The 72,089-nt window shown below is 36.3% G+C and overlaps 1 protein-coding gene and 1 pseudogene across 1 annotated transcript; both read right to left on the reverse strand.

Annotated features, from left to right (window-relative positions):
* Positions 1-23,848: 23,848 nt before the first annotated feature.
* On the reverse strand, positions 23,849-25,218 carry LOC127095093 (uncharacterized). Its single transcript, XM_051033832.1, has 2 exons — positions 24,617-25,218; positions 23,849-24,536 (listed from the first exon to the last, which is right to left on the reverse strand). The coding sequence occupies exons 1-2, from the start codon at positions 25,216-25,218 to the stop codon at positions 23,849-23,851; spliced, it is 1,290 nt and encodes a 429-aa protein (XP_050889789.1).
* Positions 25,219-35,494: 10,276 nt separating this feature from the next.
* Positions 35,495-36,016, reverse strand: LOC127095094 (60S ribosomal protein L10-like; annotated as a pseudogene).
* Positions 36,017-72,089: the final 36,073 nt, after the last annotated feature.

Raw genomic sequence — 72,089 nt, forward strand, 5'->3', positions numbered from 1 at the left:
AGCTATATAATGATCATGTTGCAGATGAACTCAGAGGGTCTTGAATGATGTATTAGATGAAGTTTCAAATTACAAGAACTTGGTTTCTCAATAAGTTGGCATTGGCCAAGTCCTTTAGCATAGGAATGTTGCCTAAGTTCTAAGTCCAATTTGTCCAAGATCAAGCCAACAGTCCACACAAAAGTTTTTTAGGGTTTTTGTTGTTATTATGTACATTAATGGTCAAAGACCACACAAACAAGCAAAGTATATAAAAATAAGATATATCACACAATATGGTCCAAGTGGACAAAGTGAAAATTGCATTAACATAAACAATTATAATGATATGAACAATGACAAATGAATAAAAGCTAGAATTATATGACATTAAAGTTAATGGCTTGAAATTAAAAGTTGGTTTTTAATAGGTTAGAATTTAGTATTGTTTTTCTTTTGCTTTTCATTTTTTAGACATTCTTTGGAGAACACTCAAACCACTTATCACAAGCATGGATTCTTGAGCCAAGACATCTTCCAAAGGAAGGAAAAAAGGCCAAGTTTCCACACAATACCATGAAAGACGGGAGAATTACAATCTCACTAACTAGAATGTTATGCCTTTTGTGTAACAAATTTAGCGCTCTGTTAAGCAATCGTAATTGGACTTATATAGAAGTCACAACTATTTGAGGGAGGGCAATAGAATTTTGGTGTTAATGCATGTTAGAGACATAGTATAATGGACTATGCTCATGAAACATACCACACACAAAAAGAATATGCAAAAGGTGTGGCCTAATCTCATCCATACTCATGTTAATTTTTCAATCAACTAGATTTAGGACTTTGAGATATCATAGGCCAAATGAGATGTGTAGCGGCAAATTCATGATCATCAAGCTATTGACAAGCTAGAGATCAAATAACAAGAGTCGCCACCTCGCTTTTATTGTTTCCAAGGGAAAAGGGAGAAAGTACGAACAAAACCCAAAAAGTAAGATGTTTTCAAATGAAAACTAATAAAAGTCAGAGATCACAGGTAAGGGTGTGGGTTACACAGAGGGAAGGTGTTAGCACCCAAAGTGTCCTAGGTACTCCTAGGGAGCCCTTTTTGTGTGCATATGTATTTTTGTACAAAGTTATGTTTACAAAAAAATAGAATGGAGGGATGAGAAAAGAATTCATTAATCATATTTTTGTGTTTGAGAAGTCCTTCGGACTTGTGCCTACGTACCAACATAAAAATGAGGGCTCAAAACCTCATAGTTCGTGATACAAATTCAAAATGGAAGCATCGATTTTAACAAAATTTAAGTTTGAAAGGCACAAAGGCCTAAAATGGTTTGAATGTGTTAGTTCTTTTTGGCTTTTTCAAAGTTTAAGTCAAGTATAGTTAAGTTTATTTACGAGTTTGATTTAAGAAAAAAGTTTGAAAACGCAATGGCATAAGGCCAAAGTTTCCATCTTTTTGCAAAGTGGTCAAAGTTTAGAACAAAATAAGTTCAATCAAAGAAGATTTTGAAAAGGGAGGGAGATAATTTGAAATTAAAGAAATGGGGAGAAGATGAAGAGTCTAATTATATGCACAAAATCAAAAGTTGAGAGTTGAGAAGATCTAACCAAATGGGTAGCAGTCCAATAGACAAGAATATCAATAGAAAACCAGAATTCCCTTGGACATTTAGAATCAAGAAACACACAAATGGAAAATTGTATTATCTTGAAGAGAAAAGGCATCAAATAAAGATAGCCACATCCAAGCTTTATCCATTCCATGATCTTCCTCAAAATTAGCCCATGTAGTAGATGAATTGCACTAGTCACAGGTTCAAACTTACAGCTATACAATGATCATGTTGCAGATGAACTCAGAGGGTCTTGAATGATGTATCAGATGAAGTTTCAAATTACAAGAACTTGGTTTCTCAATAAGTTGGCATTGGCCAAGTCCTTTAGCATAGGAATGTTGCCTAAGTTCTAAGTCCAATTTGTCCAAGATCAAGCCAACAGTCCACACAAAAGTTTTTTAGGGTTTTTCTTGTTATTATGTACATTAATGGTCAAAGACCACACAAACAAGCAAAGTATATAAAAATAAGATATATCACACAATATGGTCCAAGTGGACAAAGTGAAAATTGCATTAACATAAACATTTATAATGATATGAACAATGACAAATGAATAAAAGCTAGAATTATATGACATTAAAGTTAATGGCTTGAAATTAAAAGTTGGTTTTAATAGGTTAGAAGTTAGTATTGTTTTTCTTTTGCTTTTCATTTTTTAGACATTCTTTGGAGAACACTCAACCCACTTATCACAAGCATGGATTCTTGAGCCAAGACATCTTCCAAAGGAAGGAAAAAAGGCCAAGTTTCCACACAATACCATGAAAGAGGGGAGACTTACAATCTCACTAACTAGAATGATATGCCTTTGTGTCACAAATTTAGCGCTCTGTTAAGCAATCGTAATTGGACTTATGTAGAAGTCACAACTATTTGAGGCAGGGCAATAGAATTTTGGTGTTAATGCATGTTAGAGACATAGTATAATGGACTATGCTCATGAAACATACCACACACAAAAAGAATATGCAAAATGTGTGGCCTAATCTCATCCATACTCATGTTAATTTTTCAATCAACTAGCTTTAGGACTTTGAGATATCATAGGCCAAATGAGATGTGTAGCGGAAAATTCATGATCATCAAGCTATTGACAAGCTAGAGATCAAATAACAAGAGACACCACCGCGCTTTTATTGTTTTCAAGGGAAAAGGGAAAAAGTACGAACAAAACCCAAAAAGTTAGAAGCTTTCAAATAAAAACTAATAAAATTCAGAGATCACAGGTAAGGGGGTTGGTTACACAGAGGGAAGGTGTTAGCACCCAAAGTGTCTTAGGTACTCCTAGGAAGCCCTTTTTGTGTGCATATGTATTTTTGTACAAAGTTATGTTTACAAACAAATAGAATGGAGGGATGAGAAAAGAATTCATTAATTATATTTTTGTGTTTGACAAGTCCTTCGGACTTGTGCCTACGTACCAACATAAAAATGAGGGATCAAAACCTCTTAGTTAGTGATACAAATTCAAAATGGATGCATTGATTTTAACAAAATTTAAGTTTGAAAGACACAAAGGCCTAAAATGGTTTGAATGAGTTAGTTCTTTTTGGCTTTTTCAAATTTTAAGTCAAGTATAGTTAAATTTACTTACAAGTTTGATTTAAGAAAAAAGTTTGAAAATGCAATGGCATAAGGACAAAGTTTCTATCTTTTTGCAAAGTGGTCAAAGTTTAGAACAAAATAAGTTCAATCAAAAAAGATTTTGAAAAGGGAGGAAGAGATTTTGAAATTAAAGAAATGGGGAGAAGATGAAGAGACTAATTCTATTCACAAAATTAAAAGTTGAGAGTTGAAAAGATCTGACCAAATGGGTAGCAGTCCAAAAGACAAGAATGTCAATAGAAAACCAGAATTTCCTTGGACATTTAGAATCAAGCAACACACAAATGGACAATTATATTATCTTGAAGAAAAAAGGCATCAAATAAAGATAGCCACATCCAAGCTTTATCCATTCCATGATCTTCCTCAAAATTAACCCATGTAGTAGATGAATTGCACTAGTCACAGGTTCAAACTAACAGCTATATAATGATCATGTTGCAGATGAACTCAGAGGGTCTTGAATGATGTATCAGATGAAGTTTCAAATTACAAGAACTTGGTTTCTCAATAAGTTGGAATTGGCCAAGTCCTTTGGCATAGGAATGTTGCCTAAGTTCTAAGTCCAATTTGTCCAAGATCAAGCCAACAGTCCACACAAAAGTTTTTTTAGGGTTTTTCTTGTTATTATGTACATTAATGGTCAAAGACCACACAAACAAGCAAAGTATATAAAAATAAGATATATCACACAATATGGTTCAAGTGGACACAGTGAAAATTGCATTAACATAAACATTTATAATGATATGAACAATGACAAATGAATAAAAGCTAGGATTATATGACATTAAAGTTAATGGCTTGAAATTAAAAGTTAGGTTTTAATAGGTTAGAAGTTAGTATTGTTTTTCTTTTGCTTTTCATTTATTAGATATTCTTTGGAGAACACTCAACCCACTTATCACAAGCATGGATTCTTGAGCCAATACATCTTCCAAAGGAAGGAAAAAAGGCCAAGTTTCCACACAATACCATGAAAAAGGGGATACTTACAATCTCACTAACTAGAATGATATGCCTTTTGTGTCACAAATTTAACTCTCTATTAAGCAATCGTAATTGGACTTATGTAGAAGTCACAACTTTTTGACGCAGGGCAATAGAATTTTGGTGTTAATGCATGTTAGAGACATAGTATAATGGACTATGCTCCTGAAATATACCACACACAAAAAGAATATGCAAAAGGTGTGGCCTAATCTCATCCATACTCATGTTAATTTTTCAATCAACTAGCTCTAGGATTTTGAGATATCATAGGCCAAATGAGATGTGTAGCGGAAAATTCATGATCATCAAGCTATTGACAAGCTAGAGATCAAATAACAAGAGTCACCACCGCGCTTTTATTGTTTCTAAGGGAAAAGGGAAAGAGTACGAACAAAACCTAAAAAGTAAGAAGTTTTCAAATAAAAACTAATAAAATTCAGAGATCACAGGTAAGGGGGTTTGTTACACAGAGGGAAGGTGTTAGCACCCAAAGTGTCTTAGGTACTCCTAGGAAGCCCTTTTTGTGTGCATATGTATTTTTGTACAAAGTTATGTTTACAAACAAATAGAATGGAGGGATGAGAGAAGAATTCATTAATTATATTTTTTTGTTTGAGAAGTCCTTCGGACTTGTGCCTACGTACCAACATAAAAATGAGGGATCAAAACCTCATAGTTAGTGATACAAATTCAAAATGGATGCATTGAGTTTAACAAAATTTAAGTTTGAAAGACACAAAGGCCTAAAATGGTTTGAATGAGTTAGTTCTTTTTGGCTTTTTCAAATTTTAAGTCAAGTATAGTTAAATTTATTTACAAGTTTGATTTAAGAAAAAAGTTTAAAAATACAATGGCATAAGGCCAAAGTTTCTATCTTTTCGCAAAGTGGTCAAAGTTTAGAACAAAATAAGTTCAAACAAAGAAGATTTTGAAAAGGGAGGAAGAGATTTTGAAATTAAAGAAATGGGGAGAAGATGAAGAGACTAATTCTATGCACAAAATTAAAAGTTGAGAGTTGAAAAGATCTGACCAAATGGGTAGCAGTCCAAAAGACAAGAATGTCAATAGAAAACCAGAATTTCCTTGGACATTTAGAATCAAGCAACACACAAATGGACAATTATATTATCTTGAAGAAAAAAGGCATCAAATAAAGATAGCCACATCCAAGCTTTATCCATTCCATGATCTTCCTCAAAATTAGCCCATGTAGTAGATGAATTGCACTAGTCACAGGTTCAAACTAACAATTATATAATGATCATGTTGCAGATGAACTCAGAGGGTCTTGAATGATGTATTAGATGAAGTTTCAAATTACAAGAACATGGTTTCTCAATAAGTTGGCATTGGCCAAGTCCTTTAGCATAGGAATGTTGCCTAAGTTCTAAGTCCAATTTGTCCAAGATCAAGCCAACAGTCCACACAAAAGTTTTTTTATGGTTTTTCTTGTTATTATGTACATTAATGGTCAAAGACCACACAAACAAGCAAAGTATATAAAAATAAGATATATCACACAATATGGTTCAAGTGGACAAAGTGAAAATTGCATTAACATAAACATTTATAATGATATGAACAATGACAAATGAATAAAAGCTAGGATTATATGACATTAAAGTTAATGGCTTGAAATTAAAAGTTAGGTTTTAATAGGTTAGAAGTTAGTATTGTTTTTCTTTTGCTTTTCATTTTTTAGATATTCGTTGGAGAACACTCAACCCACTTATCACAAGCATGGATTCTTGAGCCAATACATCTTCCAAAGGAAGGAAAAAATGCCAAGTTTCCACACAATACCATGAAAGAGGGGATACTGACAATCTCACTAACTAGAATGATATGCCTTTTGTGTCACAAATTTAGCGCTCTATTAAGCAATCGTAATTGGACTTGTGTAGAAGTCACAACTATTTGAGGCAGGGCAATAGAATTTTGGTGTTAATGCATGTTAGAGACATAATATAATGGACTATGCTCCTGAAACATACCACACACAAAAAGAATATGCAAAAGGTGTGGCCTAATCTCATCCATACTTATGTTAATTTTTCAATCAACTAGCTCTAGGACTTTGAGATATCATAGGCCAAAAGAGATGTGTAGCGGAAAATTCATGATCATCAAGCTATTGACAAGCTAGAGATCAAATAACAAGAGTCACCACCGCGCTTTTATTGTTTACAACGGAAAAGGGAAAAAGTACGAACAAAACCCAAAAAGTAAGGAGTTTTCAAATAAAAACTAAAAAAATTCAGAGATCACAGGTAAGGGGGTTGGTTACACAGAGGAAAGGTGTTAGCACCCAAAGTATCTTAGGTACAACTAGGAAGCCCTTTTTGTGTGCATATGTATTTTTGTACAAAGTTATGTTTACAAACAAATAGAATGGAGGGATGAGAAAAGAATTCATTAATTATATTTTTGTGTTTGACAAGTCCTTCGGACTTGTGCCTACGTACCAACATAAAAATGAGGGATCAAAATCTCATCGTTATTGATACAAATTCAAAATGGATGCATTGATTTTAACAAAATTTAAGTTTGAAAGACACAAAGGCCTAAAATGGTTTGAATGAGTTAGTTCTTTTTGGCTTTTTCAAAGTTTAAGTCAATTATAGTTAAGTTTATTTACAAGTTTAATTAAAAAAAAGTATGAAAATGCAATGGCATAAGGCCAAAGTTTCTATCTTTTTGCAAAAGTGGTCAATGTTTAGAACAAAATAAGTTCAATCAAAGAAGATTTTGAAAAGGGAGGAAGAGATTTTGAAATTAAAGAAATGGGGAGAAGATGAAGAGACTAATTCTATGCACAAAATTAAAAGTTGAGAGTTGAAAAGATCTGACCAAATGGGTAGCAGTCCAAAAGACAAGAATGTCAATAGAAAACCAGAATTTCCTTGGACATTTAGAATCAAGCAACACAGAAATGGAAAATTATATTATCTTGAAGAGAAAATGCATCAAATAAAGATAGTCACATCCAAGCTTTATCCATTCCATGATCTTCCTGAAAATTAGCCCATGTAGTAGATGAATTGCACTAGTCACAGGTTCAAAGTAACAGCTATATAATGATCATGTTGCAGATGAACTCAGAGGGTCTTGAATGATGTATCAGGTGAAGTTTCAAATTACAAGAACTTGGTTTCTCAATAAGTTGGCATTTGCCAAGTCCTTTAGCCTAGGAATGTTGCCTAAGTTCTAAGTCCAATTTGTCCAAGATCAAGCCAACAGTCCACACAAAAGTTTTTATAGGGTTTTTCTTGTTATTATGTACATTAATGGTCAAAGACCACACAATCAAGCAAAGTATATAAAAATAAGATATATCACACAATATGGTCCAAGTGGACAAAGTGAAGATTGCATTAACATAAACAATTATAATGATATGAACAATGACAAATGAATAAAAGCTAGAATTATATCACATTAAAGTTAATGGCTTGAAATTAAAAGTTAGTTTTTAATAGGTTAGAAGTTAGTATTGTTTTTCTTTTGCTTTTCATTTTTTAGACATTCTTTGGAGAACACTCAACCCACTTATCACAAGCATGGATTCTTGAGCCAAGATATCTTCCAAAGGAAGGAAAAAAGGCCAAGTTTCCACACAATACCATGAAAGAGGGGATACTTACAATCTCACTAACTAGAATGATATGCCTTTTGTGTCACAAATCTAGCGCTCTGTTAAGCAATCGTAATTGGACTTATGTAGAAGTCACAACTATTTGAGGCAGGGAAATAGAATTTTGGTGTTAATGCATGCTAGAGACATAGGATAATGGACTATGCTCATGAAACATACCACACACAAAAAGAATTTGCAAAAGATATGGCCTAATCTCATCCATTCTCATGTTATTTTTTCAATCAACTAGCTTTAGGACTTTGAGATATCATAGGCCAAATGAGATGTGTAGCGGGAAATTCGTGATCATCAAGTTATTGACAAGCTAGAGATCAAATAACAAGAGTCGCCACCGCGCTTTTATTGTTTCCAAGGGAAAAGGGAAAAAGTACGAACAAAACCCAAAAAGTAAGAAGTTTTCAAACAAAAACTAATAAAAGTCAGATATCACAGGTAAGGGGGTTGGTTACACAGAGCGAAGGTGTTAGCACCCAAAGTGTCATAGGTACTCCTTGGGAGCCCTTTTAGTGTGCATATGTATTTTTGTACAAAGTTATGTCTACAAACAAATAGAATGGAGGGATGAGATAAGAATTCATTAATTATATTTTTGTGTTTGACAAGTCCTTCGGACTTGTGCCTACGTACCAACATAAAAATGAGGGATCAAAACCTCATAGTTCGTGATTCAAATTCAAAATGGATGCATTGATTTTAACAAAATTTAAGTTTGAAAGGCACAAAGGCCTTAAATGGTTTGAATGAGTTAGTTCTTTTTGACTTTTTTAAAGTTTAAGTCAAGTGTAGTTAAATTTATTTACAAGTTTGATTTAAGAAAAAAGTTTGAAAATGCAATGGCATAAGGCCAAAGTTTCTATCTTTTTGCAGAGTGGTCAAAGTTTAGAACAAAATAAGTTCAATCAAAGAAGATTTTGAAAAGGGAGGAAGAGATTTTGAAATTAAAGAAATGGGGAGAAGATGAAGAGACTAATTCTATGCACTAAATTCAAAGTTGAGAGTTGAAAAGATCTGACCAAATGGGTAGCAGTCCAATAGACAAGAATGTCAATAGAAAACCAGAATTTCCTTGGACATTTAGAATCAAGCAACATAGAAATGGAGAATTATATTATCTTGAAGAGAAAAGGCATCAAATAAAGATAGCCACATCCAAGCTTTATCCATTCCATGATCTTCCTTAAAATTAGCCCATGTAGTAGATGAATTGCACTAGTCACAGGTTCAAAGTAACAGCTATATAACGATCATGTTGCAGATGAACTCAGAGGGTCTTGAATGATGTATCAGATGAAGTCTCAAATTACAAGAACTTGGTTTCTCAATAAGTTGGCATTGGCCAAGTCCTTTAGCATAGGAATGTTGCCTAAGTTCTAAGTCCAATTTGTCCAAGATCAAGCCAACAGTCCACACAAAAGTTTTTAGGGTTTTTGTTGTTATTATGTACATTAATGGTCAAAGTTCACACAAACAAGCAAAGTATATAAAAATAAGATATATCACACAATATGGTCCAAGTGGACAAAGTGAAGATTGCATTAACATAAACAATTATAATGATATGAACAATGACAAATGAATAAAAGCTAGAATTATATGGCATTAAATTTAATGGCTTGAAATTAAAAGTTAGTTTTTAATAGGTTAGAAGTTAGTATTGTTTTTCTTTTGCTTTTCATTTTTTAGACATTCTTTGGAGAACACTCAACCCACTTATCACAAGCATGGATTCTTGAGCCAAGACATCTTCCAAAGGAAGGAAAAAAGGCCAAGTTTCCACACAATACCATGAAAGAGGGGATACTTACAATCTCACTAACTAGAATGATATGCCTTTTGTGTCACAAATTTAGCGCTCTGTTAAGCAATCGTAATTGGACTTATGTAGAAGTCACAACTATTTGAGGCAGGGAAATAGAATTTTGGTGTTAATGCATGCTAGACACATAGGATAATGGACTATGCTCATGAAACATACCACACACAAAAAGAATTTGCAAAAGATATGGCCTAATCTCATCCATTCTCATGTTATTTTTTCAATCAACTAGCTTTAGGACTTTGAGATATCATAGGCCAAATGAGATGTGTAGCGGGAAATTCGTGATCATCAAGTTATTGACAAGCTAGAGATCAAATAACAAGAGTCGCCACCGCGCTTTTATTGTTTCCAAGGGAAAAGGGAAAAAGTACGAACAAAACCCAAAAAGTAAGAAGTTTTCAAACAAAAACTAATAAAAGTCAGATATCACAGGTAAGGGGATTGGTTACACAGAGCGAAGGTGTTAGCACCCAAAGTGTCATAGGTACTCCTTGGGAGCCCTTTTAGTGTGCATATGTATTTTTGTACAAAGTTATGTCTACAAACAAATAGAATGGAGGGATGAGATAAGAATTCATTAATTATATTTTTGTGTTTGACAAGTCCTTCGGACTTGTGCCTACGTACCAACATAAAAATGAGGGATCAAAACCTCATAGTTCGTGATACAAATTCAAAATGGATGCATTGATTTTAACAAAATTTAAGTTTGAAAGGCACAAAGGCCTTAAATGGTTTGAATGAGTTAGTTCTTTTTGACTTTTTTAAAGTTTAAGTCAAGTGTAGTTAAATTTATTTACAAGTTTGATTTAAGAAAAAAGTTTGAAAATGCAACGGCATAAGGCCAAAGTTTCTATCTTTTTGCAGAGTGGTCAAAGTTTAGAACAAAATAAGTTCAATCAAAGAAGATTTTGAAAAGGGAGGAAGAGATTTTGAAATTAAAGAAATGGGGAGAAGATGAAGAGACTAATTCTATGCACAAAATTCAAAGTTGAGAGTTGAAAAGTTCTGACCAAATGGGTAGCAGTCCAATAGACAAGAATGTCAATAGAAAACCAGAATTTCCTTGGACATTTAGAATCAAGCAACATAGAAATGGAGAATTATATTATCTTGAAGAGAAAAGGCATCAAATAAAGATAGCCACATCCAAGCTTTATCCATTCCATGATCTTCCTTAAAATTAGCCCATGTAGTAGATGAATTGCACTAGTCACAGGTTCAAAGTAACAGCTATATAACGATCATGTTGCAGATGAACTCAGAGGGTCTTGAATGATGTATCAGATGAAGTCTCAAATTACAAGAACTTGGTTTCTCAATAAGTTGGCATTGGCCAAGTCCTTTAGCATAGGAATGTTGCCTAAGTTCTAAGTCCAATTTGTCCAAGATCAAGCCAACAGTCCACACAAAAGTTTTTAGGGTTTTTGTTGTTATTATGTACATTAATGGTCAAAGTTCACACAAACAAGCAAATTATATAAAAATAAGATATATCACACAATATGGTCCAAGTGGACAAAGTGAAAATTGCATTAACATAAACAATTATAATGATATGAACAATGACAAATGAATAAAAGCTAGAATTATATGGCATTAAATTTAATGGCTTGAAATTAAAAGTTAGTTTTTAATAGGTTAGAAGTTAGTATTGTTTTTCTTTTGCTTTTCATTTTTTAGACATTCTTTGGAGAACACTCAACCCACTTATCACAAGCATGGATTCTTGAGCCAAGACATCTTCCAAAGGAAGGAAAAAAGGCCAAGTTTCCACACAATACCATGAAAGAGGGGATACTTACAATCTCACTAACTAGAATGCTATGCCATTTGTGTCACAAATTTAGCTCTCTATTAAGCAATCGTAATTGGACTTATGTAGAAGTCACAACTATTTGAGGCAGGGCAATAGAATTTTGGTGTTAATGCATGTTAGAGACATAGTATAATGGACTATGCTAATGAAGAATACCACACACAAAAAGAATATGCAAAAGGTGTGGCCTAATTTCATCCATTCTCAATTTTATTTTTCAATCAACTAGCTTTAGGACTTTGAGATATCATAGGCCAAATGAGATGTGTAGCGTGAAATTCATGATCATCAAGCTATTGACAAGCTAGAGATCAAATAACAAGAGTCGCAACCGCGCTTTTATTGTTTCCAAGGGAAAAGGGAAAAAGTACGAACAAAACCCAAAAAGTAAGAAGTTTTCAAATAAAAACTGATAAAAGTCAGAGATCACAGGTAAGGGGGTTGGTTACACAGAGGGAAGGTGTTAGCACCCAAAGTGTCCTAGGTACTGCTAGGGAGCCCTTTTTGTGTACATATGTATTTTTGTACAAAGTTATGTTTACAAACAAATAGAATGGAGGGATGAGAAAAGAATTCATTAATTATATTTTTGTGTTTGACAAGTCCTTCGGACTTGTGCCTACGTACCAACATAAAAATGAGGGATAAAAACCTCATAGTTCGTGATACAAATTCAAAATGGATGCATTGATTTTAACAAAATTTAAGTTTAAAAGGCACAAAGGCCTAAAATGGTTTGAATGAGTTATTTGTTTTTGGCTTTTTCAAAGTTTATGTCAAGTATAATTAAGTTTATTTACAAGTTTGATTTCAGAAAAAGTTTGAAAATGCAATGGCATAAGGCCAAAGTTTCTATCTTTTTGCAGAGTGGTCAAAGTTTAGAACAAAATAAGTTCAATCAAAGAAGATTTTGAAATGGGAGGAAGAGATTTTGAAATTAAAGAAATGGGGAGAAGATGAAGAGACTAATTCTATGCACTAAATTAAAAGTTGAGAGTTGAAAAGTTCTGACCAAATGGGTAGCAGTCCAATAGACAAGAATGTCAATAGAAAACCAGAATTCCCTTGGACATTTAGAATCAAGAAACACACAAATGGAGAATTGTATTATCTTGAAGAGAAAAGGCATCAAATAAAAATAGCCACATCCAAGCTTTATCCATTCCATGATCTTCCTCAAAATTAGCCCATGTAGTAGATGAATTGCACTAGTCACAGGTTCAAAGTAACAGCTATATAACGGTCATGTTGCAGATGAACTCAGAGGGTCTTGAATGATGTATCAGATGAAGTTTCAAATTACAAGAACTTGGTTTCTCAATAAGTTGGCATTGGCCAAGTCCTTTAGCATAGGAATGTTGCCTAAGTTCTAAGTCCAATTTGTCCAAGATCAAGCCAACAATCCACACAAACGTTTTTTAGGGTTTTTGTTGTTATTATGTACATTAATGGTCAAATTTCACACAAACAAGCAAAGTATATATAAATAAGATGTATCACACAATAAGGTCTAAGTGGACAAAGTGGAAATTGCATTAACATAAACAATTATAATGATATGAAGAATAAAAAATGAATAAAAGCTAGAATTATATGACATTAAAGTTAATGGCTTGAAATTAAATGTTAGTTTTTAATAGGTTGGAAGTTAGTATTGTTTTTCTTTTACTTTTCATTTTTTAGACATTCTTTGGAGAACACTCAACCCACTTATCACAAGCATGGATTCTTGAGCCAAGACATCTTCTAAGGGAAGGAAAAAAGATCAAGTTTCCACACAATACCATGAAAGAGGGGAGACTTACAATCTCACTAACTAGAATGCTATGCCTTTTGTGTCATAAATTTAGCGCTCTGTTAAGCAATCGTAATTGGACTTATGTAGAAGTCACAACTATTTGAGGCAGGGCAATAGAATATTGGTGTTAATGCATGTTAGAGACATAGTATAATGGACTATGCTAATGAAGAATACCACACACAAAAAGAATTTGCAAAAGGTGTGGCCTAATTTCATCCATTCTCATTTTAATTTTTCAATCAACTAGCTTTAGGACTTTGAGATATCATAGGCCAAATGAGATGTGTAGCGGGAAATTCATGATCATCAAGCTATTGACAAGCTAGAGATCAAATAACAAGAGTCGCCACCGCGCTTTTATTGTTTCCAAGGGAAAAGGGAAAAAGTACGAACAAAACCCAAAAAGTAAGAAGTTTTCAAATAAAAACTAATAAAAGTCAGATATCACAGGTAAGAGGGTTGGTTACACAGAGGGTAGGAGTTAGCACCCAAAGTGTCCTAGGTACTCCTAGGGAGCCCTTTTTGTGTGCATATGTATTTTTGTGCAAAGTTATGTTTACAAACAAATAGAATGGAGGGATGAGAGAAGAATTCATTAATTATATTTTTGTGTTTGACAAATACTTTGGACTTGTGCCTACGTTCCAACATAAAAATGATGGATCAAAACCTCATAGTTCGTGATATAAATTCAAAATGGATGCATTGATTTTAACAAAATTTAAGTTTAAAAGGCACAAAGGCCTAAAATGGTTTGAATGAGTTAGTTCTTTTTGGCATTTTCAAAGTTTAAGTCAAGTATAGTTAAGTTTATTTACAAGTTTGATTTAAGAAAAAAGTTTGAAAATGCAATGGCATAAGGCCAAAGTTTCTATCTTTTTGCAAAGTGGTCAATGTTTAGAACAAATTAAGTTCAATCAAAGAAGGTTTTGAAAAGGGAGGGAGATATTTTGATATTAAAGAAATGGGGAGAAGATGAAGAGGCTAATTCTATGCACAAAATCAAAAGTTGAGAGTTGAAAAGATCTGACCAAATGGGTAGCAGTCCAATAGACAAGAATGTCAATAGAAAACCAGAATTCCCTTGGACATTTAGAATCAAGAAACACACAAATGGAGAATTGTATTATCTTGAAGATAAAAGGCATCAAATAAAGATAGCCACATCCAAGCTTTATCCATTCCATGATCTTCCTGAAAATTAGCCCATGTAGTAGATGAATTGCACTAGTCACAGGTTCAAAGTAACAACTATATAACGATCATGTTGCAGATGAACTCAGAGGGTCTTGAATGATGTATCAGATGAAGTTTCAAATTACAAGAACTTGGTTTCTCAATAAGTTGGCATTGGCCAAGTCCTTTAGCATAGGAATGTTGCCTAAGTTCTAAGTCCAATTTGTCCAAGATCAAGCCAACAATCCACACAAAAGTTTTTTAGGGTTTTTGTTGTTATTATGTACATTAATGGTCAAATTTCACACAAACAAGCAAAGTATATATAAATAAGATGTATCACACAATAAGGTCTAAGTGGACAAAGTGGAAATTGCATTAACATAAACAATTATAATGATATGAACAATAACAAATGAATAAAAGCTAGAATTATATGACATTAAAGTTAATGGCTTGAAATTAAATGTTAGTTTTTAATAGGTTGGAAGTTAGTATTGTTTTTCTTTTACTTTTCATTTTTTAGACATTCTTTGGAGAACACTCAACCCACTTATCACAAGCATGGATTCTTGAGCGAAGACATCTTCTAAGGGAAGGAAAAAAGATCAAGTTTCCACACAATACCATGAAAGAGGGGAGACTTACAATCTCACTAACTAGAATGCTATGCCTTTTGTGTCATAAATTTAGCGCTCTATTAAGAAATCGTAATTGGACTTATGTAGAAGTCACAACTATTTGAGGCAGGGCAATAGAATATTCGTGTTAATGCATGTTAGAGACATAGTATAATGGACTATGCTAATGAAGAATACAACACACAAAAAGAATTTGCAAAAGGTGTGGCCTAATCTCATCCATACTCATTTTAATTTTTCAATCAACTAGCTTTAGGACTTTGAGATATCATAGGCCAAATGAGATGTGTAGCGTGAAATTCATGATCATCAAGCTATTGACAAGCTAGAGATCAAATAACAAGAGTCGCAACCGCGCTTTTATTGTTTCCAAGGGAAAAGGGAAAAAGTACGAACAAAACCCAAAAAGTAAGAAGTTTTCAAATAAAAACTGATAAAAGTCAGAGATCACAGGTAAGGGGGTTGGTTACACAGAGGGAAGGTGTTAGCACCCAAAGTGTCCTAGGTACTCCTAGGGAGCCCTTTTTGTGTGCATATGTATTTTTGTACAAAGTTATGTTTACAAACAAATAGAATGGAGGGATGAGAAAAGAATTCATTAATTATATTTTTGTGTTTGACAAGTCCTTCGGACTTGTGCCTACGTACCAACATAAAAATGAGGGATCAAAACCTCATAGTTCGTGATACAAATTCAAAATGGATGCATTGATTTTAACAAAATTTAAGTTTGAAAGGCACAAAGGCCTAAAATGGTTTGAATGAGTTATTTATTTTTGGCTTTTTCAAAGTTTATGTCAAGTATAATTAAGTTTATTTACAAGTTTGATTTCAGAAAAAGTTTGAAAATGCAATGGCATAAGGCCAAAGTTTCTATCTTTTTGCAGAGTGGTCAAAGTTTAGAAGAAAAAAAGTTCAATCAAAGAAGATTTTGAAAAGGGAGGAAGAGATTTTGAAATTAAAGAAATGGGGAGAAGATGAAGAGACTAATTCTATGCACTAAATTAAAAGTTGAGAGTTGAAAAGATCTGACCAAATGGGTAGCAGTCCAATAGACAAGAATGTCAATAGAAAACCAGAATTCCCTTGGACATTTAGAATCAAGAAACACACAAATGGAGAATTGTATTATGTTGAAGAGAAAAGGCATCAAATAAAAATAGCCACATCCAAGCTTTATCCATTCCATGATCTTCCTCAAAATTAGCCCATGTAGTAGATGAATTGCACTAGTCACAGGTTCAAAGTAACAGCTATATAACGGTCATGTTGCAGATGAACTCAGAGGGTCTTGAATGATGTATCAGATGAAGTTTCAAATTACAAGAACTTGGTTTCTAAATAAGTTGGCATTCGCCAAGTCCTTTAGCATAGGAATGTTGCCTAAGTTCTAAGTCCAATTTGTCCAAGATCAAGCCAACAGTCCACACAAAAGTTTTTAGGGTTTTTGTTGTTATTATGTACATTAATGGTCAAAGATCACACAAACAAGCAAAGTATATAAAAATAAGATATATCACACAATATGGTCCAAGTGGACAAAGTGAAAATTGCATTAACATAAACAATTATAATGATATGAACAATGACAAATGAATAAAAGCTAGAATTCTATGGCATTAAAGTTAATGGCTTGAAATTAAAAGTTAGTTTTTAATAGGTTAGAAGTTAGTATTGTTTTTCTTTTGCTTTTCATTTTTTAGACATTCTTTGGAGAACACTCAACCCACTTATCACAAGCATGGATTCTTGAGCCAAGACATCTTCCAAAGGAAGGAAAAAAGGCCAAGTTTCCACACAATACCATGAAAGAGGGGATACTTACAATCTCACTAACTAGAATGCTATGCCTTTTGTGTCATAAATTTAGCGCTCTATTAAGCAATCGTAATTGGACTTATGTAGAAGTCACAACTATTTGAGGCAGGGCAATAGAATTTTGGTGTTAATGCATGTTAGAGACATAGTATAATGGACTATGCTAATGAAGAATACCACACCCAAAAAGAATTTGCAAAAGGTGTGGCCTAATCTCATCCATTCTCATTTTAATTTTTCAATCAACTAGATTTAGGACTTTGAGATATCATATGCCAAATGTGATGTGTAGCGGGAAATTCATGATCATCAAGCTATTGACAAGCTAGAGATCAAATAACAAGAGTCGCCACCGCGCTTTTATTGTTTCCAAGGGAAAAGGGAAAAAGTACGAACAAAACCCAAAAAGTAAGAAGTTTTCAAATAAAAACTAATAAAAGTCAGATATCACAGGTAAGGGGGTTGGTGACACAGAGGGAAGGATTTAGCACCCAAAGTGTCCTAGGTACTCCTAGGGAGCCCTTTTTGTGTGCATATGTATTTTTGTGCAAAGTTATGTTTACAAACAAATAGAATGGAGGGATGAGAGAAGAATTCATTAATTATATTTTTGTGTTTGACAAGTACTTCGGACTTGTGCCTACGTTCCAACATAAAAATGATGGATCAAAACCTCATAGTTCGTGATACAAATTCAAAATGGATGCATTGATTTTAACAAAATTTAAGTTTAAAAGGCACAAAGGCCTAAAATGGTTTGAATGAGTTAGTTCTTTTTGGCTTTTTCAAAGTTTAAGTCAAGTATAGTTAAGTTTATTTACAAGTTTGATTTAAGAAAAAAGTTTGAAATTGCAATGGCATAAGGCCAAAGTTTCTATCTTTTTGCAAAATCGTCAAAGTTTAGAACAAAATAAGTTCAATCAAAGAAGATTTTGAAAAGGGAGGGAGATATTTTGATATTAAAGAAATGGGGAGAAGATGAAGAGGCTAATTCTATGCACAAAATAAAAAGTTGAGAGTTGAAAAGATCTGACCAAATGGGTAGCAGTCCAATAGACAAGAATGTCAATAGAAAACCAGAACTCCCTTGGACATTTAGAATCAAGAAACACACAAATGGAGAATTGTATTATCTTGAAGATAAAAGGCATCAAATAAAGATAGCCACATCCAAGCTTTATCCATTCCATGATCTTCCTCAAAATTAGCCCATGTAGTAGATGAATTGCACTAGTCACAGGTTCAAAGTAACAACTATATAACGATCATGTTGCAGATGAACTCAGAGGGTCTTGAATGATGTATCAGATGAAGTTTCAAATTACAAGAACTTGGTTTCTCAATAAGTTGGCATTGGCCAAGTCCTTTAGCATAGGAATATTTCCTAAGTTCTAAGTCCAATTTGTCCAAGATCAAGCCAACAATCCACACAAAAGTTTTTTAGGGTTTTTGTTGTTATTATGTACATTAATGGTCAAATTTCACACAAACAAGCAAATTATATATAAATAAGATGTATCACACAATAAGGTCTAAGTGGACAAAGTGGAAATTGCGTTAACATAAACAATTATAATGATATGAACAATAACAAATGAATAAAAGCTAGAATTATATGACATTGAAGTTAATGGCTTGAAATTAAATGTTAGTTTTTAATAGGTTGGAAGTTAGTATTGTTTTTCTTTTACTTTTCATTTTTTAGACATTCTTTGGAGAACACTCAACCCACTTATCACAAGCATGGATTCTTGAGCCAAGACATCTTCTAAGGGAAGGAAAAAAGATCAAGTTTCCACACAATACCATGAAAGAGGGGAGACTTACAATCTCACTAACTAGAATGCTATGCCTTTTGTGTCATAAATTTAGCGCTCTGTTAAGCAATCGTAATTGGACTTATGTAGAAGTCACAACTATTTGAGGCAGGGCAATAGAATATTGGTGTTAATGCATGTTAGAGACATAGTATAATGGACTATGCTAATGAAGAATACCACACACAAAAAGAATTTGCAAAAGGTGTGGCCTAATTTCATCCATTCTCATTTTAATTTTTCAATCAACTAGCTTTAGGACTTTGAGATATCATAGGCCAAATGAGATGTGTAGCGGGAAATTCATGATCATCAAGCTATTGACAAGCTAGAGATCAAATAACAAGAGTCGCCACCGTGCTTTTACTGTTTCTAAGGGAAAAGGGAAAAAGTACGAACAAAACCCTAAAAGTAAGAAGTTTTCAAATAAAAACTAATAAAAGTCAGAGATCACAGGTAAGGGGGTTGGTTACATAGAGGGAAGGTGTTAGCACCCAAAGTGTCCTAGGTACTCCTAGGGAGCCCTTTTTGTGTGTATATGTATTTTTGTACAAAGTTATATTTACAAACAAATAGAATGGAGGGAGGAGAAAAGAATTCATTAATTATATTTGTGTTTGACAAGTCCTTCGGACTTGTGCCTACGTACCAACATAAAAATGAGGGATCAAAACCTCATAGTTCGTGATACAAATTCAAAATGGATGCATTAATTTTAACAAAATTTAAGTTTGAAAGGCACAAAGGCCTAAAATGGTTTGAATGAGTTAGTTCTTTTTGGCTTTTTCAAAGTTTAAGTCAATTATAGTTAAGTTTATTTACAAGTTTAATTAAAAAAAAGTATGAAAATGCAATGGCATAAGGCCAAAGTTTCTATCTTTTTGCAAAAGCGATCAATGTTTAAAACAAAAGTAATTCACACAAAGAAAGTTTTGAAAAAAATGGAGGGAGATATTTTGAAAATAAAGAAATGGGAAGAAGATGAAGAGACTACCCTATGTACAAAAATTAAAAGTTTAGAGTTGAAAAGATATGACCAAACGGGTAGCAATCCAATAGACAAGAATGTCAATAGGAACCTAGAATTCCATTGGACTTTTTAGAATCGAGCAACACACAAATGCCTAATTATATTATCTTGAAGAGAAAGGTATCAAATAAAGATGTCCTCATCCAAGCTTATCCATTCCATGATCTTCTCCAAAATAGCTCATGTAATAGATGAATTCCACAAGTTACGGGTTCAAAATGACAGTTTCACAATAATCATGTTGCAGATGAACTTAGGGAGGTCTTCAAAGATGTATCAGATGAAGTTCAAAATGCAAGCACTTGGTTCTTCAATAAGTTGGCATTGTCCAAGTCCTTTAGCATGGGGAGGTTGCATAGATTCTAAGTCCATTTGTCCAAGATCAAGCCAACAGTCCACTCAATTATTTTTAGGGTTTTTGTGATTAATATGTACATTAATGGTTAAAGACGACACAAACAAGCAAAGTATACACAAACAAAATATATTACATAATATAGTCCAAATGGACAAAGTGAAAATTGCACTAACATAAACAATTAGAATAATATGAACAATGGAAAATGAAATAGAGTGCTAAAAGTAAATTGCATTAAAGTAAAAGCTTGAAATTAAAAATTAGTAGTTAATAGGTTAAGAGTTAGTGTTGTTTTGCTTTTGCTTTTCATTTCAAGACATTCTTTGGAGAACATTCAACCCTCTTATCACAAGCATGGATCTTTGAACCAAAACATCTTCCAAAGGAAGGAAAGAAGGCCAAATTTCCATACAATACCATGAAAGAGGGGAGACTTACAATCTCACTAACTAGAATGCTTATGCCTTTTATGTCACAAATTTAGCGCTATGTTAAGCAATTGTAATTGGACTTATGTAGAAGTCATAACTATTTGAGGCCGGGCATTAGAATTATGGTGTTAATGCATGTTAGAGACATAGTATAATGGACTATGCTCATGAAACATACCACACACAAAAATATGCAAAAGATGTGGCCTAATCTCATCCATACTTATGTCAATTTTTTAATCAACTAGCATTAAGACTTTGAGATGTCATAGGCCAAATGGAGTGAATGAATGAAGAAGAGGAATGAGATGATGTGGGAGGGGAAGGAATGAAATGACAAATTGGTCAAAGGAGGACTTTTACCAAATTAATATCATTCATTCATTTTGGGAGATGAAATGTACATTCCATCAATCCCCTAAATCCAATGATATTAATTTGACAAAGTCAAATCAACCTTTACCAAGGCCCAACAACAAGAGTCAAACATAAACAAAGTCATCACAATTGGTCAACAAATTTATTTGGCATTTATTCAAATTAAAATACTAAAATAGTGCATTTAAATTAAATATGGTTTGCCAATTCCTAAAATCTCATCAAAACAACAAAGAAATGACCATGAGATTTATCATTGGTCAAACAAGGTCAAAGGACCTTGGAGAAAAAATCTCATAATTTTTGGACATTTAAAAATATTTTTATACAATTAAAAACAAATGCAAAATCAACTAATTCATGAAAAATATTTGAATTTTTTTGGTGAAAGTCCCATATTTTTTGGATCAATATTGAATTTAATATGTATTATTGAAAATAAAAGGAATAAAAGAAAATCAGAAATAACCAAAAAATGTGAGCCACTTGATCTCCCTCATTAATTGAGGTGGCAGATCAAGTGGCCACCAGCGCACGCTCCATTGTGGTTTTGAGTCAATGCGCCACAGGAAAGGTAATTACAATGCACACTCGTGATTAAAACAATTCAAATCAATCCAAAGGCTCAGGACCATGCCACATCATTGCCGGAGCAAGGCGTCGGTCGTCTTCTCAGGCGACCTTGGCCGGACTGGTCCATTCATCACCTCATCAAAAATGAAAAAGGAGGACATGATCTGAAAGGAAAAATGGTGTAGAGCACGAATCTTACCTCAATTCATCCTAACTCCAAGTATATTAAGAGATACATGGAGTTGAAATTTGAGGTACATGAATCGAGTTGTTTCGATTTGGCCTCAAAGCAATTCAATCTTCTTGCCTATATTGGTAGGACTTCAGACAACCAAAGAATCAAGAGAATTGAGCAATATTGAGAGAGAATCGAAGAGATGGAAAATTGTGAAAAATACCTTCAATGTAGGTCTGAATTCAATTGTTCTTGCCTTGGCTCATGCTTGATCTCACTCCAAATGCTTGCAGAAGTAGAATGGATGCTCAAAAGGTCTTAGATCCCTGGAGTTTTGAATCTCAAAACAGTGAGAATTCAAACTCAATTTCAAGTGAAATTCTCAGGATTATCCTTTGGAATGAGAGGGTTAGAGGTTTGGGATCAAAGTTGGCGTGAATGTGTGTGAAATTCTGATGCAAAGGGGCTATATTTATAGCCAATTCAACTGATATTTGCACACATGAAGTGAACTTCCAAAATTAGCAATGTGTGATGCATGAGTGCATGAGCGTGTGCAGGCCCATGAAATCACTCCATATGATCTATAATTGAGTGTAAGCAAGGCTGAAGTCATGTTGGAATGCTAGGCAATTGTGCATGAATGTTTGAAGTTCAATCTTGCCAAATGATGATACCATGTTCAAGCCATGCGCAACCTATTCATTTCTTGTCCAAAATGGATGAACTTGGACTTTCTGGAAAGGTTAGATCAAGAGGAACAAATTTTATGTTCAACACTTTTCCATTTGGAGATTGTATCATGAAGAATTTTGAGGTGGAAGTATGGAAATTTTAACATATCACAAATTTTTCTAAGTGTCAAGCCATATGTCTTAATATTCCATGTTGCTTAACTTTTTATGTGAGTTTCAAATGAGGAACGTGTCTTCATCAAAGTTGTAGCTCTATCAAAGACCCTAAAATTAGTCACAAATTTAATGTAATTTGGATTTGAAATGATAGAGTTATGCATTTTTGAAGTTTGGAAAAATTAGTTGATCATGGTATTGGTCAAAAGTGACCTATAATGTAGCCTCATATCACATGCTCATAAAAGTTGAATTAGTTATCACTCCAAATATCAAAGTTGAAGTAGACATATTGAAAATTGAGCAAGTTGGAAATATTTCTTCTCATAAAAATTGAGCAAGTTATGGCCTTGGGAAGTTGACTTTCAAATTAGGGTTTAGACAAAATGACCTATAACGTTTCAACATAGAAAATGATTTTCCAAGCAAAACTAGCTCTAGGTCTCAATATGAAAGTTGTTTGGAATGTCATTTAGAGTAAGTTTTATCTTGGAATAATTTTCATATGGTGAATATTGTAGGAGATAGGGTCTAGGGAGACCCAGTTTTGATCAGATGAATTCATCTGGCCAACCACCATCGACCAACTTGCTAACCTTCAATTAGCTTGACTTTATAGGCTCATGGTAGATCATATATGCATAATATGAGGAAATTTGTAGTACCCCTTGAGAAATTTGATCAATTTGTGAGATAGCTTGTTGGAGAAGTTACTCAAGATACCTAGTCAAACTAGGGTTTCCAAGGCAAATCACCTCTAAACTCTTGAAGAAAACTTGATCAATATAACATGTAGAGATCATTGTGACTCATATATGATACTTGTAACCATTCTTGGATCAATTCTTGGTTATGCTCTTTGTCACGAGGGTCTCAAACCCTATATATGAACTTGATAGATCAATGGAGATCATGCCCCGCCTACATAAGAGTTAGGCAAATGCAAAGACATATTTTTGGTATTTTGGTTAGTAAAATTTATAAAATACAAGTATGATACTATCACAAAGTGCTTGGTGATCTCTCCCAAAACAAACCTAATGAAAGGAGGGGTAAGGAGGATGCAAAGGTATGATCCCAATGCTAATGCTTATGATGAAATTGCATGACGGATCTTAGGGTCAAAATTGGGGTCTTACAGCTGGTCCTTGATAAGATAACTTCGCGAGTGTTCTCTTTGGCATAACATTCAAAGAAGATCCGGTATCAACCAAAACTCTTGCCAAAGCATCATCTTTGCATTTTACCGAGATATGGAGAGCATGATTATGATTTTGTCTATCTTCCAGTAATTATTCTCCACTAAAGCTTAAAGTATTGCAAGTTGTGATGTTCGCAACCACCCCATCAAACTGGTCTACTGTTATGCTTTGTGTTACATGAGCTTGGGCAAACTCCTTCAATAAAGCCTCCTTATGGGCTTGAGAGTTAAATAGCAGAGACAAAATAGAAATTTTAGATGGCGTCTGATGCAACTGGTCCATAACCTTGTAATCACTTCTCTTTATCAACTTCAAAAACTCAACAACATCTTTAGATTGAACCACTTTGGGTTCTTTAACGGGAGCTGCAACTGTAGATTCCATGGCCGACCCTTGAGGAGTCACATTGAATTCAGGCGTATAGATTCGACCACTACGGGTCATTCTGCTCATTCCTGCAATATTGGTGACGTCCTCACTCATAGATTCTGTCACTTTAACGTTTGCACTTCCTTCTACAACCTTGTCTACAACGGTAATCTCATATTTCCAAGGCACAACATTGGTGCTCTGATATGGAAAAGGCGTAGGCATACAGATCTCAACATGCGACGGATGACTATTCTCAGGCACCACTCTTTTGTTATAGTAAGGGATTTCAACTGGTTCAGGTAAATTGAAGCAAGGTTCAATTACCGACACATCTTCGTTCATCAAGTCTTGAATATTATCTCGTACCATCTGACACCCTTTTGGGTGTGCGAAACAGTCTTCACATCTGTCATGACGAGCATCAATTAGGCCAACTTCCACCAATAGGACGTGGAATGCTGCCAAAGGAGTCTTAACATCGTCGACCTTTCAACCATAACACCAACAGAGGCATCTTCAATGGCATTCACTGGAAGGTCTCCATAGGGAGGAAGCGGATTTTTCTTCACATTTGATCCCATACCCTTAAAAGACAGGATCTTGCTATCAATCATCTCACGAACCCTATGCTTAAAAGCATAGAAACCCTCTAGGTCGTGCCCGGGGGTACCTTCATGAAAAGGACAGTGTGAATTAGGGTTGTACCATGGAGGCAGACGATCAGGTGGAGGTCCCATAGGTCTAGGAACCACCAAACCCTTTTGCAATAGGGAGGGATAAAGCCCAGTGTACAACATTGGGATTGGATTGAAGGTCGCCCTATCCCCTTGCCTCCTATTCTGGCTCTGAGCATTTTGCCTTGGAGCTTGAGCTCTCGGCTGTTGATAGACAGGAGCTGTCGGTGCTTGTTGATAGATTGGAGGAACCGCAACACATTGTTGCACTGGAGTTGGTTGATAAATCGGAGGCACTTGATAAGCCTGAGCAGGTTGTTGATTGAAGGCGGGCGTCACAGCAGCTACACACGGTTGCGGGGCGTACTGAACGGGATACATGGGTTGCTGATATACATATACATATACACTCATATATCTTCATCATTATATCATTACACCCTGAGATTCACTCTTATCCCCTACTATGGTGGTACTTTATCCTCGTTCAGGTTTGGTATGTCTGTCCTCCTTCAATTATAGAGTGCCAGTCCCCTTAAGCAGAAAGACTTTAACCTTTCTCCTTTCCCCACCAAGTTATTTCCTCGTGGATGATCATTATTTCAACTTCCTCCCAAGTTGATTATCTGGATGGAACCACTCCCCTTGAGTTATATCCTCATTGGGTTTGAGTCTTGATGGCCCGTTTCTTTTTAGATCTTACCTAGATAGATATTTTGGGGCCCCTAAGAGTCTATTACCTAGTAACTGGTAGTATTCTTCTTAGTTTGCAGTTTGTTACTTCTTGCCCAATACCCGACAAAAGTAACCCCTTCTTTTCTCCCCAGCAGATTCGTTTTCACATCTCTCCAGGAAGTCTATCCTTGATATGTTCATCCTAACCGATGACAAATATTTTCTTCCCCTTCTTTGAGTTTATCCTTGATATGTTCATCCTAACTGATGACAGATATTCTCATCTTTGGTATTCTACCCAGTAAAAAGGTAGTTGTAATCCTTATTTGTTTCCCAGAGAGTTAATCCTTGATATGTTCATCCTAACCAATGGCGGGTTTCCTTATCTTTACGGTCTTCTGCCCAGTAACCGATAGTTGTAAATCCTGCTTTTTCTCCCCTTATAGAGTTTATCCTTGATATGTTCATCCTAACCGGTGATGGATATTCTCTTTTTTAGTATTCTATCCAATAACTGATAGATGTAATCCCTATTCTTCCCCTCATAGTCTATCCTTGATATGTTCATCCTAATCGGTGACGAATATTCTCTTTGATGGTATTCTATCCAGCATTCAATAGATGTAATTCCTATTCTTGTTATTAAGGTGGTTTATCCTTGATATGTTCATCCCAACCAATGACGGGTATCCTTCTTAACATCCTCAGGCAAGTCTATCCTTGATATGTTCACTTTAACCGGTGACAGATTTCCTTTCCTTTGAGTTTATCCTTGATATGTTCACTTTAACCAGTGACGGATATTCTCTCTTTTTTGGTCTTTTAACCAGTAGCCGGTAGTTATAAATCCTATTTTCAGTTTTTCCCAGCAAGGCTATTCTTACCCAGTAGCCGGTAATGAATACACCTTTTGGCGGCCCTTAGTGAGTCATCCTTGATATGTTTACCCTAACCGGTAACAGATGTTCTCCCTGTCATATTTCTGTTATCCCTTTACACAAACACAGGTAATGGATAATTTGTTTTCTACTCCTCCTATGTTTGAAGATCTTTTCTTCCCCAGTTGAGTTGAGTGCGCATTTCCTTAGTGGAATCTCTTTTCCTGTATGGTTCGTGTATTTCAGCTTTGTTCTTACCTATCCGTTCCCCTTGCAGATTTTCTTTTCCCCCCGGCTGAGTCTTTCCATTTTCATGGAACCCCTCATGTCCGCCCAACGGTTTTTTTAGTCATAGTCTGTCATACGCATAATCATTTATTCTTCCCTAGTGTCCCTGTTCCCCAGTGAGATTTCCTTACGGAATATATTATGCTCCTATGGGCTTTCAGTCTCTCTGAATTCTTTTCCTTTGTGGAAACATTTCCCCGCAAAGAGCTTATTTTTAGCATTCATATCATATGCATCATGAGGTCTCTTAGGGACCAAAATTTGTTTCTATATGTTGTTATTTAAGCCCATTCTACTGTGTCGATACGAAGATATTAACCTTCACTGCCTCAGTTAGAATGTCCTTAAATAGGGGCATCTGTAAGACCCCAATTTTGACCCTAAGATCCCTCATGCTATCTCATCATATGCATTAGCATTAGTATCATACCTTGGCATCCTCCTTACCCATTTATTCATTGGGTTTGTATTAGGAGAGATCACCAAGCACTCTGTGATTATATTATACTTTGTATTTTATCATCTTTACTAACCAAAATACCAAAAATATGTCTTTGCATTTGTCGAACTCTTTTGTAGGTAGGGGCACTTGATCACCTCTGATATATCAAGCACACATCTAGGGTTTAAGAACCTCATTGCTAAGATATCAACCAAGAAATAATCCACAATGTATATAGGCATCATGTATGAGTCCTTTTGATCTTTACATGTTATTTTGATCAAGAAGTCTTCAAGAGTTTGGAATTGGTTTGCCTTGGAAACCCTAGTTCATCTGGGTATCTTGTGTAACTTCTTCAACTAGCTTCTTCAACAATTGATCAAATATTTCAAGGGATACTTCAAATTTCATCATCTTATGCATATATTATATCCCATTAGTCCTAAAAGTCAAGATAATTGCAAGTTAGCAAGTTGATTGATGGTGGTTGACTAAAGGAATTCATTTGATAAAAACTGGGGTCCCCTAGACCCTATCTCCTATAATTTTTTTCATATGAAAATTATTCCAAGAGAAACGTTACTCTAAATTGCATTCCAAACAACTTTCATGTTAAGGTCTAGAGCTAGTTTTGCATGGAAAGTCATTTTTTATGGTGAAAGATTATAGGTCATTTTGTCTAAACCCTAATTTGGAGGTCAACTTCCCAAGGCCATAACTAGCTCAATTTTTATGATATGAAATATTTCCAAGTTGTAAAATCAAATTCAAGGTGTCTACTTCAACTTTTATGTTTTGGGGAAGAGCTAATTCAACTTTTATGAGCATCTGATATGAGGATACATTATAGGTCATTTTGGACCATTACCATTGAACAAGTGATTTTCCTCAACTTCAAAAATGCATAACTCATTCATCCCAAATCCAAATGAGGTTAATCTTATGACCATTTATAATGTCTTTGAAATATATACAACTTTGATGAAGGAACTTTTCTCATTTGAAACTCACATAAAATGTTATCCAAGGTAGATTAAGTGAACATATGGCTTGACACTTAGAATTTTTTTTGATGTGTTTAAATTTCAAAACTTCCACCTCAAAATTCATCATGATACAAGCTTCAAATGGAAAATTGTTCAACATAAGAGTTATTACTATTGATCTAACCTTTCCAAAGAGTCCAAATTCATCCATTTTGGACAAGGTTTGAGTGGTTTTCGCATAGCTTGAACATGGCATAATCATTTGGCAAAGATCAACTTCAAACAGCTGCACACTTTTGCCTTGCATTCCAATTCACTTTCAGATTCAATCACATGTGATTATGGACTTAATTGAGTAGCTTCAGAGGCCTGTACATGCCCATGCAAGCATGCATCACTCAATTGCCAAATTTGGAAACAACTTTAAAGGTGAAAATATCACTTGCTTCAGTTATAAATAAGAGCCTTCAGTTATAATGGTGAAAATATCACTTGCTTCAGTTATAAATAAGAGCCATATTTGATCCAAGACTGTAAGACCCCAATTTTGACCCTAAGATCCCTCATGGCATCATAACATTGCATTTGCATTGCCTCAAGGATCTTTAGCATCTTGGTTCTCTTTGCATTTGGGTGGGACTCCCTGTGATTGGTTTGACATCACCAAGTATGCTTGAATTATACATCATTGTTTCTCTTACTTTTGTTTACTAACCAAAATCACAAAAATGTGTCACTAACATCTTTTGTTTGAAGCTTGAGTATCATCCAAGACACTTTGTGGGTTCTATTTAGATGATCAGTTAACACAAGGGAATGGCTTGAGATACTTCCAACAGGTTCAAATGGGGTCTATTCGTCAGCCAAAACGTTAATCTTGAAGGAGCAAAAGTTTGTTCATAAGCTGTCATGCTCGCTAGGCGAGCAGAATGAGTCGCCTAGCGAGTCCCAAGAAAAGCCACCAGAATCACCTACGCTCAGAGGAATTTCTTGAACTGTCATGCTCGCTAGGCGAAGCCCACATGTTTAAAAAAAAAGAAAAAAAAAAGAAAAAAAAAAAGAACGAAAATAAAATAAATAAATAAATAAAATATAACAGAAAATTTTTGGACTTGGGCCTCTCTCATTTGAGCCCACAGGTCCACAAAAATCAGATTATAAATTCAGAGTTTCAGTGAAACAAAAGGTCATTCTATTCCTATTACCCTGGCAGGGAAAAAGATAGTGAGAGAAGAGCTAACAGAGTTCAGAGCAACCTCCAGAGACTGAAGGGAACTCATCTGCAAAGAGCCAATTCCATCTCATATAAACCCACAGATTGCTTTGCAGACCCAACCGGGCAATTCAATTTCATTCAATCTCTCCAATCAGGTTTGCCTTATTCCCATTACTTTATGCTTTTAATTTGAATGCTCTGAATGTATGAGGTATTATGGGTGAATTTGATACCCTTTTGATGCATGTGTTTGACAAGAGGTTTAGGCCTCCTACCCTTGGTTGCTTTTTGTGAGCTTTTTGTGAATTTTAATGGCATGATTCATGTGGTTACATTTTGATTTGGGGGCAACTCTTGATTACCCTATCTTGTTTCTCTAACCTGTTTGTTGAGTTTTGTTTTGTGAGGGCTCATATGACTCTTGCAAAGATGGCTTGCCTGGTGTTCCACTTTATTTGTGGGATACCACCTGGAGGTCTATTCCGATAACCTGTACTGACTCACTTTCTTTGATTGTGTTTAGCTTGGGAATCTCTGGTTTTCTTACCTCGTAAATTGCTGTTGCTTCGGATCTTTATCCGCGTGGTACTTTATTTTTCCCGCATTTTACCGCTTTCTTAGGTTTCGCATAGCCTTTCGTGGCATGTCATTTAAGGTAGCGCGGTTCCTTCATCTAGGACTGCCTTTTTGCATGAGCATCCCTAAACACCCCTAACTCATTGATTTTTCTTCTCGTAAGAACACGTTATCTCCTTCTACTACAGGCGAGTAAGTCTCCAAAGGTCGAGCATCCAGTAGATTGCGTAGTAACGTGGTTCACCCCAAAACACAACCCTTACCCTATAGGTGGTCGAACTACGTTTTGCTCTAATTTTCATCCCAGATGAGATACGTAGGCATAAGATGCGATGTCTTACCGAGCACACTCCTCTTTAACCCATAGGTAGCCGAGCTACGAAGACTCTGATTCTTAGATTCAGATGAGATACGTATGCAGTGGATGCGACGTCCGTGCGAGTCATTTTCTTTCGACCCTTCTTTTAGTAAGTAGTACATTAGATAAACATACACGCCTTTCTCATCCCTTCAATCATGTTTGCACAAATAAATTTTAAAAAAAAAACAACAACCTTTGCAACAAATGTGAAAAGGGCTCCCTAGGAGTACCTAGGATGCTTTGGGTGCCTAACACCTTCCCATTGCATAACCAACTCCCTTACCCAGATCTCTGACATTTTTACTAGTTTTTGATTCAATAAAACTTTTAGGTTTATGTTCGCTTTCTAACCATTCCTTTGGATAAATAGAAGTGCGGTGGCGACTCGACTTGTATGATTTACCTTGGATTTAGTCAATATCTCTAATGGTAACGAATACCCCGCTACAAAGACCTCTAACCCTCACATTTGAAAGGAAAACCTGAGAATTTTCTTTTGAAAATTGAGTTTGAATCTCACTGTTTGGAGATTCAAAACTCCAGGGATCCAAAGCTTTGCTTCAATCCTAAGCCACTTCTGTAAGCTCCCTGAGTAAGACCAAACAAGAATCAAAGCAAGAGAGATCGAGTTCTATACAACATTGAAGGTATTTTCCAAAAAAATTCTTCTCTTCGATTCTCTCTCAATTCTCATCAATTCTCTTGGATTCTTGATTGTCTAAAGTCCTACCAATGTAGGCAAGAAAGTTGAGTTACTTTGAGGCCAAATTGAAGCAACTCATTTCATGTACCTCAAATTTCAACTCCATGTATCTCTCAATATACTTGGAGTTAGGATGAATTGATGTCAGATTCGTGATCAGTGCCATTTTTACTTTAAAATCATGTCATTCTTTTACATTTTTGTGATGGTAATTAGAAAACTAGTCTAGCCAAGGTCGCCTGAGAAGACGACCGGTGCTTTGCTCCGGAGATGAGCTGGATAGGTTTTGAGCCATAGGATCAAATCATTTTGTTTTAATCACGAGCGTTCATTTTGAATACCATTGGTGTGACGCGCTGACTTAAGTGTATGATGGAACGCGTGTTTTGGTCCACTTGATTTGCCACCTCAACTAATGAGGGAGATCAAGTGTTCCAGGTTTTTTCTGATTAATTGATTTTCATTTTATTTTTTAATTTTCATAATATTAAATTCAATATTGATCCAAAATATATGACAATTTCACCAAATTTTTTTAAATAAAATCCTCTGTCATTTTCTGAATTAAAATTAATTTTTGGATCATTATTAATATTTTTCATGATTTAATTGATTTTTGTGAATATTTTAAAAAATTTAAAAATACTTTTATGTTTCCAAAAATTATGAAGAATTTTCTCCAAGGTCCTTTGACCTTGTTTGACCTATGATAAATCTCATGGCCATTTGTTTGGTGTTTTAATGAGGTTTTAGGAAATTGACCAACCAAAATTTAATTTAATATATATTTTTATTATTTTTAATTGTTTAAATGCCAAATTAATTGTGTAGAGCCATTTTAATTGACTTTGTGAGTTTCACTTGTGTTATTAGGCCTTGGTCAAGGTTAATTTGACTTTGCTAGGTTAAGATCATAGGATTTAGGGGATTGATGGAATGTACATTTCATCTCCCAAAATGAATGAATGATCTTAGTTTGGTAAAAATCATCATTTGACCAATTTGTGTTTAATCCATCCCCCCTCCCTCTTCATTTGATTCCCCTTCTTTATCCATTCAAGTCATTGACCTATGATATCTCTATATCCTAAGGCTAGTTGATTGCAAAATCAACACAAGTTTGGATGAGTTTAGGTCCCCCATTTTACATATTCTTTTTGTGTGTGTCATGTTTCATGAGCATATTTTCATACTATGTCTCTAACATGTATTAACACCAAAATTATATTACCCGACCTCAAATAGTTGTGAATTTTACATAAGTCCAATTACGATTGCTTAACATGCGCTAAATTTGTGACACAAAAGGCATAGCACTCTATTTAGTGAGATTGTAAGTCTCCCCGCTTTCATGGTATTGTGTAGAAACATGGCCTTTTTTCCTTCTTTTGGAAGATGTCTTGGTTCAAGGATACATGCTTGTGATAAGTGGGTTGAGTGCTCTCCAAATAATGACTTAAACAAAAATAAAGCAAAATCAATACTAACTTCTAATTGTCGTACCTCGGAAAAAAAATGAGAGACACGACCTAGCGAAAGGCAATCGCACGCTCGCAATGATGGACTGAATAGAGTCGCCAACGAACTTTATTTATTCCTAAAAAGGAAAGGGGAAATATCGATAAAACCCAAGAAAGAATGACAATGATTATGGTCGTCGCAACCAAATCAGGGTTTGGGAGTCGATTACGGAAGGGGAAGGTATTAGCACCCCTCGCGTCCGTTGTACTCGATGGGAACCGTTAGGTCAATTGTATGCGTTAGTGTTAGTTTGAAATGTTAGGCTTCTCGAGTTATTAGGTGGGAAAGAAAGAATAGAAGAGAGAAGAATATTTTTGGATTTTCGACGAAGGACTAAACCTGAGTTTTTTATTAGTGGGCCTAACAAGATTTAAAAATCCTGCTCCTACGTATCTCAATAGAGAAATCAAGGCTTACGTAGTTCTGGGTAGAAAATGTTTGTTTGTTGGTAGATTTTAGCGAAAGCTACTTTGTGTCAATCAACGAAAACATTGTTGGACTACCCAAAACAGGTGGAGAAACATTGCCTTGCATTGGTTTTGAAACAAAGTACCTTTCATTTGAGAAAGGGTTTGAAGGGTCAATCGCATGGTGGCGAGATAAGATTTGATTGGTTTGATGTGTTTTGAGTAATGGCGAGATAAGATTTGATTGGTTTGATGTGTTTTGAGTAATGGCGAGAACTTGGATGAGCGAGATATCCATCTCGAATCTGAATCTCAGGAGTGCGTGGTATCCACCAAGTTCCATTTCCATCCTATTTGCGAAAGTATTTAATAAGAATTAAGTGTTTTTGAATTTGATTGAGAAAGGGTTTAACGAAACCGTGTTGACAATTTTGGATGATGGCGAGAGCTAAGATATGCGAGATATCCATATCGAATCCTCGTCTCAAGAGTGCATGGTATCCACCATCTTCCATTTCCATCTTTATTGAAAAGTATTTGATAAGCATTACGTATTTTGAGTTTTTATTGTGAAAATAACTTGACGTTGGATCAAGGATTTGATGAGAGATTGAGAAAGATTTGAAGAACATGGTTTGAAAGATGTGGAATAGATAGAAATGGATGGATTTGTTTATTGAGAAAATACTCGACGTTGGATCGAGTCATTATTTTTGATATTTTTGAAAAGAGATTGATTTTATTGTTGTGTTAGTAACTAGTTAAACATTCAAGCAATAAAGAAATAAAGAGAGATAAAATTATTACATGTCATGGGAGTAGGGGTACATTTTGTTGAATGGGTATTCAAAGTAACAACCTAATTAAATCGGGACAAAATAATCAACGAGCAATGCATGAGCGTAAGTGCAAGTGAACAGTCTCATTGTAAGAAAGCCCAAGAGTAAGCTATGTGAGGTTGATGGCGATGCTTAAAGGCAATCGGCTTACAAGGGTGTGGAGATGGGGAAATTACAACTAAATATTGTGCTCAAAATCGGCTTATGCATCATGTCAAACAGGGGATGATCATGTACGGAAAATCGAAATGCGGTGAAATTTTATTGCTATTTCGATGAAATAATTATGGATAAACAACATAAGGATGATTGAATCCATAAATTAAAAAAAATCGATGCTTTATTGATTAAAAAAAATAAAAGGGGTAAATATTAAAAAAAAAATAATGAGTATAGGAGATATTAGATTAAAACATGAATGTGAGAGGATTAAAAAGAATAACATCAAAAATTTAAATGCTAAAAAAAAACCAAAATGCCACACACGTGTATCGAACCCACCACAACGAGGAAGACAAGACAAACCTTCCTCCACTTAGCCACGGATGGTCATCTTTTACCTGAACAGCGACCCTACCATATAATCAAGAAGCGAAATAAACTAAATAGAAAAAAAAAGCCTAACTAGAGGTGGGCGGTGGGCCACAAGTAATTGGGCTTGATGAGCACCCAACAGTCTCAAATGAGACCCGCTCCAATCTGGCCCAAGATAAGGTGGCGACCTGAATTCCAAAGAGCACCCTAGCCGCATGGCCGTTGGTTAACGAAACAGAGGAGAATAAATCTCCTTAAATGAATGTTGGCGGCGCAATAAGTGAGGGGTTGGTGAAATGAAAAGTCACTTCCAGCTTTAATGACTCGGTTCCCTCTCCAACAGAGGAACTTAATTGTTTTTAAAACCAAAGAAGACAAAATGAAAAAAAATCTAGAGACCAAACATTTACTCACATCGACCCGTCTTTCTTCCTCATGCAAAAAAATCCAACCACCACTTTTAAACAAGAACCGAAACCTCCCGACATTTGCAATGGAGGAAAAATAGAAGGTAATCGTGAAAACCACAAAAACGGAAACAAAATTTCAGTTGAAAGAGGAAATCCCAACCCAAGGGAAACCCTACTCTCATCTATTCTATGGTCGGAGAAAAACGAAAATAACTAGTCATGACCAACAAGAATACAAGATTGGCGAAGATGCTTACCTATTGTAGCGAAATCGAGCAGTCTAAAGAGGTAATCACTCGTTCAAACTCCTCTTGTTTCGTTTTCCTTTTTTCTTCCCAAGAGAGGATCACGAGTTAGGCTTGGTGAGGATTCGCCGTTTCGCTTTCTCGGCGTCTAAAATTATTAGGGTTCTTTTTCTCTCTTTTTTAGGGTTTTTGCCGCTTCGCCGTTGAAGAAGTTTCTTAGGGTTTTTTCTTTGTATTTCTAAACCCTCTTATATATGACTAATCTCCTTCTTTCTGTTGTTAGCTCCTTCAGGGTGGTGGAATGTGTCCGTACGGAAGACGTTTGGAAATTTTTTCCTCATCCCAGATTGTGGTCCCTCTTCTCAACTCCTCCATTTACTCTTTTACCATCGGTAACAAACAAAACTGCTATAACTCATTTAGAAGAAATAGAGTATGTGTTTTTTTTGGAATTATACTGATTTTTGTGTTGTTGTTAATTTGCAGATGCCATGGCGAAAACAGAAGCTGAAGAGAGAAAGAAAATGTGAGTGTGTTTGTACTGTGAGGTTTTGTATTGATATTGCACTGTTGTAGTCGTTGTTGTTGAGTGGCTTAAATGATTTTAGTTCAATTCCTATTTTCTGACTTCAACTTCAAATAACCGTTACTATCAATCTTGGTGAACCCTCACTTCCTACTGACAATGATCTTTTGACGACCAGGGAACTTAAGCTTAGCATGACGAAGAGCCTCCTGAGCATTTTGGCCATTGCTATCCTTGCAGCGGACAAAGAGAAGCACTTGTCCAATAGCCACACTAGGACAAACACCATATGGCTTTTGAAAGCACCTCGCTTACCAGTCTGAAGCCTATCAACTCCAGCACAAGAAAGCATCTTATTAATCCTAAGAACATGTAATGGGTGAACCCTGACCCTCAAGTGGAAAGCATCCTTTCCAGCAAACTTTGTCATGTACTTGTTGCAAAGCAACACGGGCAGCTTCAAGCGCCTCACTTGAAAAATTCTCCGTCTCCCAACTGACAAGAAGGACACAGAAAGGAAACTCGTCGACACCATTCTTCTTCATGCCAACATCATAGTTCCTGATCTTTGGATCCGGTACACCATGACAGAATCGTGACTTTGGGTATGGATGTGGTATAGTTTATTACACAGTTGTTGTGTTGGATTTCTCTATAACACTAACTTTCGATTCAAATTCTCTCTGATTCTGTCTTTGATCTAAGGTACCTTCCTTTTCACCATCCTCTAATAGATGCCTCCCTGACCACACTGCCAAGGTCATGCACTAACACAACATTCCTTTTCTTCTTTGTAGGTGTTCCGGTAACATGTCTTCACGGGAGTGTTTGAGCAATCTGGTTCCTTGAGCAAGAAGCTCTTGGCTGCAAGTGTAGCGGGGTTTTCGTTACCTTTAGGTTTATTGATTAAACCAAAAGTAAGCATACAATTTGAGTCGCCACCGCACTTTTATTTGTCCAAAGGAAAGGCTAAAAAGCAAACAAAAGCCAAGGTAAGAAGTTTTATCGAATAAAAAACTAATAAAAATGTCAGAGATCTATGTAAGGGGGTTGGTTATTAAATGGGAAGGTTTTACGCATCCAAAACATCCTTAGTACTCTAAGGGAACCCTTTTTGCAAATATGTGTTGTAGGTTGGTATTTGTGAAAAGATTTGTACAAAAGATTAGGGGGATGAGAAGGGAATAGATTATATTTACAAATTTGTTGTTTGAATGGATGAACCCATTGCCTACGTACCATCACAAAGGAGGATCAAAACCTCGTAGTTCGGGATAAAAATCACAAAGATTAGTAAATTGATTTGATCAAAAGCCTTAAGGTCTTTTGTTATCAAAGGGTGAAAACTCAACCTAAACCAACAATCCACCATGTGAGCAAGGCTTCAACATGCTAGTGAGGGGTTAACCCTATAATAAGCATGGAAGACTTATAATCCAATCACTAAGGATGAGGTGAGATTTACATCAACCACTATGATAACTCAAACCTATGACTAATGTTTTATGAAAGGGTTTTAACAAAGGTGGCCATTGGAACCACAAAAACAACTTGAAGTGAGTTATATTTACAAGTTAGATGTATTTACAAAAATGAAGTCAAAGTAGGATTTAAGATTTATTCACAATGAGTATTTATGAAAAGATTTTGAAAAGTCAAAGGCATAAGGCCTAGGTTTCTAGTTTGAAACAAAGTCACAGTTTACAGGAAAAGATTTTGGCTTGGTAAGAGTGGGGAGGAGAAGAGAAGGGCTAGTCCTAAAGCATACAAAGATAAGAGAGAAAAGATAAACCCTTGGAGTTCCTTTTCTTGAAATCATAGAGATGATTCATGATGCTCCTTTCCTTTGGACCTAGCACACAATCAAGTAATCAAACAATTTGGATTCAAGCCCCTAGGATCTTCACTTGGCTTGTCTCTCTTAACTTGGCTACTCATGACAATGGTCCTCTTTTACTATCTCAAGATGGAATCTCTATCAAAAAAGAGTAAACATCAAAAAGTTCACAACACAATAAGAGGAATGGACATAGAATAAGTTTAGATGAGAAGTCCTTTAAAGTAAACTTTGAAATTTAGCATTCTAAAGGCATGAAGCCTAGTTGCTCTTTAACAAGTTTAGAATTCTAAAGGCATGAGGCCTAGTTTCTCTTGAACTCTTTTAAGCATAGGTATGTCCTAATTCTAAGTCCTTTCTCCTTATGCATTAGGTTCACAAAACAAACAAAAGGCATACACAAGATAGCAATATATTTATATACAATAATGAGCTCAAATGAGCAAAAGGAAAATGGCATAAACATAAACTATGTGCTCAAGTGAGCAAAATAAAAAGTAATATGAATAAATGAGCAAGAAATAAATGGCATTAAAAGTAAAGGGCAAGAAATTAAATGCTCAAATTAAATTTAGTAATTAGTGAAGTTATGTTAGTTTGTCATAAGACAATGTAGCGCTATGTTAAGCAATCGTAAGTGGACTAATGTAGTAGTCACACCTATCTGAGGCCGATCAATAAAATTATAGGCAAATAAACACAAGTTAGTTATCATGACTAGTAAGCCAAGCTCCACAAACTTGCCATGCCAAAACAAAAGGGGAAGGACCTTGTATGGACTTTAGGTTTTTTGCTTGACCAAGAAGCAACCTATCTTGGACACAAAACAACTCACTTGATCATGGATCAAGTTGAGTTTGGTTTGGATCAAAGAAGGTTAAACCTATTATTTTTCAAGACCAACCATAAGACATTAACTCATTGGCCTTTAATGAAAAGAATGGGATGAATATGAAAGGGAGGGAAAAAAAGACAAGTATCAAGTCCAATTGATCAAATGTGAATCAAATCATCATCAACCAACACCAAACAAAAAAGAAATGAAGATTACAAGTCAACAAGTCAACAATAAATTTTTGGTATTTTTTGAATTAAAATATAATGCAAAATAAAAATAAACAAATAAGGTCAAACCTCAAATTCAATTTAAATCAACTTCAACAAGTCCAATTAAATTCTCATAGGTCTAACATGGTCAAACTAACTTTGACTAATTTTCTCAACAATTTTTGAAACCAGAAAGTAATTAAAATCAATTAAAAACACTAAAAAATAACACATTATGAATTAAAATCTCAAATCAGAAATTGATGAGACTATTTTTCATTGACTTATCATGATCCATAAGTGTTAAGAAAATATTTTTGGATTTTTTATATATCATAAAGTATTTTAAAATGAATTAAAACTATTAAAAACCAAATCATTCACAAAAAATATTAAATGAAATCACAAAAGTATTTAAAAATCAAAATATGAAACTAGATTTTTCAAGAATTTTTTCGGAATTGGTCTCATATTTTTGTGACTTCAAATAAAAATTTTATGATTTTTTGGAAATAAAAGGAATTAACTGAAATTAAAATGAAAATAGAAATAATTAAAAATCCAGCGCCACAGGATCAACCTCATTAATTGACATGGCATAGATCAAAGGCTCAGAGGTGAGGATGCATGGTGGACATAAGTCAAGTGTGCGGCATATTGATTAAAACAAGTAAACATAAGGAATGGTCTGGATTAGAACATGGAAGCACAATCCAAGGGCTGGGAAGGCAACCACGTGGTGATGGTAGTGGAAATCACCATCTTCTCCGATGAGATATCCGGCCACCACTTGCAGAGAAAATTTTTGTAACGAAAATGAAAAACAAGGATATCAAATTGAAGCTCAGGTGATTTACATCACCACTGTATCCATGGATCTTCCTCACTCTTCCTATTTTGAGAGAAATGTGAGATGGAAGATCATGGTGTGTCAACTACAAATGCATGAAATAAAGAATTGAGACCACCACTGGCCTGCCTCAAGTGTGAGGACTTCAGAAAACCACACAAACCAAAGAAAACTACATTGAATTGCAAGATCTAGATCCAAAAAGTTTGAAGTTCTACCTCTGAAATGGAGCTCTTAAGGCCACGAATTCTTCAAGATCTTGATCCCTTTTTGCTCTGGAGATGTAATGGAGATGAGAGGCTAAGGAATTGAGCTTTGAAAATCAACTAATGATGTTGAATTTCAAGCTTGAAAAAGAGAGAAAAATCTGAAAATTCCTTTGGTAATGGTTGGGATTTCAGTGCTGCAGCATTTCAGGTCTCCACAAGGTTGCTAAAAGAATGAGATTGAGTGCTTATTTATAGCTGAAGAGGGTTGAGTTCATGATTCCCTCGTGTGCATGGCAAATTTGAACTTTGGTGCATGGGCCTATACAGGGGCATGTGAGGCCCAATGATGGATACAAAACCCTGCTGAGATCAATTGAAATGGAATTGGACGTGCAATTTGGAAGGAGATGGCTTGCACATTAAGTTTCACCATGAAATGCAAAAATGAACACAAAGAAAGAGCTCTTCGAAAGAACATAAATAAGGAACAAAATTCATGTTGGGAAAAAATTCATTTGGCATTTGGAAATTAATGAAAATTGGCTTTGAAAGTTTGGGCACAAAACATGTCGAAGTCACCCTTTGAAAATTTTCACCAAAAGTAAGCCTATTCAAACCCCTCTGTTTGCATGATGCAAGTTTCAAATGGAAAACCCTCCAACACGAAAGTTGTAGATATTTTCAATATTATCAATTTAGACTCAAATTTTGTAGTATTTGGATTTTCCATGCAAATTTTATGGGCATTTGAAGTTAGGAACTTTTTCAAATTCAATGACTTAGGTCCAATGTAACCTATAATGTTATGTATTATCACATGTATTTATTTTAGGATTATGAAATTGTTTCCAACATAACATTTGAATTATAAATCTTAAGCTTTCCAATGAATTTGGTCTCACCTCCAAATCACAAAAATTAAGGAAGTTAGGTCCTTGGGAAGCTGACCCAAAATTAGGGTTTTAGTCAAAATGACCTATAATGTTTTGAAATTAATGATGACCTTCCAAGTTTCAAATGGATTTTTGATGAAAAAGATATTTGTTCATATGGTTCTTAATAACATTTTTTATCTTGGGGACATCTTCATTTGACAAACATATCACAAGTTATATCTCAGTGGACCTTAGTTTAGTCAGATGACTTGATTGGTTAACTTTTCAAGGACAAACTTCCAGTCTTGATTAATAAATGATTGAGGGTCCCCAAATAGGTTCATATATGCATAAAAAATGATTGAAAGATATTCCCTTGACTAAATTTGATCATAGGTTGAGGTTGCTTCATGAGCAAGGCACAATTGAATTAGGGTTTCCTTGGGGAAACAATCCTCAAGTCCTTTGGGTTATCTTGATCAAATTGGAAAATTGAGATACTTGGGAGACATATATGATGATTAGGAACTTTGTGGACCATTGTCATGCTTGTTCTCATCTTCATCTAGCCACTTCAATGGGCTTAGGAGCCTCCTAGGAGCATTGGATTATATGATCACTTAGGCTTCAAAACAAAAAGAGTTAGTGACATATTTTTGTGCTTTTGGTTAGTGATCGAATAAGAAAAGCAATAATATATAATACAAGCATGCTTGGTGATCTCAAACCACTCACACAAGTCCCAACCCTAGGGTTAAGGAGCCAAACATGCTATGATCCTTGAGGCAATGCACTGGGCAATGATATGATGCCATGAGGGATCTTAGGGTCAACATTAGGGTCTTACAACAAGTACTTAGGAAATCAATCTATAAAGACTATATCTCCACCACTATCACCTAGTGCTAGAGCTGCTGTTAGGCTTGGCTTTACTACCGTATATTCCAAATCTTATGCTCTTCTTTATGGACTTCATGTATTCAAGTGGTGATATTTAAAGGTTATGAGTTAATTCACTTGCCATGACGGTTGTGAGTGAGTGGATATGTTAAAAACGAATGAAGTAATTGGAATATTAATGAGTACGTGGCATTTCCTAAACATGAATGGAATCTTTTTGATGCGAATGAAGAAATACGAGTGCAAATTTCGAATGTGAAAAAAGTAAAAATATGAAATAGTAAATATGAACATGAATGGAGGAATATGTATGGAATTTATTTGAATTATGAAAGAATGGGAAAGTGAACATGACTGATGACCAACAACGTTCTTTTGCATTTGACACCTAATTTCTTTGAAGGGAGATGCGAACTAGTAATGTGACAAATGAAAGATGAATAATCACATCGATGAAATTGGAATGAAAGATGAATCATGAGGTTCACTTGATTCTAACAAATGAAAGAGGTTCCACATCTTGCATGGCTAGGGAGATTAATCATCTTATACCAAAACAAAAAAACAAGGCCTAAAAGATAAACATGGAATGGTCGTGGTAGCAAGTCCAACAACTAATGTTGGTGGGTAGCATCATGACCAAATGGAATGGTCATGAAAAAAAGAATGCAAACTAATGATTCATGGCGAAAGTTTTTCAGGACCAAAATCGGGGTGTGACAGTTGCCCCTATTTAAGTATCTTCAACCAGATTATATGCAGCCGGACACTCTTCATATGATCACGGTGGAAGATAGCTAAATACTAAGAAAACCCAGATTTTGATCCTGAAATGAAAATGATATGATATGATATGAGACCTTCAATAAGAGATGTTATGCCAGATAGATAAATCTGTGGGAATACTGATGGCTCACAGAGAAACAGACAAATAGGATAAAATAACTCGTTGGAGATAATAATCCTGCTGGAGAGTCAGACACACACTGGGGAGTACTCAAAGTGAAATTTGATAAATGAAACTTAGAATACAAGAGATTGCATCTATAAGTTCACACATGACTTACTAATAACTTGAATATATTATTATTTTTGTAAAAAATTCCCACAACAGGTTCATATATGACCCAATAACACTAGAATAATCAAAAACGAAAAAAAGTTCTCCAAAAATAGGTTCAGACATGACCTGGTAATACTGGAATAAAAGGTTCAACGATAGGTTCATACATGACCTGACAATGCTGGGGATAATCAAAAATGGTTCTGACATCAAGTTCAGACATGACCTGGCAACATCAGAAAATTCAAAAAGAGTATATCAATAAGTTCATACATGACCTGATGACAACTTAAACATTCTTGACAAAAAATCTGGAGATTTCTCACAAGAAAAACATCCGATCAAAATTTATGGAAAATATTGTCAATGAAAGAGTCAAAACGACTACTTTTTAGAAAGTGTTGGGGCTAACAGGATAGAAAACTCTCTGTAGGTGCCAACCACAATTGGACTTATAGCATAAACATATGGTATAACTATCTTCAAACGGATTAGTGCCATCTACAACTGGACTTCAAGGGTGTTGGTGACGACCAAACTTAAAGATACCATTTAAAGATGGATTTGACTGACGCTGGTGACAACCAGACTTTAAAAGGATACCATTTACAACTGGATTTGACAGATGTTGGTGATAACCAGACTTTAAAAGGATACCAGTTACAACAGGACTTGACAGATGCTGGTGATAACCAGACTTTAAAGGGATACCAATTACAACTGGATTTAACAGATGCTGGTGATAACCGGACTTTAAAAGGATACCAGTTACCACTAGATTTGATAGATGTTGGTGCTAACCAGACTTTAAAAGGATATCGGTTACAACTGGACTTAATAGGTAATGCCAATAACAATTGGAATTATAAACAAAGTGCTGGTTACAACCAGACTTTAAAGAGATATCAGTTACAACTGGATTTCATGATTTGAGCGCCAGTTACAACTGGACTTGATAGGTAATGCCAATAACAATTGGACTTATAAACAAAATACTGGTTACAACCAGACACTAAAAAGATGCTAGTAACAATTGGTCTTAAAGGTCAAGGGATAAAAATCAAATGAGACTTGAGATTATGCAAATGAGCACAAAGCACTTCAGGCTATGCATGATTTTGATTTTTCTTATATGCATGATGTATGAATGATCATGATATGCAAATGCTGACGATATGCAGACTGGAAATTTAGAGAAGGCTTTAATGGAGATACTAAATCCTCAACACCAACAACTCAACCAAAGGATGTGACGATAGATGCATCACAAGGGGACCTATGAAGCTGAACAATTACAACTGATCTAGTAATCCTTTCAGAGCATGATAAACTTGTGCTCTCTGGAGATATATGTGGATTATTCCAGGAAAGGTCTTGCGACATGAGACTTGTGGGGAAAGACGAAAGATCTCTTTTTAATATTTCCACATGTCAAAGCAAAATTGTGTTTCTCAATATGTTGAAAAATTCTTTTTAAGTTAAAATTTTCATTATTAACAAATAAATGGCATTTTTCATAACAAAGGAAAATCGGAGAAAAAAAGAAAATGATAGAATTTGATAGGAAAACTTGTATTTATTCAAGAATGGTAGTACACCAATGGTGTAGCTCCATGGAACATTACAAATTTGAAACTGACAATAGGGAAAGGTTTACATTGAATCGCAATGACTACTACTATCCCTAATAACAATGACTCCGCAAAACCTCGTTTCTGAAGGGATCAGTTGGATTGATCTTCCACCTTTAGCTCTTCTGTGTTGATCAGTGACAATTGATGCAGTCTATGCCTTTTGTCCCTAATTTTTTCCTGGATCTCCCTTTCGGGTTTTCAATCCACAGAGACGCTCTATTTTTTGCCTAAGTCTCCCTTTCAGGTTCTCAACATAGTGAGCTACCATTTTTTTAAGTATCCCTAACCTTTGCCTGGACCGCCCTTTCGGGTTTTCAATCCACCGGGATACCCATTTTTGCCTAAGTCTCCCTTTCAGGTTTTCGACTTAGCGGGTTTTTGTTAGGCATAGTATCTTTTGACTACATCAGAGTTCACAGGGTGAATGAGCTCTTCGCCATCCATAGTTGTGAGAAATAGAGCACCTCCAAAGTATGCTCTTTTTACAATGTATGGGCCTTCATAGTTGGGAGTCCACTTCCCACGTGAGTCTTTGTGTACTGGAAAGATCTTCTTGAGCACGAGATCCCCTTCCTTGAACTCTCGAGGACGGACCTTTTAGTCAAATGCTTTCTTGATTCGTTGCTGGTATAATTGTCCATGGCATAGAGCGGTCATAGGCTTCTCATCAATGAGGTTAACTTGATCATGGTTGTTCTGGATCCATTCTGCTTCGTCTAGCTTGGCCTCCATCAATATTCTCATTGAAGGTATCTCTACTTCGACTAGGAGAATTTCTTCTATCCCATAGACTAAGGAGAATGGGGTTGCCCTTGTTGAAGTGTGGATTGAGGTCCGGTATCCATGCAAAGCAAAGGGTAGAATATCGTGCCAATCCTTATAAGTTTTCACCATCTTTTGCAGGATCTTCTTGATATTTTTGTTGGCGGCTTCAACAGCACCGTTCATCTTTGGACGATATGGAGAAGAATTATAGTGGTCAATCTTGAAACTCTCACATAGTTCTGTCATTGTCTTGTTGTTCAAGTTTAAGCCGTTGTCGGTAATGATCTTGCTAGGGATTCCATAGCGGCATATAATGTCCTTCTTGATAAAGCGAGCGACCACATGTCTCGTCACATTGGTGTAGGAAGCAACCTCCACCCATTTAGTAAAGTAATGGATAGCAACTAGGATGAAGCGATGACCATTGGAAGCTTTAGGCTCTATAGCACCAATCATGTCGACGCCGCACATTGAGAAAGGCCAAGGTGATGTCAAAACATTCAACAGTGTTGGCGGTACATGCACTTTGTCAGCATAAATCTGACATTTATGACATTTTCTTGCATAGCTGAAACAATCGGACTCCATGGTCAACCAATAATAATCAGCTCTCAAAATCTTCTTGGACATGGCATGTCCATTAGCATGGGTTCCAAAGGATCCTTCATGAATCTCCTTGATTAACACGTCTGCTTCGTGTCTATCCATGCATCTGAGCAGAACCATGTCACGGTTTCTCTTGTAAAACACATCATTGCTCAAAAAGAATTTGGACAATAACCTCCTCAGAGTCTTCTTATCCAACAATGAAGCATCTTCTGGATACTATTGACTTAGAAGATAACACTTGATGTCATGAAACCACGGTTTATCATCAGTTTCTTCTTCAATCAGTTGACAGTAAGTAGGCTCATCTCTTCGCTCAGTTCGACTAAGTGGAGCTTCATTACGGAATTTGACTTGGTACATTGATGCTAATGTTTCCAGAGCGTCAGCCACTTGATTTTCTACTCTCGGGATATGATGAAAAGTGATATCGTCAAAGTATTCTATCATCTTCACAACATAAGCACGATACGAGATAAGCTTTGCATCACGGGTCTCCCAGTCACCTTTGACTTGATACATCACCAAGGCTAAATCTCCATACACCTCAAGGATCTTGATTCGGAAATCAATTGCGGCTTCAAGACCAAGGATACAGGCTTCATATTTTGTGTCATTATTCTTACAATCAAAGCACAACCTTGATGCGAAAGGGGTAAATCCACCATTAGGATTCATCAAAACAGCTCCCACACCATGACCACTGTAATTGGAGGAACCGTCGAATGCGAGTTTCCATCGAGATCCTGGTTCTGGTCCTTCATCTGGGCCTGGGATCTCACAATCCTTTATCAACATTATATCCTCATCGGGGAAATCAAACTTCAATGGCTGATAGTCTTCAACTAGGTGATGAGCGAGATACTCTGCTAAAACACTTCCATTGATTGCTTTTCGGGTTACGTATTGGATGTCGTATTTTGACAAGAGCATCTGCCAACGGGCTAGTCTTCCCGTTAAGGCAGGTTTCTCAAAGATATACTATATTGGATCCATTTCGAGATCAACAAAGTAGTGTGTCAAATCATGTACTGCCTCAAACAATGAGCGGCCCATGCTAGCGCGCAACAAGTTTTCTCCAAAAGCGAATATCGACTTTCACAATCGGTAAACTTTTTGCTCAGATGGTAAATAACATGTTCTTTCCGACCAATTTTGTCATGTTGCCCCAGCACGCATCCCATTGACCCTTCAAGTATAGTTAGATACATGATTAATGGCTTTCCTGGGACAGGTGGAATCAAAATAGGAGGCTCTTGCAAGTATTGACGAATCTTCTCAAAAGAAATTTGACAATCAGAATTCCATTCAACAACTTGATCTTTTTGAAGCAATTTGAAGATAGGCTCACACGTGGCCGTCATATGTGATATAAACCTTGAGATGTAATTCAAACATCAAAGGAAACCTCTAACTTCTCGCTCGGTGCGTGGAGCAGGAATTTCTTGTATAGATCGGACCTTGTCAGGGTCCACCTCAATTCCTCGTTGACTAACGATGAAACCAAGCAACTTCCCTGAACGGACACCAAATGGGCATTTTGCAGGGTTTAATCATAATCTAAACTTTCTGATGCGTTCAAACAGCTTCTTTAGATGACTCATATGATCTTCTTCATTTTGAGATTTAGCGATCATGTCTTCAACATATACCTCTATTTCCTTGTGCATCATATAATGGAAAAGAGTGACCATAGCTCTTTGGTAAGTTTCCCGGGCATTTTTGAGACCGAAAGGCATCACCTTATAGAAAAACGTGCCACAAGGGGGTAATAAAAGTGGTCTTCTTCATGTCATCTGGAGCCATCTTAATTTGATTGTATCCAAAAAATCCATCCATAAAGGAGAATACAGTGAAACTTACAGTGTTGTCTACCAAAGTATCAACGTGTGGTAGAGGGAAATCGTCTTTTGGACTAGCTTTATTCAGGTCCCTATAGTCAACACACATCCACACCTTTCCATCCTTTTTAGGCACAGGTACAATATTAGCTACCCATTGTGGGTACTTCGCCACTGCGAGGAAACCAACGTCAAATTGTCGTTTGACTTCTTCACGAATCTTCAGAGACATATTTGGTCTTGTTCTTCGGAGTTTCTGCTTTACTCGCGGGCATTTTGGATAAAGCGAAAGCTTGTGCTCAACAATGTCGGTGTCCAGGCCTGGCATATCCTGGTATGACCATACAAATACATCCACATATTCTTATAGCAGCTTAACCAATCTCTCTTTGACGCTTTCTACAAGCGTGGTGCCGACTTTGACTTATTTTTCCTCTTCCTTTGTGCCAAGGTTGATTATTTCCACCGGTTCTTCATGTGGCTGAAGGGCTTTGGACTCGTGCTTGAGCAGCCTTGCCAATTCGTCGGGGATGTAACAATCTTCTTCACCCTCTTCTTCCGCTTGGTAAATAGGGGAGTCAAAGTTATGAGAAGGAGTAAAGTCATTGGATTCAACGGGGTTATCATTTATTCTGCATGTTTGAATGATTGATTTCTTTTATAAAAGTAAAAATAAAGGATGCATAAATGGAAAGTTATTTTGTTTGAAAAGATTGTCATTTTCTTAAGAGAAAGCGAATAAATGAATAATAAGAATTTAACAAAATGTATTTCATTCACTGATAATGATTATTTGAAAATGAAAAGGGGCCCTACAACATGATCCATTAGCCTTGGGAAGAACTAACGATTTGAAAGGAAAAAAACAACAATTATTACTTTGACAAAGGAAAAATTTCGAGGATCTCAACCGCCTTCTAGTTGTTCAAAGCTATCTCACACCGGTAAACCAAACATGGATCATCTTCGTCTTCGGTGTTGTATTCAATTGCATTGACCTAATCTCCATGGATGAATCCTGTGCTAACGAATACTTCAAGGATGCTTCGGGTGTTGTCCTTTGCACGGACTCGGGCTCCTTTCATAGCGGAAGGCACATATCCCAGACCAAAGCGATCATGATTCTCACGAATATCAATAAGCTGACCCCAACCTTCAGGGTTTCCTCCTTTAATGCTAGACTTTTCACTTTTCAAAGATTCGAAATATGAACAAGCTTTCCCAACAGGGTCCTTCATCTCCACAAAAGTTGTGTTGGCTATTTCCAGAGCTTGGAAAGAAGTTTCCAAAGCGTCCTCATCAGCCTCGATATATCTGAAGGATGAAAGGTGACTAACCACAAAGTCCTCCTCCCTAGAAATAATGATCAATTGCTTATCCACCACAAACTTCATTTTCTGATGTAAAATGGAGGTGATTTCCCCTACAGCATGAATCTAAGGATTCCCCAATAAGCAACTATACGCTGGATTAATATACATGACTTGGAAATTAATCAGGAATACATGAGGGCCAATCAATATGGGCAGTTCAACCTCTCCAATCACGGTTCTCCTGGAACCATCAAAATCTTTCACTATCAAGACACTAGGCTTTATAGATGGTGTAGCGGTAAATTCGTGATCATCAAGCTATTGACAAGCTAGAGATCAAATAACGAGAGTCGCCATCGCGCTTTTATTATTTCTTAGGGAAAAGGGAAAAAGTACGAACAAAACCCAAAACGTAAGAAGTTTTCAAGTCAAAACTAATAAAATGTCAGAGATTACAGGTAAGGGGGTTGAAGAAATACGGAGGAGATGAAGAGAATATCCTATATACAAAGTTAAAAGTTTAGAGTTGAAAAGATCTAACCAATTTCATGTTGTATCTCTTTCAAAGACCTTCAAAATGGTCACCAATTTCATGTCATTTGGATTTGAAATGATAGAGTTATGCATTTTTAAAGTTTGGAAAAATCACTAAATCAATGGTATGGTCAAAATTGACCTATAATGTAGCCTCATATCACATGCTCAGAAAAGTTGAATTAGTTCTCACTCCAAACATCAAAGTTGAAGTAGACATCTTGAATTTGATTTTTCAACTTGGAAATATTTCTTATCATACAAATTGAGCAAGTTATGGCCTTGGGAAGTTGACTTTCAAATTAGGGTTTAGACAAAATGACCTATAATGTTTCAACATAGAAAATGATTTTCCAAGCAAAACTAGCTCTAGGTATAAACATGAAAGTTGTTTGGAATTCCATTTAGAGTAATTTTTATCTTGGAATCATTTTCATATGGTAAAAAGTGTAGGATATAGGGTGTAGGGAGACCCAATTTTGATTAGATGAAGTCATCTGGCCAACCACCATCAACCAACTTGCTAACCTTCAATTATCTTGACTTTCTAGGCTCATGGTAGATCATATATGAATAAGATGATGAAATTTCAAGTTCCCCTTGAGAAATTTGGTCAATTGGTAAGATAGCTTGTTGGAGAAGTTACTCAAGATACCAAGTCAAACTAGGGTTTCCAAGGCAAATCACCTCTAAACTCTTGAAGAAAACTTGATCATTATAACATGTAGAGATCATTGGGACTCATATATGATAATTGTAACCATTCTTGGATCAATTCTTGGTTGTGCTCTTTGTCATGAGAGTCTCAAACCCTAGACATGAACTTGATAGATCAATGGAGATCATGCCCTACCTACAAAAGAGTTAGGCAAATGCAAAGACATATTTTTGGTATTTTGGTTAGTAAAAATGATAAAATACAAGTATGATACAATCACAAAGTGCTTGGTGATCTCTCCTAAAACAAACCCAATGAAAGGAGGGGTAAGGAGTATGCCAAGGTATGATCCCAATGCTAATGCTTATGATGAAATTTCATGAGGGATCTTAGGGTCAAAATTGGGGTCTTACAGCTGCCCCTATTTAAGGACATTCTAATTGAGGAGACGAAGGTTAAAATCTTCATGTCGACTCAGTAGGATGGGCTTAAATAACAACATATAGGAACAAATTTTGGTCCCTAAGAGACCTCATGATGCATATGATATGAATGTAAAAGTTAATGCTCTGTGGGGAGGTATTGCCACAACGGAAAAAAAATCAGAGAGACCGGAAATCCGCAGGAGCATAATGTATTCCGTAAGGAAAACTCACTAGGGAGACAGAGACTCTGAGGGGAAAAAAGAGTTATGCATAGGCCAGGCTACGACTTAAAAATACTGGGGGACTCAAGGAATTCCATATAAAATAGGAAAGACTCAGCCCGGGAACTAACAACATCTACAGGGAATACGAGTAAGTCAAGATAAAACTGAAGTAGTTGAACCATGCCGGAAAAGCGATTTCACTAAGGAAATATGCACTCAACTTAACTGGGGAAGAAATAAACTTCAACACAGTAGGAGCAGAAATCCATTATCCACTACCTATTACTGGGTAAAGAGATATTAAAGATATGACAGAGAGAACATCTGTTACCAATTAGGATGAACATATCAAGGATGACTCGCTGGGAAACAACAAAAGGGAATATTCGTTACCGGTTACTAAGTAAGAATAGCCTTGCTGGGGAAACTGTAGAAAATAGGATTTACAACTACCAGCACTGGGCAGAAGACTAAGGGTGAGAGTATCCGTCATCGGTTAGGATGAACATATTAAGGATAAACTCGATAGGGAACAAAATCCATCATCGGTTAAGATGAACATATCAAGGATAGACTTGCCTGGGATTGTCAAGGAGGATACCCGTCATCGGTTAAGATAAACATATCAATGATATACCAATTGGCCAAAAAGGTAGGAATTACATCTATCAAACACTAGATAGAAAACCGTCGAAGAGAAAATCCGTCATCGGTTAGGATGAACATATCAAGGATAGACTATGCGAGGGAAAAAGTAGGATTTACAACTATCGGTTACTGGTTAGAAAACCAAAAGGAGAAGGAAACCCGTAATCGGTTAGGATGAACATATAAAGGATTAACTCTCTAAGGAACAAAAAATAGGGATTACAACTACCTTTTTACTGGGTAGGATACCAAGGATGAGAATATCCGTCATCGGTTAGGATGAACATATCAAGGATAGACTCACGTAGGGGAAAGAAAGATATCTGTCACCAGTTAGGATGAACATATCAAGGATATACTTCCTAGGGAATCAATCATGAATCCACCAGGGACTCCACTGCGGGAAAAATAGGAGGGCTTTTGTCGGGTATTGGGCAAGAAATAGAAAACTGTAAACTAAGAAGAATATTACCAGTTACTGGGTAATAAACTCTCAGAAGACTCAAAGCATCTATCTAGGTAAGAACTAGAAAGAAACGGTCAATCAAGACTCAACTCATTGAGGACATAACCCAAGGGGAGTGATTCCATCCAGACAATTAACTGGGGAGGGAACTGAAATAATAATCATCCACGAGGAAACAAACTCAGTGGGGAAAAGGAGAAAGGTTAAAGTCTTTCTGCTTAAGGGGATGACACTCTACAATAAAAGGAGGACAGACACCGAGGTTCGTATGGGGATAAAGTACCTCCATAACAGAGAATGAGAATCTCAAATGAATCAATCAAATATGATAATGCAAATCATGAAATTATATGAATGTGTATGTATATGTATATATGATGATTATGCTGACAACACGATCACAAAGGATACAAAGGCATCGCAAAGAATTTGAATCATCGGTACAATCCTCGATCAATCCATAAGACATGGAGACAATTGCTGGAGAACAAAGAGATCAACAATCTAAAAAGATCAAACCCAACTTGGGAAGGAGGAGACCTGATGAGGAAAGAAAAAATATCAAATATGTGGGGAATTTTTAGGTCAATACCATAAAAATGGGAAACAACCCTATAGAGAAAAAAAAGATGCTCAGAAACCAGGAAGAAACTCTGACAGGGAGCAAGTTGAACGGCGATTGGTGGGGTAACCAAAGCGATCTATTGGGGATTTCAACCATATCTACTGAAGATTAACCCTGTTGAGGAAACACAAAATTCGTTGGGGAAGGCAGAAACTCTGTCAGGGAAAATAAAACACCGCAGGGTATCTGAATCAACCAATTCAGATGGGGAAAAAGAACGAAGCTCCACTGGGGGAACAAATACTCCGCCAAGGAACTGAATCAACACAAATGTCTAGGGATACCCAAAAGGTTAACTTCTTGGGGAACCTGTGATGTTTTGCACTTAAGGAATTGCTATCCATTAAAATGTTATTGATATTCCTTTTAATTGCTTTGAAAAATTCTTGCTTTTACGAAAAATTGATTTTGATTAAAAATTTAATTTTCAAAATGAGCATAATAAAATTTAAAACTATTGGCTGAAGTAAATAAGAGTATAAACAATTGGATAAAAGCTCAACTTTATTTAATGGAATGGAAGTCTGTAAATGACAAGACTCCATAGATTTTTACAAAGTTGAAAATGGTAAATTATAATGGAAAAGGGTTACATTGAATACAAATGATCCTTAATGCTTCTATCAACTTTTGATATCCGTTGTGCTCTTGACCGCTGCTGGGATGATGAATCGACGCCAACCCTTGTGCTCAAACAAGTCTTCAAAACCTTGAAGATCAGCAAAATGCAGTTACTCGCCATGATCCCTAATTTTTGCATAAGTTGCCCCAGGGCGGGGTACTCAACTTATTGGGAATTTTTTTCTGTTTTTATGTCTCTAATTTTTTCCTGGATCGCCCTTTCGGGTTTTCAATCCACCGAGACGCTCATTTTTTCCTAAGCCGCCCTTTTAGGTTTTCAACTTAGCGAGGTGTTCTTTTCTTTTTTAGGTGAAGTATTTCTTGACTGCATCTGCGTTTATAAGACGAGTGAACTCTTCACCATAGTTGTAAGAATCAATGCACCGCCTGAAAAGGCTCTCTTAACAACATATGGGCCTTCATAATTAGGAGTCCATTTTCCCCTAGAATCTGATTTGAACGATAAAATCTTTTTGGGCACAAGGTCACCTTCTCTGAACACACGAGGTCTGACCCTCTTATCAAAATATTTCTTCATCCTTTGCTGATATAACTGACCATGACACATGACAGTTAATCTTTTCTCTTCAATCAAATTCAAATGGTCAAACCTGGTCTGACACCATTCAACCTCAGTCAGCTTGGCTTCCATAAGCACAAGAAATGAAGGAATCTCAACCTCTATAGGGAGCACTACTTCCATACCATACACAAGAGAGAAAGGGGTTTCCCCTGTTGAAGTGCGGATGGATGTTCGATACCTGTGCAAAGAAAATGGGAGCATCTCATGCTAATCCTTATATGTGACAACCATCTTTTGAATAATCTTCTTGACGTTCTTGTTCGCAGCTTCAACAACCCCATTCATCTTCGGTCTGTAGGGAGAAGAATTATGATGTGCAATCTTAAAGTCCTTGCAAAGAGCTTCCATCATATTATTATTCAAGTTCGATCCATTGTCGGTAATGATCTTGCTTGGCGCACCATAACGACATATAATCTGATTCTTGATAAACCTTACAACAACTTGCTTGGTTACATTTGCATACGATGTCGCTTCAACCCATTTAGTGAAGTAGTTCATTGCCACCAAAATGAAATGATGTCCATTCAAAGCTCTGGGTTCAATCATCACAATCATATCAATTCCCCACCAGAAGAAGGGCCATGGGGACGAGATAACATTAAATAGTTTCGGAGGAACATGAATTTTATCAGCATAGATTTGACCCTTATGGCACTTCTTCACAAATTTGCAACAGTCAGATTCCATTGTCAGCCAATAGTAACCTGGTCACAACATCTTCTTCGCCCTTGCATGTCCATTGGAATGAGTACCAAAGGAACCTTCATGCACTTCAGTCATCAACAAGTCAGCTTCGTGTCTATCCACGCATCTGAGCAAAACCATGTCGAAGTTTCTCTTGTATAGTATATCACCATTCAAGTAGAAAATACTGGATAATCTTCTCAAAGTCTTCTTATCTTTCAAAGATTCCCTAGACGGGTAAATCTGACTTTGGAGGAAACATTTGATGTCGTAATACCACAACTTCTCGTCTTTGACCTCTTCCATAACAAACACATGAGCTGGCCTATCAAGACGCATCACAGACAAATTGGGAACTTCCTTCCAATATTTCACTACAATCATTGATGCCAACGTTGCAAGAGCATCTACCATCTGGTTTTCATCTCGAGGGATATGATGAAACTCAACCTTTATAAAGAAAGTTGAAATCCTCCTCGTATAATCTCTATATGGTACCAAACCGGGTTGATTCGTCTCCCATTCTCCTTTGATTTGATTCACAACCAAAGTCGAATCACCAAAGACATCAAAATACTTGATTCTGAGATTCATGGCCTCTTCGAGCCCCATAATGCAAGCTTCATATTCTGCCATGTTATTTGTACAATTGAAAGTTAATCTAGTTGTAAATGGTAGATGCGTTCCTTGAGGAGTAATAATCACTGCCCCAATGCCATTTCTATATTGATTAACAACTCCCTCAAATACCATGCCCCAACGGGAACCAGGTCCTGGCCCTTCTTCAAGCAATGGTTCATCACAATCATTCATTTTCAAGTATAAAATCTCTTCATCAGGAAAGTCATATTGCACTGACTAGTAATCTTCAATTGGTTGGTGAGCCAAATGGTTATCCAAGATACTACCTTTGATTGCTTTTTGAGATCGGTATTCGATATCATACTCTGACAACAACATCTGCCAACGGGCAATTCTCCCAGTTAAAGCAGGCTTCTCAAATATATACTTGATTGGATCCATTTTGGATATCAACCAAGTGGTATGATTCAACATATACTGGCGCAGACGCTTAGCAACCCAAGCCAATGCACAACAAGTCTTCTCAAGCACAGAATACCGAGTCTCACAGTCGGTGAACTTCTTACTGAGGTAGTAAATTGCAAATTCTTTCTTTCTAGTCTCATCTTGCTGACCAAGAACACAACCCATACTATCTTCGAGCACAGTCAGATACATGATCAACGATCTTCCTTCAACAGGTGGAGACAAAATCAGAGGCTCAAGAAAATATTCCTTGATACTGTCAAAAGCTTTCTGGAAGTCTTCAGTCCAATCACAAACTGATCTTTCCGAAGAAGCTTGAATATAGGAGCACATGTGGCAGTCATGTGGGAAATGAATAATGAAATATAATTCAAGCGGCCGAGAAAACCTCTGACTTGCTTCTCAGTTTTGGGCGCAGACATCTCTTGTATTGCTTTGATCTTGGCAGGATCAACCTGAATACCCTTCTCGCTGACAATAAAGCCCAACAACTTACCAGAACAAACACTAAAAGTATACTTATTGGGATTCAAGTGGAGTTTATACTTCCTCAAATTCTGGAATAACTTCAACAAATGCTCAACATATTCTTCTTCATCGATCGATTTAGCAATCATGTCATTGACATAAACTTCAATCTCTCTATGCATCATACCATGAAAAAGAGTAGTCATTACTCTCTGATATGTTGCGCCAACATTCTTTAAACCGAAAGGCATCACTCTATAACAGAATGTTCCCTAAGGTGTAATGAACATAGTCTTCTCCATATCTTCGGGTGCCATCTTGATCTGATTATATCTGAGTATTGTCTACCAACATATCAATGTGTGGAAGAGGGAAATCATTTTTCGGACTGGCTTTATTCAAATCTCTATAGTCAACACACATGCGGACTTTTCCATCTTTCTTCGACACTGGCACAATATTGGCCACCCATTGCGGATACTCAGTTGACACAAGGAAACCGGCATCAATCTACTTCTGCACTCCCTCTTTGATTTTTACAGCCATATCAGGATGCGTTCTTCTGAACTTCTGCTTGACTAGCGGGCATTCTGGCTTCAACGACAATCTATGCTCCACAATCTTAGAATCCAAACCAGGCATGTCTTGATAGGACCAAGCAAACACATCTGAATACTCTCGAAGAAGATCAATCAACCCCTTCTTAACATCTGGACACAGGCGAGACCCAATCTTGACTTCCTTCACATCGTCTTCGGAACCCAAGTTGACTAGCTCAATCTGCTCTTCGAATGGCTGAATGGTCTTTTCATCTTGCTCAAGAAGACGAGATATTTCATCACTCACTTCTATATCACTTTCCTCTTCGGCCTCAAACACAGGGAATTCAAAATTTGGAGAAGGAGAAGGGTCATTGTATTCAATGGGGTTAGGCACCAACCTGCATAATGATTTGATATTTTGATTTTAGAGAAGTGAATTTGTGACCAAATATTATACAGATGGAGAATTATATTGTTTATTTTTTTTTTGTGATTACCATTTTCAGAATAAAGCAAAAAGTAAAAACAAACATCATAGATGTGGATGAATAGAATTAATTTTATTAATGATCAATTGAAAATGCCCAAACAATGTTCACTTCTCCCTTAGGCATAGGAGAAGGATTTTAAAAACATAAAAGCAATTACTTAGATCGATGAAAAATAACAGGAATATCAACAGCAGTCAAATTGTTGCAAGTCTTTCCATGCGTCACAAATTTGGTGCAGTCTTCCTCTTCGTCATCCTCTAGCAAAGCAGTTAAGTGTTGTTCATCTCCATGAATGAACCCTCCGCTACGGAAGCTGAGTTGCATATCTTCATATCTTCCAATTGTTGAACCTTTCTGGAACCCCAAACCAGGTTTGCCTTTGTTGTCGGAGACCTCTACCATGCGCCCCAAGTGATCAACAGTACCTTCTTCCACAATCTTCTGAGCATCTTTCAATGAGGACATGAGTGCCCCAACTCTCTTTTCAGTAGCAATAGATAAGGCTTGGAACAGAGTTCCAACCTCATCCTCAGCTTCAACATAAGAGAAAGACGACGGGTGGCTAACCAATAGCGCCTTCTCCTCGCCAACAATCACTAGCTTGCCATTCTTGACAAATTTCAATTTCTGATGCAGAGTGGAAGTAACAGCTCCCGCCTCATGAATCCATGGCCTTCCCAATAAGCAACTATAGGCCGGGTGGATATCCATTACTTGAAAACTAATCTGAAAATCACTCGGACCTACCTTGACTGGAAGGTCCACTTCACTAATGACCGTCTTGCGCGAACCATCAAAGGCCTTGACAATTACACCGCTATACCTCATGGGTGCTCCTTGGTAAGATATCTTTGACAAAGTTAACTTCGGAAGCACATTCAGTGATGACGCGGTGTCAACAAGCACATTGGACAAAGCATCTTCCTTGCAATTCATCGAGATGTGCAAAGCCAGATTATGGTTTCTGCCCTCTTCAGGGAGTTCTTCGTTGCAAAAGCTGAGATTGTTGCAAGAAGTGATGTCAGCCACAATGTGATCAAATTGATCCACAGTAACATCATGTTCTACGAACGCTTGTTCAAGAACTCTCTGTAGTGCTTCTCTGTGCGCTTCGGAATTCATCAGCAGAGACAACACTGAAATTTTTGAGGGGGTCTGGAGCAGCTGCTCCACCATATTAAACTCGCTTATTTTGATTAGTCGGAGTACCTCATCATCACCATTGGCTTTCAAATTGCTGGATTCACCAAAATTATCCTTTGAAATACCAACCAGATCTATAACAGGCACCTCCACTTTCTTACCAACAATTGTTTCCTCTTTATCCTTTGGGAACACCGACCCAAACACTCGACCATAGCGGGTCACCTTTGTAACATCAGCAATGCTCACTACTGAACGAGTCGCCACCGCACTTCTATTTATCCAAAGGAAAGGTTAGAAAGCGAACAAAAACCGAGAAGTTTTATCGAATCAAAAACTAATAATAATGTCAGTAGTTCGGGGAGCCCTTCTCACACAGTAGTTCGGGGAGCCCTTCTCACACTTGTTGTAAGGTAGGTTGGTATTTTGTGAAAATTATTGTGCAAACATGCTTGGGGAGATGAGAAAAGAATATACAAGTCATTTACAATTTTGTGTTTGAATGGATGAACCCATTTCCTACGTACCATCTTAAAAAAGATTAGGATCAAAACCTCGTAGTTCGGGGTAAAATTCTCAAAAGAAGTTGGTGAATTGATTGGTCAAAAGCCTTAAGGTCTTTTGTTATCAAGGGGAGAAAACTCAACCTAAAACCACAAATCCACCATGTGAGGATAGCTTCAACATGCTAGTGAGGGGTTAACCCTATAATAAGCATGGAAGACTCATTGTCCATCACTAAGGATATAGGCGACTATTATATCTACCTCAAGGATAACTCAAACCTAATAGCTAATGGTTATGAAATTGTTTTAATAAGAAAGTGGCCATTGAAACCACAAAAAACATTTTAAAGGGTTATATTTACCAATGAAAAGTATTTACAAAATATGGTCAAAGTTGACTTAAAGATTCAATTCAAATAAGTGTTATGAAAAGAAAGTTTGAAAATCAAAAGCATAATGCTTAGGTTTCTAATGTTTGAAAACAAGTGTTAATGTTTGCACGAAAGTTTTGGCTTGGGTTAGAGTGGAGGGAAGAAGAAGAATGGCTAAGTCCTAATCATACAAGAGATGAAGGGAAAGAAATAAGACCACAAATGGAGTTCCCTTCTTGAAATCATATTGATGATCCAAGTAGCTCCCATCCTTTGGAATAAGCAAGCAAATAAGCAAATACTCAAGCAATCAATCAATCAAGAAAGCTCTTAGGAATCCTCCCATGGTTCTTAGATCTCTCTCTTTAGAAGCTCATGACAATGGTTCTTTACTTAGGCTCAATGTTGGAATCCCTAACACAAGAACACACACATCAAAAAGTTCTATAATGCAAACAAAGAATGGACAAGAGGGAGTTTAGAGAATAGGTCCTTTCAATTCCTCTTCAATATTAAGCATTCTAAGGGCAGGAGGCCTAATTGCTCTTTGACTATTATAGCACTCTAAAGGCATAAAGCCTAGTTGCTCTTTGACTCCATTTTTGGATAGGGAATATTCTAAAGTCTAAGTCCTTTTGTCCATTTTGCAATTAGTTCACAACAATCAAAACAAAACACAAGCACAATAATATATACACAATTATGTGCTCAAGTGAGCAAAAGGCAAATTGCATTAACATAAACATGTGCTCAAATGAGCAAAGGGAAAAAGCAAATGAATAATATGTACAAGAATAGTAAATTGCATAAATGTAAAGTGCAAGAATTAAATGTTAATGGTTAATGGTTAGTATTAGTGTGCCATAAGGCAATTTAGCGCTATGTTAAGCAATCGTAAGTGGACTAATGTAGTAGTCACACCTATTTGAGGCCGGTCAATAAAATATAGGCAACAAACACAATTTAGAGACCTTGACTAGTGAGCCAAGCTCCTACAAATTGCCATGCCAAAAGAAGATGAGAATTGATCTTGTATTGAGTTAGGTTCTTTGCTTGATTAGGAAGTAACTTATCCTTAATGCAAAGCCATTCACTTGATCCATGATCAAGTTGAATTAGATTTGAATCAAGGAAGATTAAACCTCCCATGTATTAAGGCTAACCACCAATCTTTAACTCATTGATCAAAAAAGAAAAAGAAAAAGAAGAAGAAGAAGAAGAAGAAGAAGAAAGTGCATTAATGGAAATCAAATTAGGTAACCAACATACATTCACCAAAGGTAGATGAAATCAAGGTCAAACATTAGTAAACAGAAGCAAATGGAAGATTAAATGTCAAGAAACAAATAAAATATTTTTGGTATTTTTTTCAAAATTAAAATAATACTTGAATTAAAATAATCAATTAAAGGTCAAACTTCAAATTCACTTCAAATCAACTTTGAAAAGTCCAAGTGAATCATCCTAAATTCAACAAGGTCAAACAAAGTTTGACAATTTTTTTTAGCATTTTTAGAAACCAGAAACTTTTTTTAATCAATTAAAAATGCATAAAAAATAACCTAATTGAATTAAAATCTCAAATAAATCTCAAATCAATTAATAAATTGATGAGAATATTTTTCATAGATCCATCATCATTCAAAGAGGTTAAGAAAATATTTTTGTATTTTTTGAATATTAAAAACTATTTAAAATGAATTAAAAATAACCAGAAAAGAGAAAATTCATAAAAAATATCAAATGATAAAATAAAAAATATTAAAAATCATTTTTAGAAACTAGAAATTAAAAGAGAAATAATGCAATTGGTCTCGCATTTTTTGGACTAATAATGAGTGAGATATGATTTTTTGAAATGAAATAGAATAAAAGAAATAAAATGGAAATAAAAATCAGAAATTAAAAATGTGAAAAAGCGTGAGGTGTTGGATTGCGCTCATTAATTGAGCTGGCACATCAGACGGATCTAAGCGTGCGTCTACCAAACACACTAGTCAAATGAGTCACACGCTGCCATTTATTAAGTCGTAACATGGAACGATCCAGATTAGATCTGGAGAAGAGATCACACGGTCAAGAATTGATTTGGCGTTGGGATGGTGGTGTATACCACCGTCTTCTCCAGCGAGACCTCCTGCGCCGGTGAGAGTTGCAGACATGGCAACCTCAACCAAATGCCACGATCCATATGTCAAATGAAAGTTGGGGTGATGTACATCACCCCTGTGCCATCTATTTCCACTCTAGACTTCCATGGAGAGAAGAATCAGAGCTTGAAAAAATGGTGTTCAACTGAAACTTGATGGAATTTTAAAATTGAAAGCACAAAACAATTGCCTCTGATAGGAGGACTTTAGACAACCCAATAAATGCAAGAAATAAGCTATGTACAATGAGATTCGAAGAAAATAAGTTTGGATGTAAACCTCTGAAATGAGGAGCTTGAGAGCACGATTCTTCAAAGCTCTTGCTTGCAGTGTAGTCTAGTGATGAAGATGAGCAAGGTTTAGGAACTATAGATCTAGAAAATCAATCAATGCAATTGAAATCAGATCTGAAAAATTGAAGAGAAATGAGAAAGTTCCTTTAAGTGAGGCTATGGAGAGATTCTTGCAGCATAACAGGTGCCCTTAGGTTGTGAAATTAAGAAGCCTTGGACCCTTATTTATAGCAAATGGAGAAGGTATGCATGATCAAAGCATGTGCATGGATGGAAAGGGCCTCCATGCATGGGCCTTTACAGGTGCAAGGTGCAAAACGTGTACATGTGAAAATTTCCAAAATGGCCAAACTTCAAGCCCTTCTGTTTGAATGATGCAAGCTCCAAATGATAAAACCTTCAACGCCAAAGTTGTAGATATATTCAAGAAAATCAATTTGGACTTAAATTTTGCATCATTTGGATTTTTGATGAGAAAGTTATGGGAACTTGAAGTTGGACTTTTTCACATTTCAATGCCTTTGGTCCAAAGTGACCTATAATGTTTTGTATTATCACATGTATTTCTTTTAGGATTATGAAAATTTTCTAAACATAACAATTTAAGTAGACATCTTAAACGTTCCAATTCATTTGATACCACCTCAAAATCATGAAAAATGAATGAGTTATGTTCATGGGAAGTTGACCCAAAATTAGGGTTATAGTCAAAATGACCTATAATGTTCTGAAATGGATGATGACCTTCCAAGATTAAAATAAATTTTTGATGAACATGAAAGTTGTTCATATGGTTCTTAAGAACATTATTTCTCTTGGGGTCATCTCCATTTGACAAACACATTAAAAGTTAGGTCTCAGTGTATTTCAAAATAGTGAGATGAATTGACGAATCAACTTCTCAAGTCCATGCCTCGAATCTTGATGAATTAATGATTGAGGACACTAAAATAATCTCAAATATGAATGAAATGATGAATGGAAGAACTTACCTTGATTTTATTTAATCATGGGTTGAGGTTGCTTCACGAGCAAGGTACAATTGATGCACAAATGAATTAGGGTTTCCTTGGGAAACAAGCCTCAAGCCCTTTGGTTTGATTTGATAAAAATGATGAATTAAGATACTTGGGAGGCATATTTTATGGATGAGAGATTAGGGAACCATTGTCATGCTTGCTTTCATCTTCATCCGGCCATATCAATGAGCATAGGGGCCTCTATGAGCCTTGGATCTTGTGATTGCTCAAGCTACAAAACAAAAGATGTTAGTGACATATTTTTGTGCTTTTGGTTAGTAAACAAAAGAATAAAAGCAATAATATACAATTAAATCATGCTTGGTTATCTCAAACCAACTCACAAGTGTTCCCACCCAAAGGTTAGGAGCCAAGATGTTATGATCCTTGAGGCAAGATGCAAATGCAATGTTATGATGCCATGAGGGATATTAGGGTCAAAATTGGGGTCTTACATTAGGCAACGGGACCTCTTGACCATCCTTAATCATTGTAGCATTATACTGTTATGGCACATCTTTATCAGATGAATACGGGACTGGGCCCGCTAACCGTATTATCAACAACGATAATGATCTTTGATTGTTGCTGATACTGGAGTCATACTGGATTACTAACCTCTCTTGTTGCTTAAAAACGGGCACTATGACATTTACGTCGTCATCTACATGACGGGATTGAACAATTTAGATCATGCTTTCATCCATCAGACGTTGGATGTTCCTTTTCACAATTTCACAATCCCTCGGGTTAACACTACAGACAGCACAACCATCATGGTCGTGCTCGCATTCACTTACCAAACAAACATCCTTATGCATCTACACTAAGGACCTCCTGGTAAAACGCACATCAAAACTTTGAACTCTCAAGGACAACCGTCCACCATATTCATAGAAGAGTTCCCATGAGTGGGCAAATGGTTTGCTTTCACATTTGGCGCACAGTCCTCGAAGGACACCATACCACTCTTCATCAATTTTCGAACCTCATACTTTAATGGATATCAATTTTGAATGTCGTGTCCGGGTGCTCCTTGATGAAAAGCACAACGGAGCTCAGGTTTATACCACCAAGGAAGTGGTTTCGGAATCTGTGGCGGGTTCTTGGTTGAATTAAGTTCTTGAGAACCAAGGATGGATAAAGCTCTGCGTAAGACATAGGAATCGGGTCAAAAGAGACCTTCTTCCTCTCGAAGTTTTGTTGCTGATGATTGTTGTTGGTATTGTTGTTGTTGTAGGTGTTCCTTCATTGTTGCGGTTGTTGTTGTTGACGTTGTTGTTGTTGAATTGGTGTTTCTTGTTGATTAGAAAATACTGGAATTACTGAGGATACTTGATGATGATGATAATGTTGATGGGATGTTGGATTTCTTCTGATTAGAGGCCTCCTCTGCCTCCCACTACTTATTGCATTCGTCTCATTATCTTTCTTCTTACCGAAATTGCTACCATATCTCTTGCTTGTTGACGCCTCAACTCTTGACAAACGTTCCTCACGGACTCCTTCCTCAAGCCTCATCCCCATGTTTACCATTTCGGTAAAGTAACTAGGGGGACTAGCAATCATTTGTTCATAGTAAAATGAACTCAGAGTTTTCAAGAAGATCTATGTCATTTCCTTTTCCTCCAAAGGAAGAGTGATCTGGGCAGCCAACCCCCTCCATCGCTGTGCATATTCTTTAAATGTCTCTTTGTCCTTCTAAGACATAGACCTCAGTTGGTCTCTATCAGGCGCCATGTCCACATTATACTTATACTGCTTTACGAAAGCCTCCCCTAAGTCGTTGAAAGTGCGGATGCTTGCACTATCCAATCCCATGTACCAACAGAGCACATCACGGCCAGAGTATCTTGAAAGTAGTGAATAAGTAATTGATCATTATTGGTCTGAGTAGACATCTTGCGAGTATACATCACAAGATGACTGAGCGGACAAGAGTTCTTCTTATACTTTTCAAAGTCAGGCACTTTGAACTTCACCAGGATCTTGACGTTGGGTACCAAACACAACTCTGCAACATCTTCCCAAACAGGTTTTTACCTCTCAATGTGTTCACTTCCTTGCGCAACTCAAGAAACTAATCCTTCATCTCGTCCATCTTCTCATAAACATCCGGACCCTCAGACGGCTCGGAATGATAGATGGTGTCCTCTACGCGAGCCAAGGTGTGCACAACGGGAGGTGGCACAGACATGACCGGGCTAGATGCCGGCATGGAAGCAAATGTAGGCGCAAAGCCTTCATGAACAAAGTTGGACGGCATTCCCCACGGGAATCCTGAAGGCATAGTTGGTGCGAAATGGAGGGCGACAGCGGGCATGGTAGAGGTAGCCACCTCTGAAATAACAGTCCTCGCAGGAGGAGTTGCATGCGTTGGAGAAGATTGACTCTGAGCAGCAAGAACTGACTCCATCATGGCAGTCAGGCGGGCGATCTCGTCCTTCAGCTCTCTGTACTCTTTCTCTAAATGCTCCATGATTCTTAGATGATTGGCTCGGGTATTGTACTGGTGAGTCAGCTTGGCTGAAGCACAAAAGAAACACCAATAAGACATCTGGCGAAAACCTGCTTATGCAAATGATGCATGAAATGCAATTCTTGTTTTATTTTTATTTTTATTTTCAAGGAACTTACTATATTATTTGCATATATATATATATATATATATATATATATATATATATATATATATATATATATATATATATATATATATATATATATATATATATATATATATATATATATATATATATATATATAACAACAATTGCAACAATTTGATGTGACCAAAAATCTCCTTTTATTTATATAAATTGGAAGGATTACACTGAGTACAATTTCAAAAACCAAAATAAAATACAAGAGGAAAGGAGACTAGTCATCCTAAGGATCCCTAACAACAATGTCAGAAGATCTGGATGAAGGCGTGTGCTTCCTTCGAATGCGTCGAATCTCGGTCTCAAAAGAAGCTTTCATCTGAGTCTTCTCGAGGACAAACTAGTCAACAATCTTCTTCCAAGCAACGGAAGGCTGAGGGATGCTAGAAGATGAAACATCCGGCTCTCTCTATCTCTTTGTTACTCGGTCTTCAAATAGCTTAATAAGTACGTCTTTATCCTTAGACTCCAATTGCAACTCTTCATGCTTCTTGCTCAAAGCATAGAAACGCGCTTCCCACATATCCTTCTCTTGCTACTCAAATATCAATAATCTCCAAACTACTCAAAGATGAGTCATACCAAACTATATCATCATTAATGAGAGACATAAGTCTCTGAGACCACCGTTGACATTGTTTGTTCTCCACAAAAGCAGGTGTCTGAGGCAAGTGCAAAATAAACCACTTGTACAGAAGAAGAATACAACAGACAATAGTTCCGCCACCTTTAGAATTCCTTAGATGCAAAGAGAAATACATATCACCCAACAAAGTAGGCACAGGATTCCCAATCAAGAAAAGTCTAATGGCGTTAACATCAACAAAAACGTCAAAGTTAGGGAACAAAGCTAATCCATAAATGAGCAACATAAAGATAGCTTCAAAAGCATCCACACTACCAGCTTGAGCAAAAGTAATACCTCAATTCCTTGAAATTTTCGTCTGATGAATGTTATGATGCGCATGAATGCATGAATGCGACAATCACAAATAAGGGATCAGACACAAGGAAAACAAAGGTCAATGGATGAATCAAGTCGGTGTCAAGATCAGTCATCCATTTTGGTGGATTATGGCTTAAACCTTATCAACACCCAAGTTCCATTGATATTGACAAGACTTGATTGGATCAACCAAGAATCAAGGGTTTGTTGCAAGTCACGAGCATGAAGTCTGGGTAAGAACCATCCCAAAAGAATGAACTAAGGATAAAAACCTATAAATCATGTTCTAAAAAGTTCCCAGAGTCTTAATTCCATCTATCAGATATTCCAGGTTAAGATGACTGACTCATCGACCCATAATATTCTCAAGAGAAACTCGTCTGAGTGTAGTATCGCGTAACAACTGTTTTCAAGTCTACACTTGAACAGTTTCCGCACTACGTCCTAAATAGGCCAAGAGGGGTTAAAGTTCTAAGGTCCTCAGTTTCTCGGACCCAATTATAGATAGTAATTCCTAACCACAAATACTTGTGTGACATTTCCAAATCCAAAAGAGTCTCCATTGAGCAAATGAATCTCAAGCCAACTTGTTAAGGACTACTCCACACAAGTCGAACATGACTATACCACCCTCCTATTTAATTGCATTCAAGTTCGGGTTAGAACTTATCTCAGCACTCAGAGATCACCAAGCACAACAAGAAGATTATATCGCACATACATATATACAAACATCACATATATACAGATATATACACACAAAAAGTAGGGAAAACCCACTGGAGACTACTCCCCAGCAGAGTCGCCACTTAATTTCTGTAGCGGTAAATTCGTGATCATCAAGCTATTTAGAAGCTAGAGATCAAATAACAAGAGTCGCCATCGCGCTTTTATTATTTCCAAGGGAAAAGGGAAAAAGTACAAACAAAACCCAAAAAGTAAGAAGTTTTCAAGTCAGAACTAATAAAATGTCAGAGATTACAGGTAAGGGGGTTGGTTACACAGATGGAAGGTGTTAGCACCCAACGTGTCCTAGGTACTCCTAGGGAGCCCTTTTTATGTGCATATGTAGTTGGTATAAAGTAATGTTTACAAACAAATAGAATGAGGGGATGAGAAAAGAATTCATTAATTATATTTTTGTGTTTGACAAGACCTTCGGACTTGTGCCTACGTACCAACATAAAAATGAGGGATCAAAACCTCGTAGTTCGTGATACAAATTTCAAAGTGGATGCATTGCTTTTAACAAAAATTAAGTTTGAAAGGCACAAAGGCCTAAAAATGGTTTGAATGAGTTAGTTCTTTTTGGCTTTTTTTTTAAAGTTTAAGTAAAGTATAATTACATTTATTGACAAGTTTGATTTAAGAAAAGAAGTTTGAAAATGCAATGGCATAAGGCCAAAGTTTCTAGTTTGCAAAGTGGTCAAAGTTTAGAACAAAATAAGTTCAATCAAAGAAGATTTAAAAAAAAGGAGGGAGAGATTTTGAAATTAAATAAATGGGGAGGAGATGAAGAGACTATCCTATATACCAAATTAAAAGTTTAGAGTTGAAAAGATCTGACCAAATGGGTAGCAATCCAATAGACAACAATGTCAATAGAAACCCATAATTCCCTTGGACTTTTTGGAATCAAGCAACACCAAAATGCACAATTATATTATCTTGAAGAGCAAGGCATCAAATAAAGATGGCCACATCCAAGCTTATCCATTCCATGATCTTCTTCAAAGTAGCCCATGTAACAGATGAATTCCACAGGTCTCATGTTCAAAATAACAGCTTCACAATGATCATGTTACAGATGAACTTAGAGAGATCTTGAATGATGTATCAGATGAAGTTTCAAATTGAAGGCACTTGGTTTATCAATAAGTTGGCATTGGCCAAGTCCTTTAGCATAGGAATGTTGCCTAAGTTCTAAGTCAATTTGTCCAAGATCAAGCCAACAGTTCACACAAACGTTTTTTAGGGTTTTTGTTGTTATTATGTACATTAATGGTCAAAGACCACACAAACAAACAAAGTATACACAAATAAAATATATATCACACAATATGGTCCAAGTGGACAAAGTGAAAATTTCATTAACATACACAATTAGAATGATATGAACAATGGCAAAGGTATAAAGGCTAGAATTAAATGGCATTAAAATAAAGGACTTGAAATTAAAAGTTAGTAGTTAATTGGTTAGAAGTTAGTATTGTTTTTCTTTTGCTTTTTATTTTAAGACATTCTTTGGAGAATACTCAACCCACTTATCACAAGCATGGATCCTTAAACCAAGACATCTTCCAAAGGAAGGAAAAAAGGCTAAGTTTCCACACAATAACATGAAAGTGGGGAGAGTTACAATCTCACTAACTAGAATGCTTATGCCTTTTATGTCATAAATTTAGCGCTATGTTAAGCAATCGTAATTGGACTTATGTAGAAGTCACAACTATTTGAGGTCGGGCAATAGAATTTTGGTGTTAATGAATGTTAGAGACATAGTATAATGGACTATGCTCATGAAACATACCATACACAAAAAGAATATGCAAAAGGTATGGTCAAATCTCATCCATACTTATGTTAATTTTTCAATCAACTAGCCTTAGGATTTTGAGATATCATAGGCAAAATGAGATGAATGTATAAGTAAGAGGAATGAGATGAAGAGGGAGGGGAATGGATGGATTAAAAAATTGATCAAATGAGGACTTTTACCAAATTAATATCATTCATCTATTTTGGGAGATGGAATGTACATTCCATCAATCCCCTAAATCCAATGATATTAATTTGACAAAGGCCCAACAACAATAGTCAAACATCAACAAGTCATCACAATTGGTCAACAAAATTATTTGGCATTTAATCAAATTAAAAATACTAAAATAGAGCATTTAAATTAAATATGGTTTGTCCAATTCCTAAAACCTCATCAAAACACCAAAGAAATGACCATGAGATTTATCATAGGTCAAACAAGGTCAAAGGGCCTTGGAGAAAAAATTTCATAATTTTTGGATATTTAAAAATATTTTTAAACAATTGGTAGGACTTCAGACAACCAAAGAATCAAGAGAATTGAGCAAGATTGAGAGAGAATCGAAGAGATGAAAAATTCTAAAAAATACCTTCAATGTAGGTCTGGATTCAATTGTTCTTGCCTTGGCTCGTGCTTGATCTCACTCCAAATGCTTGCAGAAGTAGAATGGAATGCTCAAAAGGTCTTGGGTCCCTGGAGTTTTGAATCTCAAAATAGTGAGAATTCAAACTCAATTTCAAGTGAAATTCTCAAGATTATCCTTTGGAATGAGAGGGTTAGAGGTTTGGGATCAAAGCTGGCGTGAATGTGTGTGAAATTCTGATGCAAAGGGGCTCTATTTATAGCCAATTCAATGGATATTTGCACACTTGAAGTGAACTTCCAAAATTAGCAATGTGTGATGAATGAGTACATGGGCGTGTGCAGGCCCATGAAATTACTCCATCTGATCCATAATTAAGTGTAAGCAAGGCTGAAGTCATGTTGGAATGCTAGGCAATTGTGCATGAATGTTTGAAGTTCAATCTTGCCAAATGATGATACCATGTTCAAGCCATGGGCATCCTATTCATTTCTTGTCCAAAATGGATGAACTTGGACTTCTTGGAAAGGTTAGATCAATAGGAACAACTTCCATGTTAAACACTTTTCCATTTGGAGCTTGTATGATGAAGAATTTTGAGGTAGAAGTTTGGAAATTTTAACATATCACAAAAATTTCTAAGTGTCAAGCCATATGTCTTAATATTCCACCTTGCTTAACTTTTTATGTGAGCTTCAAATGAGAAACGTGTCTTCATCGAAGTTGTAGCTATCACAAATACCTTAAAATTAGTAACAAATTTCATCTCATTTGGATTCGAAATGATAGAGTTATGCATTTTTGAAGTTTGGAAAAATCACTTGATCAATGGTATAGGTCAAAAGTGACCAATAATGTAGCCTCATATCACATGCTCATAAAAGTTGAATTAGTTACCACTCCAAACATAAACGTTTAAGTAGACATATTGAATTTGATTGTGCAACTTGGAAATCTTTCATATCATAAATATTGAGAAAGTTATGGCTTTTGGAAGTTGACTTTCAAATTAGGGTTTAGACAAAATGATCTATAATGTTTCAACATAGAAAATGATTTTCCAAGAAAAAATAGCTCTAGGTATCAACATGAAAGTTGTTTGGAATGCCATTTAGAGTAAAGTTTATCTTGGAATCATTTTCATATGGTGAAAATTGTAGGATATAGGGTCTAGGGAGACCCAGTTTTGATCAGATGAATTCATCTGGCCAACCACCATCAACCAACTTGCTAACCCTCAATTCTCTTGACTTTCTAGGCTCATGGTAGATCATATATGAATAAGATGATGAAATTTGAAGTGCCCCTTGATAAATTTGATCAATTGGTGAGATAGCTTGTTGGAGAAGTTACTCAAGATACCCAGTCAAACTAGGGTTTCCAAGGCAAATCACCTCTAAACTCTTGAAGAAAACTTGATCAATATAATATGTAGAGATCATTGGGACTCATATATGATACTTTTAACCATTCTTGGATCAATTATTGGTTGTTCTCTTTGTCAGGAGGGTCTCAAACCCTAGATATGAACTTGATAGATCATTGGAGATCATGCCCTGCCTATAAAAGAGTTAGGCAAATGCAAAGACATATTTTTGGTATTTTGGTGTTAGTAAAAATTATAAAATCCAAGTATGATACAATCAAAAAGTGCTTGGTGATCTCTCCCAAAACAAACCCAATGAAAGGAGGGGTAAAGAGGATGCCAAGGTATGATCCCAATACTAATGCTTATGATGAAATTGCATGAGGGATCTTAGGGTCAAAAGTGGGGTCTTACAGCTGGTCCTGGATAAGATAACTTGGCGAGTGTTATCTTTGGCATAACATTCAAAGAAGATCCGGTATCAACCAAAACTCTTGCCAAAGCATCATCTTTGCATTTTACTAAGATATGGAGAGCATGATTATGATTTTGTCCATCTTCCGGTAATTATTCTCCACTAAAGCTTAAAGTATTGCAAGTTGTGATGTTCGCAACCACCTTCAACAAAGCCTCCCTATGGGCTTGGGAGTTCAATAGCAGAGACAAAATAGAAATTTTAGATGGCGTCAGATGCAACTGGTCCACAACCTTGTAATCACTTCTCTTTATCAAATTCAAGAACTCAACAACATCTTAAAATTGAACCACTTCGGGTTCTTTAATGGGAGCTACAATTGTAGATTCCTTGGCCGGCCCTTGAGGAGTCACATTGAATTCAGGTGTATAGATTTGACCACTACGGGTCATTCTGCTCATTCCTGCAATATTGGCGACGTCCTCACTCATAGATTCTGTCACTTCAACGTCTGCACTTCCTTCTACAACCTTGTCTACAACGGTAATCTCATATTTCCAAGGCACAACCTTGGTGCTCTCATATGGAAAAGGCGTAGGCATACAGATCTCAACATGCGACAGATGACTATTCTCAGGCACCACTCTTCTGCTATAGTAAGGGATTTCAACTGGTTCAGATAAATTGAAACAAGGTTCAATTACCGACACATCTTCGTTCTTTGCAACACTGGAGATTTGAAGCACTCCTTTATTCATCAAGTCTTGAATATTATCTCGTACCATCTGACACCCTTTTGGGTGTGCGGAACACTCTTTACAGTTGTCATGAAGAGCATCAATTAGGCCAACTTCCACCAATCGGACGTGGAATGCTGCCAAAGGAGTCTTAACATCGTCGACCTTTTCCACCACAACACCAATAGAGGCATCTCCAATGGCATTCACTGCAGGGCCTCCATAAGGAGGAAGCGGATTGTTTTTCACATTCGGTCCCATATCCTTAAAAGACAGGATCTTGCTGTCAATCAGCTCACGAACCTTATGCTTAAAAGCATAACAACCCTCTAGGTCGTGCTCGGGGGCACCTTCATGAAAAGGACAGTGTGCATTAGGGTTGTACCATGGAGGCAGACGATCAGGTGAAGGTCCCATAGGTCTGGGAACCACCAAGCCCTTTTGCAACAAGGAGGGATAAAGCTCAGTGTACAACATTGGGATTGGATTGAAGGTCGCCCTATCCCCTTGCCTCCTATTCGGGTTCTGAGCATTTTGCCTTGGACCTTGAGCTCTCGGTTGTTGATAGACAGGAGCTGCTGGTGCTTGTTGATAGACTGGAGGAACCGCAGCACGTCGTTGAACTGGAGTTGGTCGATAAACTGGAGGCACTTAATAAGCTTGAGCAGGTTGTTAATTGAAGGCGGACGTCACAACAGCTACGTTCGGTTGCGGGGCGTACTGTAGCGGGGTTTTCGTACCTTTAGGTTTATTGACTAAACCAAAAGTAAACATACAATTCGAGTCACCACCGCACTTTCATTTTTCCAAAGGAATGGCTAAAAAGCGAACAAAAGCCAAGTAAGAAGTTTTATCAAATCAAAAACTAATAAAAATGTCATAGATCTGGGTAAGGGGGTTGGTTATGAAATGGGAAGATTTTATGCACCCAAAACATTCTTAGTACTCTAAGGGAACCTCTTTTTGCAAATGTGTGTTGTAGGTT

Source organism: Lathyrus oleraceus, chromosome 6 (assembly GCF_024323335.1).
Source record: "Lathyrus oleraceus cultivar Zhongwan6 chromosome 6, CAAS_Psat_ZW6_1.0, whole genome shotgun sequence".
NCBI lineage: Eukaryota > Viridiplantae > Streptophyta > Magnoliopsida > Fabales > Fabaceae > Lathyrus > Lathyrus oleraceus.

Excerpts from the sequence above, each read along its gene's own strand:
- LOC127095093 (XM_051033832.1), bottom strand. The coding sequence starts at position 25,218 with ATGAGTGTATATGTATATGTATATCAGCAACCCATGTATCCCGTTCAG. Across the intron at positions 24,537-24,616 it reads GTTGGTGTTATGGTTGAAAG|ATGTGAAGACTGTTTCGCAC; the intron begins GTCGACGATGTT and ends TCGTCATGACAG.